Source organism: Gymnodraco acuticeps, unplaced genomic scaffold, assembly GCF_902827175.1.
Source record: "Gymnodraco acuticeps unplaced genomic scaffold, fGymAcu1.1, whole genome shotgun sequence".
NCBI lineage: Eukaryota > Metazoa > Chordata > Actinopteri > Perciformes > Bathydraconidae > Gymnodraco > Gymnodraco acuticeps.
Window position 1 is genome coordinate 141,412 of NW_022991835.1, and position 60,948 is coordinate 202,359.

Below are 60,948 nucleotides of genomic sequence, written 5' to 3' on the forward strand. Positions count from 1 at the left end.
GCCAAGACCTCCTTCTCAATGGAAATGATGGCCAAATGACTAAGCCTCACCTGGCCCATTGTACTTCTCAGCCAAGTGTGTAGCCTTCGCAGGGCACTGAAGGACCTTTCACAACTGCAGCTGGTGACTGGGATTGTCAAAGCAGCTTGGAAGATGGCCTTAAGAGAGGGGAACATATCCTCATCCAAAAGGGAAAATACACTTTGGATACTTGGCATGTCTTTCTCTATCCTGGCAAGGTATTGTCTTGCAACAACAACCTCTTCAGTTTGTAAGTGGATGCTGTAATGTTGTGCAAGATTTTTGAGTGCCTCTTCATTCAGGAAATTCTCAGAAGCAGGGTGACATGCCTGTATGCCGATTAATATTTTTTCCCCAACTCCAGAAAACCTGTTTTGAAGCTCCTCCAGCATTCTGTCGAGAACTGGAAAGAAGATTCTCCCTCTCAAGTCATCTCCTGTTGTCAGGTCTGACCTTGCTCCACATGATGCCTCAACTACAAAGTCTTCCATGTTTCTTCGCTTCTTCCTCTGTGTCACAGTTTCGGGAATATCCAGATCATTGCACAGGGCCTTGGTCTTGTCATAGACCTCATGTGCTTTCTCGTCACTTCGGTAACTTTTCAGTGTATTCTCAACTGCTGTTTTGTAATTTACTGCCTGCACCAAGTCAAGTGTTTCTTTCTGCAGGTATTTGTGCAGGCCCTGAGTGGTTGAGAGCAGTGTCTGGAACAGGACAAGCATGTAGATGGTACTGAATTTGCAAAGCTTGCTTTCCAGTCCCTTTGCCAGAGGGGCTGGAAGGCTCCCTAAAGTCTGGATCAAAGCAGGGAGGTTTTTTAGGATTGCATTCACCGACTCAATTTGACATGCCCAGCGAGTGTGTGACAGCTGAACAAGTTGTTTGTTCCCTACCTCTAGCTGTTTCTGAAATGTTTCCAATCTCTGATGGTGGACAAGAGATGTGGAGAAGAAAGAGTAGAGACACTCCAGGAGATCAAAGAAGTCACATGCCTCTGGGATGGCTTTGCAAGTGGCGCAAAGGACAAGATTGAGTTCATGGGCATAGCAGTGAACATAAAGTGCTTCTGGATGCTTCTCTCTAAACCGAGCTTGTACACCTCTCACTTTTCCACTCATAACAGCAGCACCATCATAACTCTGGGCAACACATTTAAGATGTCCTATTCCATGTTTGTCAAGTAGCTGCTCTATTGTGTCAGTGATGGTTTTAGCATCAAATGCTGCAAGCTGAGAAAGTCCAAGGAACCTTTCTTTCACTGAGCCTTGTGGACTTACATATCGCACACACAATGCAAGCTGCTCTGTGTGATTATCTCTTGCTTCATCCACCATTACCGAGTACATTTTTGCCTCTTTGATCTCAGATATTATCCTTGCCATTATAACGTTGGCGGTGCTTTCAATCATCTCATTCTGTGATGAGGGTGAGAGGTAGGTCACACATGAAGGTGGCTTATAGGTTTGCAGAAAAGGATCAAAGTTTTCAAGAAGCTTCATGCATTCCATAAAATTACCCATATTATCACTCTCTGCTGCTTCGTTGTGCCCTCTGAAAGCAATCCCTTGCTTCCCAAGAAAGGCTGTCACTGCTGCTATGCGTTTCAGATACTCCCTACATTCCTGAATCTCACTGACATTTGCAGCATGTAGCTGCTGTGTGATGTCCCCGTGGACCTGGGTGGCTTTAAAGCTCTTCCAGAGAATAATTAAGGCCTTGTGTACGTTTGACTTTTCATGTTCTCGAAAATAATCCAATGAACGCTTCCAGTTTGTGTATCCTGAGGTGGTGAGGGTGTCCCTTTGATCCCTTGACTGCTTTGGTTTGCCATATATTCTACAACTAAAGCAGAATGCTGCATTGGCAGTTGTAGAATATTCAAGCCATTTAAAAGTATCAAACCAACTTGGTTGAAATGATCATTTTTTGCTGGCCAAACATGCCGGATGGAAAGCAGTGATGTCTCACTTGCCTTGGCCCTGTATCTGCAGTCCCTAAATCAGTCATGTTACCCATTGACTCTTGTCTGTTCTGGTGTTCCTGTTCATTGTTGTTCTTATCTGTTGTATCTCCTTCTTGTGTGTCCCTTTCTCCTTTCTTCATCCTCTACTCTGTTTGGCTCATCTGTGATGACTGTGTAGGTAAACACAAACAAGTATTTTAAGTCAATCAGTTTCCAGCTCTGTCAAATAAATGAATTTGAAGATACACAAATGTGTCTTCATTAAAATGAGTGTCACCACACTGTCACAAAATGTAATACTAACCAATTGAAAATAGTTAAATTTACATTGGAAACCTCTTGTAGATATCACTAAGAGTAGTTATCTGCCAATAGGACAGAATCATTCCTATACAAATGTAGTTTGAGTAATTCACATCCATATATTTCAGTGCTACATTGATGCTTAGCTAAGCTAACTATGAAACACTTTAACTGACAGGACTCAGGAATCAGGATCAACTGTACTACTGTAAAGTAGCTTATAGCTTCATGTCGAACACTGACAGTAAGTCAACATTTCCCAGAGAGCTTTCTTTGAAATCACCAGGTAACGCTAAAAAACACAACATTTAGATTGTATGACAAAGTGTTTATTTAATCTGGCTAGCTATAGCTACTTGCTAACGGTTTAGCTTACCCGCGCGATTCAAAGTAACGTCAACGTAGCTGTATTTTATGCTTTGCTTACATGTTCGCATAACTTGTAAGTTTACTGACAGGTACATACCTTGTTCACCTGGCTCAGGTGGTGGCTCTGGGGTTGTTGTGTGAGCCACCACTTGAGAATTGCCGTCTTTTTTATTAAAAAAACTTCTAATGTCCATCTTCAGAATCTCCGCGTCCGGGGCTGACAGTTTAAAGTGTAAACATTGTCACAGAGGAGAGGTACGTACCTGTCAGCCAATAAAACACGTTTATTTCCATGCAACTCTCTGATTGGTCTGGTGGCGTCGTCTTGCCTCTGTGTTGCATTCACTGAACATGGGAAATTATAATTCTGCCGTCCGTCCTATAGGTAAAGTAGGTTAATGTATTATATTATTGAGGGAGAATTTGTCCGGGGCTAAAGAAAAAACATCCGGGGCTAAAGCCCCGGATGCCTACCCCAGGCGACGCCCATGTTGCTACCTGTGAATGGACTTTTGTATTCGACGGAACTATAGGAGGAATGTCGCAACCATATGGCTGAGGTTGTCTACCTGCACATCAATGTTTATACCACAAGGGGGCAGATCACCTTATGGTTCATGATTGTTTTATTCTGGACATGAACAGAAGAAGTGTTTCTGCGTGTTGTGCTTTGAGATCGTTTGAGATGCTGACATCTTGCACATGTGCCTTGTGGAAGTTAATAAATGAACGTTTTCTACACCTATAATGCCCTTGCGGTCTGAGTTGTGTTACATAAACATTTCAAAATTTAAATATAAAATGAGAAAAAGGTTAATTTGGAAATTATTTGTCACAAAAACCTTTCTAAATTATAGTAAATTATTCAAAAATGTTTAGTCAATAAAGGTTTCCAGCCTAAAATAGTTGAAAAATAGTTGCCAAAAAAAGGCATATAACCTGGCCGGCTTAGCCAGTGTGTAATTTTCAAGCACTACAAGATTCAGAGTTTATCAAGTACAATTCTTGGCCATTGATTGTGTTATTTCTCCAAACACATACAGTTAAAATGCCTGTTCTTGAAGCCTTAAAATGGTGCAGGAAAAGGACTTTACAGTCAAGAGAAGAGAACAAAGGAATGAAAACTGTTATAATGGGTGATGTAACATTAATGACAGACATAATATGAGGTCCTTGGCACTCAGACTCTAGAGTCGTCATTTTGTGATCATGGGGCATCAGGACAATATCATATGGAGTCAGACACTGGAAGTGTGCTGGAGGCGTTGACTGACTGGGACTGATGGAAGGATGAGGCTGATGAATCTGCGAGGAAAGAATTAGCGGCAGAGAAATAGTCATTTATTAAAAGACAGCAGCTTCATAAGAGGCCAACCAGAGTGACAGGGTGTGTCACTTTGCTGAAGGATATTTGGGATAGGATAGTCTCTAAATACTTTCCAAGGGGTAAAAATGCTGCTGCCGGAGTACTGACTGGAAGTATTGCTGATATCATGTATAGGAGGCTATACCATATCCTCTTAAAATACTCTGTCCAATAATATCAGTCTCAGGAAGAAAGTTTTTTTAACGCTTATTAAAAATAGCAGAAAAACATGCATTCTTACTCATGAGGGGACCTTGACAGAGGATTATTGGGAAAGTACACAGTAAGTACTTGTGGGGGTAGTTTCACTAGTACTGAGTCCAACAGGATCAATCTCATGAAGAACTAATGGCAACAAAAAATAATTCCCTCATCAAACTTAGCAGGAGTGGCTTGATTTTGTTCTCAGCAGGGGACTTTGACAAAGTATTTCTCAATAAATACACAGTAAAAGTACTTCAATGTATTGTTAGGCTAACTAATACAAAGTCAACCATTATCAATTTCATTAAGAAGTAATGGTAAACAAATGTATCATTCATCAAAGATAGCAGAAAAACATGCATTAAGTACTAAGGAGGGGACTTTGACAGAGGATTACTCACAAAGTACACAGTAAAAGTACTTTATTTTGGTAGAAGTCAAACTAGTACCGAGTCCAGTGTCAGTTGTATTACAATTGAAGATTGCTCTTCCTGGTTTGATTCATAAAGTCCTATGCAGAGCTTTATTATATGTGATTACTTGCAAAGAGGCCCACAATAGAACTTTGTTTGTGTATTTAGCTAATCTAGTATTACATTAACCCTTTAATCTGTCTGTAGGGCTGTTTGAAATAAAACCTAGCCCCTGTGTAATTCCTGGAGATCTAATTGTATGCCTGTTAATCATGTGTGTAATGTAATTTGCTAAATTGATTTGACATTCATGATTCTAAAGATTTGAAACGTTGCCATTTCTAGAAAGAATCTTAACACTGAAACAATATAAATTTTTTCTGGCTTTAAGTTTATTTCAACAAACACTCCAGTTACAAAAGACACACAGACAACAAACACTCAGACAACAAACAGCATTCACAGTCTCTTGCAATCATTCCCTCTGTTCACTATCAGCTGTTCTGTTGTGTCGCTCTGATGCCACAGTTTAGGTGCAGAGTGGGGGGGGGGGGGGGGGGGGGGGGGAATGAGCCCTGAACGAGGGTCAGGATTGCTCTCTAGTATGCAGCAGGAGCAGGAAAGGAAACCGTCTCAGGTGTAGCTTCGTGATGTTGCGGATCACAGTGAGGGGGGGGAGTCAGCAGGGGGTCCTCAGACTGCGGGACACTCAGCTGTAACAACACAGGATGAGGACAATGAGTATAAGTGAGGAAACGTTAAATGAGTTTTTATGAAAGTGCTGTTTTTCTGCATTACCGTTCTGTGGCAGGATGACGGCGTTGTCGGGCAGGACTCCAGCTTCCAGAGCGAGCTGGGTGAACTTCTGCTGCACCACCTCACTGAACTCAGTAGTGCGGCCTGCAAACACACAGAGTTAATTTCACCTTCACCAAATCACACAGCTATTCCATCACACAGTGTGTCTCTCTTCACTCACTGTAGACTGCGATGAAGGCCTCAGACACTTCCTCCTTCGTCTTGATGGTCTGCACCAGGGCGTAGTCGTCGTACACAACTTCAACAATGGTCATGACGTTGTCGTTGTTCCAAACTGATGAGAGCAGAAATAGAGAGGTCAGGCTGTTGAATCGCTACGTCAAATGTGTGTGTGTGTGTGTGTGTGTGTGTGTGTGTGTGTGTGTGTGTGTGTGTGTGTGTGTGTGTGTGTGTGTGTGTGTGTGTGTGTGTGTGTGTGTGTGTGTGATGCTCTACTCACCCTGGCTGTGGAAGGTGAAGCGACCGGGAGTCTCTGTTTTCTGAGCGGTGTGAGTTGCTCTGTAGCAGGAACCGTCGTCTCTAAAAGATTGAAGAAGAGGTTTGTTTTAGAGTTGTTGATTTGATGATCAATCATATTATATAATACGGACATTTCAGAGAATATTCCCCATAAATACCTGCTTTTCTGATTATACAGTATATTGGGGTTTTTGGACCAACTTAACAATAATATGCAATAAGTGTCAGTCCATGTCAGTTTATTTTTCCCCAGGAGAATCCTTATATTGATTTAAAGTATGATTGCATAGAGATCACTCACTTCAAGCTGGCATAAGTGAGGTCCATGTCCCCTCCTTCAGTCGGCACAATTACAGCTGTCCCAGTCTTCATTCCTGCCTTGTTGTTCACAAACCACTGAGCGTTGCTGGCTAATGCGACAGTGTACCACTTGCCTGACATCTAAAAGAAAAACAGAAGGGGTCAATAAAGACTTATAAACTCAAATCTATCAATGCAAAGTAGGTGAGAGCTTATCTGAACAGCAGCACATTGAATCATTTCATTTAAACTCTTAAAACCTCATGCAATAAACATGTTACACAACCACAGTTACTGCAGGAATAACCAGCTTTATTTGTTTGTGTAATATCAGCAGAATCTAATCCGTCTCTTACCTTCTGCAGGTCGAAGTCTGCGGCCGGTGTGATGTCAGCGCAGACGGTCAGTGCACACATCAGGGCGACCAGCATCATCAGTGTGTTCCTCATGGCTGCTCCTTTGTGTTCTGGGCTTCAGCAGTAAGAAGAATTCAGGAATGTAAGGTAAAAGAGTAGGGGTGCAGGCTCCTTATATCCTGCAGAGTCCTGTTCCCTCCTCCTCCTGTCTCCTCCCCCTGCTAGCCTCTTACAAAAACGTTTTGGCATGCAAATCACTGCCGTTACACAACTGGTGGATGGAAGAGGGGGAGGTGAGGAGGGGAGATTGAGGGAGGTCAAGAAAGAAAAGAGAGGGTGGTTACATAATAGGGTCCTTAACACCCCTCCCTTTTCCCTCCTCCATCACAAACGCTCGTTCATGCCTATCAACAGCTGTTTGGTGAGAGTGTGAATTTATTCACCATATGGCGCATTCATCTACACTTTAGCACAAACATGGAAGGAGAAGTCACATCAACTGTAAGAGCCTGTTAAGTCCACTTCAAGTAAAGTATGAAATAAGAACTTTCTGGGTATTATAAACCAACTTTAGAGGGTTCTCTTGCAGGAAATGGTATTGCCAGCTGCACTAAGGGAGTCATTTTTCTGTCAGAGGTTTTATTATTTCCCATAAAAATATCTGCCAGTGTTTCTGAAAAGGATTTGATTGTTTGTTTGCAGTTCACCTTGAGAGTTTTATAAGTGTTGTAACCACACATTAATAAGAACAGTTGGATGATACTAAATGTTGCGTATGTCTTTGATTTATGTGTAAAAGAACACCCTCTAAATCTCAACTGTTTAGTTAGAAATTGTGTAATCCAAATTGTGCAACATGTATTGTGTTGATTGGCTTTGATTTTTTTGCACAAAAGTACCGTGGCCCTGAAGTGCAAGACACCACAGCATTTCACAAAACTCCACAGCATTTCACATTGGACGGAAAGGGTATTCCTTAGGGAGAACACTTCTTGTTTGTGATTGGACAGAGCCAACCATAGAAGCACTGCTGTGATTGGTTGTTTTTGCTGCCAGTCAAGAAATTACGCTTCATGATTGGCCCAACACATCAGCCGTTAGCTGTTAGCACACACTCAGAGCTCACAGCTCCTCATATCTGTTCAGAAACTGGACAAAAGTAAAATATATACAAAACACAGACTGTCTATGTCATGGCGAATACAGTCGCTGCTTTATTTATGTCTGTGTGAGGTTGTTGTGAGTGTGGACGGAGCAGCTACAGGCAGGGATGCAAACTCATCAGGTATGAAAAAGGTGACAAGGATCCGATCCCCCGACCCCACAGAATATCGGCTTTAAAATGAGAAATAACAGGATGTTAGCCTTCAGAACAACTAAAGCAGCAGTTTATGATGAATTGGAAATGGGGGACCCTGATGTAAACAAGACGAAAGTCTTTCTCTGGTCTGCATCCCCTTAACAATTGTATGTTTTTAGCTGTACCCAATATACAAGCTGTTAATAAACTTTTCAATCAATCAATCAATCAATCAATAATAACAGAAACATTAAAGAGTCACATCTAATAGAAATATATAAAAACATTTATTTTAATTGTGTAGCAGTCAGTTTATCATTTTGGCAGCACTGTTGAGCATTTTGAAAATGTATTTCCATGCCTCTGTTCAAGGCTTAGTCTGGCGCATCTGTATAGCCAGTGGTGTAAAGTAACTAAATTCATCAACTCAACAAGTAGCTACTATACTTGGGTACAATTTTGAGATACTTCAATGTTTTGCTACTTTGTTATTCTTCTCCTCTACAGTTCAGAGGTACATGGTGTACTTTGACTCCACTACATGTATTTAATACCTTTAGTTACTTCACAGATCTGGATGAATGATGTGAAATATAATCAAGTGTTAAATCAGACTTTAGTTCCACCTGGAGTAAATCCACCAGCTACCCTGCAGTATACAAAGTCATTCAAACTCGCTGCACCTTTACCAGCTTTGAGAACACTTTGATGATCAATCATTATAAAACATATCATATATATTATTCTGAAATGGACCAATCTGCACAACGACTACTTTTACTGTCGCTACTTTCACTATATTTTGATGAGAATACTTTTCTACTTTTACTTGAGGAACATTTTGAATGCAGGACTTTTACTGTAACAGAGTATTCCTACACTCTGGTACTTCTACTTTTACTCAAGTACAAGATCTTAGTACTTCTACTTTTACTCTAGTACAAGATCTGTGTGCTTCTACTTTTACTCAAATACTTCTACTTTTACTCAAGTACAAGACCTGAGTACTTCTACTTTTACTCAAGTACAAGACCTGAGTACTTCTACTTTTACTCAAGTACAAGATCTGAGTGCGTCTATTACTCAATATCTATACTTATACCACCTCTGTTTATAGCCTATGAAAAAAACTATTAGAAAACGAAGGCTAACGCTAACGTTAGCAGATAGTGACAATGTATGCTAGTTAGCTAGTTAGCTCAACGATTCCTTAAATAATATTGCGACAGAAAAACTGTTCAGTGCACATCACGCTCTGCCGCTCCAACAGGGAGCTCTGCTCTGAACACCTGAACGGCCCGTTCTAACAGCTGTTCACCAGCGGTCCAGTCTGTGCCACAGTGACTCCGGACCACACAGTTAATATTAACGAACGCACCCGTAGGTAATGTAGCTGCTGAAGCTAGACCCTCATCGCGGAGCAGCAGAGCCTTATAATACATCCATGAGCAGAGCCGACAGCCAGGAAGACTCGAGCACATAGCTCGCGCTTCATTATAATATATAAAAAAAGAACACCATGCGTGTATGATGGCACATAACAGCTCGCGGCCGCAGATTACTCCGGGTCCCCCCCCCATACCCCAAAAATATTTTTATTGCAGATCTACATGAATCACACAAACAACCTATTTTGGATTGAAAACGGCGAATTTCGCCGAAAGGTGACAAGTTTGCATCCCTGACAGGTTAGTTTAGCCCAGTGGTTCTCAAATTTTTCTGTCAGGCCCCCCCTTTGGAGGAAAAAAAAAGTCGGGCCCCCCCAACACAAGTCAGGCTCAGTGGCGGTGCCAGAGATTTCTTTTGGGGGTGCTGTGGGGTAGCTTGACATTTCATAGAGGGTGCTCAAACATTTAGGGTTTCCCATTAATGTACCGGGCGCTACAGTGGAATTTTCTACTGCAACACTCCCCACGCATATACACAGTGTTCCCGCAACTGTTACAATGAAGGCTCGATAATCAGCTCACGGCATATAGGTGTAAGCAGGGGTCAAGTGCTATTTTTATAGGTGGTGTGTGGACCTCACATAGGGGGGTCCGGGGGCATGCTCCCCCGGGAAGATTTATTTTTAAATATTGAAGTTAAAAGCATCAATCTGGTGCACTTTGAGAGCTAAATGAAGAGATCTATGGATACCTCTCTCAACACCCATATGAAACAGAACTCTAAACAGATTTACTTTCTTTATGGATATTTTACAAATCACCCTTTTAAACTTTATTCTTGTTTTACTGTCATATAGTATTTCATACCCGTTTTTCATTTATTCTCTTGTTTTTTTATAACTATAATGATCATATAAATGTGTGCCTCGGAAATAATTGTTTACATTAATGGTGACCAAAACGTTTGAGACCCACTGAGATAACGCTGCGAGTCCTTTAGCTCACTGAGTCTCTCAGTCTGACAGGAGAGGACTCTCCTCCACTTTGTTGTTGAAAGTTGAAACTTTGCTCTCTAGCACCAGAAGCTAACAACAACGATCTCCGGTACCGGTGCGCTCTCTCTCTCGCGCACACAAAATAGCTCGTTCCACACACACACACACACACACACACACACACACACACACACACACACACACACACACACACACACACACACACACACACACACACACACACACACACACACACACACACACAGAGCCGAGCTTTAATGAAACACAGAGACCCAGACGTAATATTACTGTACTGCATCATATTATTTTCGAATCAATAATTTTTTTAATTATGATTTTTTTTTTAAATCTTTTTTTTTTTTATAACCATTTTTCTCTCGCGCCCCCCTGGCACGCCCCCCACTTTGAGAACCACTGGTTTAGCCTGATCGATCCGATTCCGATTCTTTCACACACACATACGGGTATTGGGCCGAGGGCGACACCGTACTTCCGGTATCCACCGTTTTACGCAAGGTGCAAGCTTCCTGTACTGAATATCATAGTCTATTGCCTTAATCAATATCTAGTCAACTCTAAAATACCACATATATGCAATGGCATGATAATATTATTGTGACAAGTGGGGTATTCACCTGGTGTTTCCAGAAGATAGACGTAGATGCAGCCAAAATCGACGAAGGCCACTTTCGAGGGTCGTTTTTCATACATCTGCAGGCAGTCTGTAAGGGCAATCTGACAACCCACACAGCTCTAGTTTACGCTGGTAATGACCTAAAGCACACCCCTCAAGTCCAGAGATGTAATCCGAAGACATGCAGCGATTTCTTCGGTCGTTAATTCAGAAAAAAAACCTAGTGCGCTCTACCTGGATACGTTACCTAGCTGTTTATATTTGCACTTCCAGGATATTTGCACCTCCAGGAAAATGGCGTATTTATATATATATATATATGGTGCGTGTTGCATTGTGGGTAGCTCGTGACGTCACTGTGTGTGAAAGATATTCTTATTCTTAGATACGGCCCGCCCCCTCTCCAGCATCTTGTTTGAATGACAGGAGTAAACACAGAATTAATGCTTTATTAATTCATGGTTTTTAAGGGGCTTATCTCCATGTAAATACTATGGTAGACTACCCAATATTCGCATCGCTCTAATCGCTCGAGTTTCACCGCGGCTGTCAGCTCCTGTCATTCAAACAAGAGGCGCTGGAGAGGGGGCGGGGCGTATCTCCATGTAAATCCTATGGGAGATACCAACTACAACACAATGAACATATTTGACCGTAATTTAATTGTAATACACGTTTCAAAGTGATGCCGAAGTAACTACATACTGATAACGGTTAGTAAAAACCATGAATTAACGCTTTGACAAGTCTGCAGACAAGACGGCAGGCGAAAAGCTTTTAAGATGCGTGTTTTCTGAATGAAATCGGACCCATCAGGCTAAACTAACCTGTAGCTGCTCCGTCCACACTCACAACAACGTCATACAGACATAAATAAAGCAGCGACTGTATTCACCATGACACAGACAGTCTGTGGTTTGTACATGTTTAAGTTGTGTCCAGTTTCTGAACAGATATGAGGAGCTGTGAGCTCTGAGTGTGTGCTAACGGCTGATGTGTTGGGACATATTTCGCTGTCGGGTGTTGACCAATCACGAAGCGTCATTTCTTCACTGGCAGCAAAAACAACCAATCACAGCAGTGCTTCTCTGGCTCTGTACAATCACAAACAAGAAGTGTTCTCCCTAAAGGAATACCCTTTCCGTCCAATGTGAAATGCTGTAGTGTTTTCTGAAATGCTGTGGTGTTTTCTGAAATGCTGTGGTGTTTTCTGAAATGCTGTAGTGTTTTCTGAAATGCTGTAGTGTTTTCTGAAATGCTGTAATGTTTTCTGAAATGCTGTGGTGTTTTCTGAAATGCTGTAGTGTTTTCTGAAATGCTGTAGTGTTTTCTGAAATGCTGTGGCGTTTTCTGAAATGCTGTAATGTTTTCTGAAATGCTGTGGTGTTTTCTGAAATACTGTAGTGTTTTCTGAAATGCTGTGGCGTTTTCTGAAATGCTGTGGTGTTTTCTGAAATGCTGTGGTGTTTTCTGAAATGCTGTGGTGTTTTCTGAAATGCTGTGGTGTTTTCTGAATGCTGTGGTGTTTCTGAAATGCTGTGGTGTTTTCTGAAATGCTGTAGTGTTTTCTGAAATGCTGTGGTGTTTTCTGAAATGCTGTGGTGTTTTCTGAAATGCTGTGGTGTTTTCTGAAATGCTGTGGTGTTTTCTGAAATGCTGTAGTGTTTTCTGAAATGCTGTGGTGTTTTCTGAAATGCTGTAGTGTTTTCTGAAATGCTGTGGTGTTTTCTGAAATGCTGTGGTGTTTTCTGAAATACTGTAGTGTTTTCTGAAATGCTGTAGTGTTTTCTGAAATGCTGTGGTGTTTCTGAAATGCTGTGGTGTTTTTCTGAAATGCTGTAGTGTTTTCTGAAATGCTGTGGTGTTTTCTGAAATGCTGTAGTGTTTTCTGAAATGCTGTGGTGTTTTCTGAAATGCTGTAGTGTTTTCTGAAATGCTGTGGTGTTTTCTGAAATGCTGTGGTGTTTTCTGAAATGCTGTAGTGTTTTCTGAAATGCTGTGGTGTTTTCTGAAATGCTGTAGTGTTTTCTGAAATGCTGTAATGTTTTCTGAAATGCTGTAATGTTTTCTGAAATGCTGTGGTGTTTTCTGAAATACTGTAGTGTTTTCTGAAATGCTGTGGCGTTTTCTGAAATGCTGTAATGTTTTCTGAAATGCTGTGGTGTTTTCTGAAATGCTGTGGTGTTTTCTGAAATGCTGTAGTGTTTTCTGAAATGCTGTAATGTTTTCTGAAATGCTGTAATGTTTTCTGAAATGCTGTAATGTTTTCTGAAATGCTGTGGTGTTTTCTGAAATGCTGTAGTGTTTTCTGAAATGCTGTGGTGTTTTGCACTTCAGGGCCACCGTACAAAAGCATTGATGCACTCATCCCAGCTCTATTTGCTAAGAGATAAAAGACACAGAGTTGCATTCATTTGTTGTGTAACTCACAAGAAAGCACTTTCATAACCCAGTTATATAACCGAACTCCCTTTGGGGTTCAACATCTGATCTATATCAACTCCCACCCCCGCCATTCACTGTTTCGCATACACACAAAGAGCATGCAAACAGACACACGCTGTGAAATTATAATCTCAGTATAAGGGGATGGGATGTAGTTAACATAATAATAACACCTTTGAGATGCAGAGTGAGTGGGAGGTAGACCCTAAAAAAACATTTACCAACACCTTCATTGTGCTCTGTATGGTTTATTTATCTGACAATTGAGTGCTTTACAATTGATAGTCCTTGATGCTGAAGGCTGAATGTGAGCAGCTCAATTCTGCCTCCTCAGCATTCGGGGTCACAGTCTGTAAAATGAGGAGTGACAGGTTAGATTACAAAGAACAATCGCTGCTGTTATAATCCCTGAGTGGACGTTTGATAACATGCTGTTGATAACGGTTGAATAAGTTAATCTAATACATGCACAGTCCGCAGGAGCAGACATGGAGACTGTGGGAAGGACACAGCAGGTGGTTCGATCCTATTGATTAAACCACAGCAGCACACTATATCCTATCAATTCTATCACTAATCATAATGAAATCACTCAGCTCAGATAACTGCTGTATAGAAATCTCCTATTGGCATTGCTGCATGTCTATAGCTTAGATGCATATCATTACAATATAATAATTGAGCTGGAGAATACATTATTTGTCGTTCAGCAGCTTAAAGCTAACTGCAGCTGTAGAAATGAAGATCGACATGTAATGCTCTGAACCAGTGACCCGTAGCTTACACTGAGGAGGATGAAAGGCATGATCGTTGATGTTCTGCAGCGTGCAATGACCTGTGAAAATACTCCATAACTTTACATGACGCCTGCGAGCTACTGGCAGTTGAAGGACTGTAAATCGTTTCTGACTCCTCGATTTCCAAGAAACCCTTCTGGTTGGAAGAAGGTATTTTACATGTGTCGGCATGTCTTTGGTTTGAGAAGAAAGTGCTGTATTTGCAAAATGTGTCAGCTGCTCCTTTTCCTTGTCTTGTTAATATTTCATAATAGGATAATAATTTAAACACATTTAACTTACTGATGACATGGTCCTGGTCCACATCTCCACAATGACCTGGAAAGGAACGTAAATATATAAAACCAGTTGAGGTGGCAGTGTAACTACTTTCCCAAATGTGCTGATTACTGGAGATTATGTAGCTCTTGTGCTTTTATTATAACACTTTACATTTGACATTGCATTTGCTAACATATGTTATATCATTTTTAAGTGGACTTACTGTAGGTGGGGAAGGGGAAGAGGTATGCCAGTCCAAATGTCTGATTTTCTGCAAGCTGCTCGAACTTGCTCAACAGGGGCTCGGACAGGTTGTCTACCGATCTGCCTGCAAGAATATCATAACAATGCATTTTTAGATATATAGTGCAATCTTAATTTTTACCAAAAAAGAAAATGAGAACATGTCTGAGGAACCCACTGTAGAGTTTCATGCTGATCTGGCCCCGTTTCTGGAAGTACATGATGGCGTAGGAGCTGTAGTCCGTCTCCCCGATCACTATCTTCGTGTCCAGCACAGAACGAGGTCCTGGTGGAAACAACATGAGCATGAAGGGACGCTGCATTGCATTTTATTAAAAGGGCTTGATAATGTCAGCACTGACCTTTAAGTGTCAGCTTGCCTGGGGCTGCTGAAAGATGGTAGACCTGTTGTATCTCCCAGCACTGGTGATTACTGAGGAGTTTGTGAGATATACAGTATGATGTAACATTCAGTAAAAACATTTGGAAACCTCATAGACTGCTGTTTCTTCCTCTGAGACAACTTAGAGGGATGCATTACCCCCCCTTTAAAGTAGATTTGGCTCATATAAGACCTCTTTTTGTACATTTTCTCTATACTATTCTAAATCAGGACAGCAGATAGCTTGCACATCTTCCGGCGCAGACTGAAAACTCATCTCTTTCGACGCCACTTCGAGCGATAGAATTACTAACAAAGCACTTATATACTAATAAAGGACTGGCTTATCTAAAGACAGTTGAGTAGCACTTGAAATGTTTTGCTCTATGAAACCTGATGTACTTATATGATTCTGTTTTCTTCAAGTTTGTATTCTGTTGGTCGAACGCACTTATTGTAAGTTGCTTTGGATAAAAGCGTCAGCTAAATGCAATGTAATGTAATATAGCTGTGTCACAGTCTCAGCCTCAGATTTACCTACTTTTCTAATGTTGCATAAGGAAATGACAAAAGAAAAAAGTTTTCCACACACACACACACACACACACACACACACACAGAGCCGAGCTTTAATGAAACACAGAGACCCAGACGTAATATTACTGTACTGCATCATATTATTTTCAAATCAATAATTTTTTTAATTATGATTTTTTTTTTAATCTTTTTTTTTTTTTTTTTTTATAACCATTTTTCTCTCGCGCCCCCCTGGCATGCCTCCTGATGTACTTATATGATTCTGTTTTCTTCAAGTTTGTATCTTGTTGGTCGAATGCACTTATTGTAAGTTGCTTTGGATAAAAGCGTCAGCTAAATGTAATGTAATATAGCTGTGTCACAGTCTCGGCCTCAGACTTACCTACTTTTCTAATGTTGCATAAGGAAATGACAAAAGAAAAAAGTTTTCCACACACACACACACACACACACACACACACACACACACACACACACACACACACACACACACAAAGGATTATTAATCTGCCAGGTCATGATGACCCAAAAGAATGCGTAATACAAACAGGTTTAACTGTCCTCCCTCCTCCTTCCGGTTGAGGCATGAAGTCAGTAATAAAAACAAGAAAGGAGAGAGATCTGTGGCATTTTAACTCCCTCTGCAGATAAATCAAAAGTACTTACTCTCGGGTTTTAGTGCTAACAGACAGGGTTTGGTCAGAGTCGGGGGAGCGAGTGAGGGTCAGCACCGTTGGCTGCACCTTGGTCCCATGGTTTATCAAGTGAGAGCATTTAGAGGCCATGTTGAGCAGGTACCATGTTCCTGTCATCTGCAGCACAAACAAGCAGGCGACCGAGGAAACAAAGGCAAGACTTTATATATTCTCTCCTAAAACTGAATTGCTTTTCTCTTTCAAAAAAGGTATGCTTTTTAGCAATTTGTACCTAGGATTTGCCCTCCTTTATCAGGTCAAAATGAATATATCTAGGGTAAATAAATAGTATTTAACGAACCTTTCTATGTTGTGCTAATAACAACAATTGGCTCATATGTCCATGTTCAAATTATTTTCAGCTGAAAATCTCCCATATTGCCTAAGACACAATATTGACATATTACACAAGCATGTGCACTACGCTCTGCATCAGCCAAACGACTCGTTGCGCCCTCGCTGCGAGGAGGACCCAAGTTCCCATCGGCGAAAACACGTGGGTTTGCTGTCCTGGCTCCAAGATGGTGGAATGAGCTCCCCATTGACATCAGGACGGCAGATAGCTTGCACATCTTCCAGCGCAAACTGAAAACTCATCTCTTTCGACTCCACTTCGAGCGATAGAACTATTAACGAAGCACTTTTATACTAATAAAGGACTGGCTTACCTAAAGCCAGTTGAGTAGCACTTGAAATGTTTGGCTCTATGAAACCTGATGTACTTATATGATTCTGTTTTCTTCAAGGTTGTGTCTTCCTGGTCGAATGTACTTATTGTAAGTCGCTTTGGATAAAAGCGTCAGCTAAATGCAATGTAATGTAATGTAATGCATGTCCATGTTGACAACTCCCCCACTAATCCATAACAAATCACGTGAACAATTTGTCAAATTCTCTTTGCATGGGTACTTGCATATAATGGTTACATTGTTCTACCTCCTTTAGTATTAGCTTTAAATGTTAAACAATATACAAATTGTTCAAAAACCTGCAATATATGGCAAGTGCGTCACAAAATTCCCTTTTTCTAGGTTCTTCTTGAAGCAAAATGTCAGTTTTTTGGGGCTATTCTCTCCAGGTCATTCACATTGTTTCCACTGATTATTTTTGCAATGCTATTTTTTTAAATTATTCGGACAGGTAAAAAGTGAGGACTAGAATCACTGTAAGTCTGCTCAAGTCGCCACAACTCTGCCTGGAAACTTAAATAAAACACCAACACAATGTAAACATATTTATTAACAAAAAGTCCTTCTATTAAATGCACAGTGTCATAAGCAAAATGTACCTGAAGTATCAAATGTAAAAGTACGTGTTCAGTGGTTTACCTGTTGTATGTCTACGTTCTGGGCAGTTGGGGCCAGGTCAATGGGGTCGACCTTTGGCTTCTTATGACGTGTTCTTTGGGGTCGTGGCCGACTTACAGCCCCCCCTACAGCCTCAGTGGAATCCCATAAACACACACACATCAACACAGCCGCTGCCAGCATGCAGCGCCATACTCCAGCCATCACTCAGGAATAAACACAGTCCTCTTCTCCTGGGTTCCTGGATTCTGACTTCTCGTTTCCTTTTGTCCTCTTGTGTTGTATTTTCTGTCCCCTCTGTCTCTGTCTGCTGAAATCCCAATCTGATTTACCCAACCTCAAGTACACAGACACGTGAAATGTGTAAACAGACCGAGAGCAGAGGACAAACAATGTGCAACGCAGGATGGTCTGTTAAATATTAGCTTGGTTTACTGGCAGATATGAGGCCACGCTGCGGTGCTGCACTGTGAGCATCAGAAGGGGGCAGCAATTCATTCTTATTCAACTTTAAGTCTTAAGAAACTCAGACAGATTAGCTTCACCATACATTCAGCGAACAAACAAAAGGTGCATTTATTGACAAGTTATTTTGCTTTTGATTCCTAAAAGATGAAACAATTTGATGTTGTCTGAAAACACAGAATCAGTAATGTCATAACTCCTGTGTTTTGCAATCTCTACATAAAAGAGGTTGTCTTAATTCAGGCAGATTGTATTTTGACCTTTTTCCAACATTCATACATTCATTGTTTACATTCAGGGAGACCAACTCAACAAAGAATTAGTGAATAATACAACAGTTACTACAATTACTTTTTAGGAAATGTGTTTTTAAAGGAGCTGTATGTAGATTTCTGTCCAGGTTATATCCATAAACACCAGGTCCTCTTCATTCAAAATTCAATTACCAAGACATTTTGTGACACACAAAGCTTGCAAACATGTTTAGGTAGACTATTGACATTTGGGTGGTCCTTCAATGTGTAAAATGAAACACAAATGTGTCTATAAGTCCAGTGGGTTTAGTTCTGCTCCTCCTTGTTTTCAGGCTTGTTGTTTTCTCTGGGTTTAAAGGTGAGCGCCAGGCTGTTGATGCAGAACCGCTGACCTGTGGGGTCCGGGCCGTCATTGAACACATGACCCAGGTGGGAATCACACTGCAGCAAACACACACACACATATTTGAATGCAAAGATATAATTAAATGCATCGAATAATCTAACTTTACTGCTTTATAAAAACTGCACCCAGAGATATATATTGAGCAAACTGAACCTTGGCTCCAGCGCTCAGGAAACCACTCACGTTTTTACAAAGGACCTCAGTCCCAGCATTACCCAGGCTGTTGTCAGGGCGACGAATGATGGAGGCGTGGCTTTCGTCCCGCTCCCATGTCCCATGAGCCTCTTTGAATGCCGGCCAGCCCATCCCAGAGTCATACTTAGCCTCTGAACTATCAAGAGAGGAAGGAGCATTTCCTAAATCAGAATCTGCTAATGCATTTCTATACAAATATCTCATTTATGTTGGGAAGTATTCACTCATTAAACTGACTTACTTAAAAAGCGGAGTATCACAGCAGACACAGTGGTACATCCCCACTTCATTATGGTTAAGGTAGATCCCACTAAAGGGCTGAGAACACACACAAATACACACACACACACACACACACACACACACACACACACACACACACACACACACACACACACACACACACACACACACACACTTCGTATTAGAAGCAGAAACACACAACTAATAGCTGAGGATTTTTTCACTATAGTTTTGTGCCCTAATGCTCATTATTTTGTAACTCCAGTACAGTCATTTTCCCTTATTATTTGTATATATAGTATTTAGTTACAGTTTGAGGTACTTGTACTTTCCTTGAGTATTTTCATTTCCTGCTACTTTATACTTTTACTCCATATCTGTGATGGCAATATAGTACTTTTTACGATTCTAAATTTTTTCAACTCATGCAGGAATATGTTTTATTATAGATAAAACTAGTAAAGTAATAAAACTGTGGATGCATGACTTCACTTGTTGCAAGGCATTTTTACTTTTTGCATCAAAATTACCTACCCCACCTTTAAAGGTGGGGTAGGTAATTTTGAGAAACCGGCTCGAGATACACTTGTTGTTATATTCCATGGAATGCTCTTAACATCCCGATAGCAATGAATATCTGAAGTGCTTTGACAACAAATCCATAAAGAAATCTCATCAGTGGAAGCCGTGGCGCTGTAAAAAGCTCGACCAATCATCTGAGCCGGCTAAAGTAACTGGATGGCCTACCTGCCTGTCAGCCTTCCATCTGTGCACAAACTTATCTCATGCACTCATTGGTCATGTGCGAGTTTGTGTGTGTTGGAGGAGGGGCTCTGTGAGGAAGTGACAGATTATTTCCGGTTGTGTATTTTCTAATTCTAGCGCACTCGAGCTGGTTGCTCCAAAAGTACCTACCCCACCTTTAAGTAAAAGATCTTTGTACTTTTAACATAAAGCAGGTTTGTAGCTGGTTGAACCTGAAACAGAAAAACATACAGAAGTGAGCAAAGTCCACCTGTATGTTTTTCTGGTAGATAATGTTTGCAGTACTCACCATCTCAGTCCCTTTCTCTCTGGTGACTACAAACTGCTCTGGGGTCAGTTTCTTCTGCCAGTCTGTGGTCTCATTGTAACGGGTGAGAGACTGCAGGCCTGCAGAGAGACAGAAGGACATTAAATCCACTGTTCCTGGCCAATCCACAGTCTGTGTCCGCAATCAACCGAAAAACAATTAAATGCATTGCATTTTTTAATTTTCTTAACCTTTCAAAAATATAACTCTCAATATAAGACCACAGATCCTGGGCACATGGACGATTGAGAAAATGGTTATCACATGACTTGGAACATAATACACCTCACTCCTCAAGGCTGAACAAAACAATCATAAAATGTAACTTTATGCAAATTCATAAAGTAAAATGCAGCTCATCTGAATCCTACAATCCCACTTTAATTGTAGTCCCTTTTTGCACCAGCAGCAGGTTTGTTATTGCATCGTGCACCTGCAGGAGTGTGCAGCCTGAGATAACTGTTGGTAAAGAAATCAAACTTTATCGCAGTACCTTGCGATGTGGACACGGGACGGATGAACACCGGGATCCTCCTCGGTAACACCGGGATCCTCCTCGGTAACACCGCGGATCTGACCGTCGCCTGCTGGGAAAATACTACGGAGAGACGGGCGACGAAACGCGACATGTTTGCTGCTGCTGCTGAAGTGTGTCTAAAGTCAAGTCCTGATATCAGTGTGTGTGTGTGTGTGTGTGTGTGTGTGTGTGTGTGTGTGTGTGTGTGTGTGTGTGTGTGTGTTTGTGTGGTCTAGCATTACTATACTGGTGGGGACCTACCGCTGTTTACATAGTCACGTGTGGGGACTCGCCTCCCTTATGGGGACAAATTGGAGGTCCCCATGAGGGGGATCATTAATTTTAGGGTGAAGACTTGGTTAGGGTTAGGCATGTGTTGGTTATGGTTAAGGTTAGGATAAGTCTCCAGGAAATGCATGTAAGTCAATGTAATGTCCCCTGAAGTGATGTATACATGGTGTGTGTGTGTGTGTGTGTGTGTGTGTGTGTGTGTGTGTGTGTGTGTGTGTGTGTGTGTGTGTGTGTGTGTGTGTGTGTGTGTGTGTGTGTGTGTGTGTGTGTGTGTGTGTGTGTGTGTGTGTGTGTGTGTGTGTGTGTGTGTGTGTGTGTGTGCGCGCAGTGTGTCCGGACTGATCCGTAGAGGCGAGTTCCCGCTGGTCCTCCCCGGCTCCTCCGCGCTGTGTGACCGGGTCAACGATCACACCTCCGGCTACAGGGTGCAGTGCACAGGGTTCACTGGAGATATTGCTCGACATGGTGCATAAAGCTCTTTGTGGCTTAAAAGCAGCTCGATTGTAAGTGTTATTGCTGGTGTATTTTACCGTTATATTGATATTGTAGACCTACTGGGTTTTTTCCTATCGTATTTCCTTTTTATAGATTGTTTTTGGACCGTTGCAGTAGGCTACTTTGTATTTGTATCCCATCTTAATGTGTTTTTAATATAATGATATACTGTATATAGTTAGTGTTTTACACATTTTCCAATAAAACAACGTTGAGGTATAATGCACAGAATGCAATAACACTTTCACATTATAGGAACTTATATGCACTGAGCAATCCTACGGTACATTATGCTCTGACTCCTGACAAAAATATGTTTTCCTTTCCTTTTCAAAGATCTGACCACCTGATACCAATCTGTCTCTCCTCTGCAGTTACACTGTAAATCCTCTGCTGGGCAGAACCAGGTTAAACCAGTGTGTTTATCAGAAAAGAGCACAGCGTGTTTCCATTAGGCTGGGGCATGCAACACAATAATCAACTGAACATTTGATACTTTATTGTCAGATTTAACTACAAATACACACACAATACAAATCAATATATTGCTATATAGTCTGGTATTGCACAGCTGCAAGTGTATTTGGTGCCAGCAGGCTTCCAGGCTGGTGCATGAGGTCTACTGTGTAGCGGCAGGGCTGTGCAGGGCGCTCCTTCCTGTTGAAGAGCAGCACCTCGTTCCAAGCCCGGTTATACTCCCCTCTGACCAGTGTGCAGCTCAGTCCAATGCAATCAGCCAGACACTGAAGATACAGGTTGGAGGATAATCATAAAGAAACTAAAGCACCTGTATTTCATTTGTTATTGTGCACATCATGCTAATCCAAAGGGGCTTGAAATAAAATGCTTTGGGATTACTTTTAGCAATGAAAGGTGCTTTACAAATAAAATGTATTATTATTATTATTGATGATGCTGTGTGGTATCTAGGTACCTTGAAGAGAAGAGCCCTATGGCCGTAGATTCCCTTGCTGATCAAGCCGATGGGAACGACGTTCGCCTGAAGCTGAAACTTGAGCTCGCTGAGGTGCAGCACCCACGGATATTCATGCAACCTTTCCATCTCCACTGCTCCTCCCATGGCTTCACTCACCAGCCTGACACCCAAATCCATGCACAGAAAACACATTAGAGTGCAGGAACCTTCAACATTTCACAGGTAGGTTCTATTATCAAAGAACAATGGCTGCCAATCATATCATACTCTGTGATTTTCTTTCTTATTTACAGTGACAGTGCGCGTTGGTTATGTGCGGACTGCATTCATCCGTCACCTTGCCAAGGCAGCACACTGCTCCCGTTCATCAGTCAGAGGGATGATGGATTCTTTGGCCTCTTTAATGAGAAGCTGCAACGAGACGTCGTCCATCATCTTCCACGGTTTCTCGGGGAGGGGCTCATCTTTCTGTTTGTCCTCCTCTTTCTTCTTCCTATGCACAAGGACAGTGAATGTATAGGAACTCAGTCAGTGTCAGAATATCAACTGTGATTTGACAGTGGCCTACATTCTTTGTTTGCGTCTGTTCATTAATCACACAGCATATAACAAATAACATAAATCCTCATCTAGAAATACTACTAATTGTTCTAAGATATTATTGGCAGTGTTAATATGATACTATTCTGAGACTCACCTCGGGGTCCTGCGCTCTGCCTTGCTGCTGGTGTCTGTTTCTGATGCGTTGCTCTGCCTCTCTTCTGTCTCCACTGTCTCTCTGCCGCAGAAAGGATTGAAGGTTTAAATAACTGAACACAGATCTATTATTCTATTTTTCACTGTTCTTCTTGTATATGCTCAGTAGTTGTTGTTGTTGTTGTTGTTGTTGTTGTTGTTGTTGTTGTTGTTGTTGTGTGTTTATGTGGCTCTGTCTGTATGCATGCGACACACAAGAGCACCCATTTGCTCTAAAAGGTTAAAAAGGCAAACTTACGTCATTCTAACTCATGAACAGATTACATAACAAACGGTTTAAGAATGCCTCAGATGTTGTGTGTGTGTGTGTGTGTGTGCGTGTGTGTGTGCGTGCGTGTGCGTGTGTGCTGAAGGGGGGGCATGGTCGACCATGAGGGGGTTCTGCTCACTATGGCCATGTTAATTCATCAAAATGTTGGAAGCTTGTGTAAAATGTGTGTATCCTATGTGCGTGAAGACTTTGATACACATTCATGTATTCTTATTCTCAGTGTGCGTGTGTGTTGTGCAGGCATCTTCATAGTTGTTCTCGTAGGTCCATTAGTCTAACACAAAGGCTCTTTAGCTGTGTGTGTGTTGTGCAGGCATCTTCATAGTTGTTCTCGTAGGTCCATTAGTCTAACACAAAGGCTCTTTAGCTGTGTGTGTGTTGCCATCTTTTATAAAAAAGGGATCGTTTACCCTCAAGAGGCCACACGAACAGAAGGCAATGAGGAGAGGGGAGACAAATAAGTTAAAGGGGGGATCACTGGATTGGAGAAAACAGGGGGAGGGTGTTGGTAATCTAACAGCCACAATAAATTGTACTGGCAAACTTCATGGTGTGGCTGGAAGTGTAAAACACTCAGTTATGTCTCTACCACCATCTGTGTGGGTATTCTTGTTAGTTTCCCACTCTGCTTGTAGTGTAAGATTGATTTGCAGTGTGGGGAGCGGCTGGATATGTTCTCAAAGTTTAGTTCTAGTTTTTTAATACTTAATGAATTGTTTTAAGACATTCAAGAACACATACTCTGCTGCTGTGTTGACTACAATGATGGGCCGGTGCTCGTTGACCGGCTGCTTTGACATTTCCTCTAAAGTCAGAATCCTTCGTCCTGCACGAGCCTGAGAAAAAGAGAGACGGAAAAGGAGTTGATGCAAAAGTGTTAAACACCCTTTGTTACAGTATGGTTTCAGACGGACATTGGTTAAAACAGATCAATTAAAAAAGCTCAAGTTGTGAAATATAGTAAGATTATGAGCATGTCTGGAGATGGGACAACATATATGTGTTGACCTCTGTTTAGTAAAGAATACACACACACACACACACACCTTCCCAGCGTCATAGAAGCCGTCACATATAAGGTCAGTGGAGGCTAAGTGACTGGTCAGGCTGTATTTGGCGGACAGGTTGGAGTTAAGCAGGCTGATCATAGCCAGCTCGCTGAAACGGCTCCTTCGATTCACTGATTGGTTGATTTCCTGTAGCATTTCCAGGGCTCTGAGACACATACACAGAACAGAAATGCAATCATATAGGGATATATTCAGACTAATGATGCATATAAAAATACATGAACAAAATGCTCCATACTTTAGTGAGGAGCTTCATGTAATACTGTCTTATACTGACATCTAGTGGTTATTCAAGATATTACTATGAGCTGGTCTCCACACTTTTAATTACATTTCTGTCAGTTTCTTACCCAAATGTGCACATCTCCACAGCGGCAGGCCCATCACTGGCGCAGACGCTGATAGCCCAGCATGCATTGTGCAACACTTCTTTGTGATAGGAACGCAGCAGATTGACCAGTGGGTGAAGGCCTCCAGCACGTTGCAGCTTTGTAGGACATGGAGTTTTAGTTCCGTTAGTTTCAGTTTTATAGAGATGAAGACAAAAATAAAAAATCAATATCAGCAAACTGAACTGGTATTTCCTTTATGCAAAACTAGGGCTTCCCCTTTATATGTTTGGTTGTTTTGGTTTTTGTTGACTAAGCTTTCTTCAGTTGATTCGTCATTTCTGGTAATGCTTTGTTGTGCTAAATTCCTTTTTACGGATCCATTGATAAATTAAAGAATCTATTAGTTGATCAAATCGTATGAGTGTTAAACGACACCCACCTCTGCCCTGGCTTCTGTATCACAGGTCAGCACTGCGAGGCACCGCGTGGTGTTGACCAGCAGTTGTGTATCTGTGGAGTTCAGAGGCTCCACCAGAGCTTTAACGGCTCCTAGGGACAGAATACTGCAGCGGATGACCTCCTGCGCTGCCATGTTGCCAAGTGTGGCAGCAGAATTAGCCAACGTCCTGAGACAGCTTCCATTTAGCTGCTGGACAAGGACTTCATGGCCTCCTGCCTCGTACACTGCACTGCAGATAGAACAGAAATGGTTGAGTGATTTAATGCAAGGAGCTGACTATAAATGCAGTATCATAACAAAGCATGCAGCATGTACTGTATGTATGTTGGATTTGCACAAATAGGTAGAGTATAAGAAACATTTTGGCTAAGGAAAGTGAGGCGGTGATGCATGGGAGGTGGAGGTAAATGTCCCGAGAACGGAAGGAGACAGTAATACTGAAATATGAAGTCAAACCGAGAGACGATGGGTATAGGGAAGATTTGTCAGGGGAATAAAAAAGGTGGAAGATTATAATGGAGAAAGGTAGAGAAGAGAGGTAAATGGATATTCAGTCAGGGAGAACAGTGCAAAGACGGATGAAGAATTAAATCATTTGTGAAATAGTGGAGAGGAAGGAACACTGCACAACCTTAAAACACATACGTTTAAAGACTGCAAACTACAGTTTTAAGGCTGATTATTTACATGTTATGCAACTTCCACCACTGCTTACTATAGGGATTATCTTTAAAGTGTGTAATAGGTTGTGTGTCACTCACAGCATGTTGAGCTGGTTGCTATGTGTGAGGTAAGAGAGGGCCTGTGCTGCTGCCTCTTTCAGCACCAAACTCTCATTGTTCAGCAGCTGTACAACTGCAGGGATTCCACCTGAGACACACACAGATGCAACTCATTCACACTTCCTTCTGTTGAATGTGTGTGTTAATGTTAGTGTTGTTGTGTGAATGTGTGTGTACCCAGGTCTCTGAAGCTGTCTTTGCTGGCGAGGTGGAAGCTCATGACGCTCACCGCCTGGCAGGTCGCTGTTTGCACACTGATGTCCGCCACAGACAGAAGCTCTACCAGAACCTTCTCCACATTCTGTTCATGGAGCAGTTTGCGATTCTCAGCTTCACACCATGAATCAAACAGAGAGAAAGTACGTGTCAAATATGCCCTTATGAATTCTAAACCCAGTACAAAAACCTCTTGTTTCCTTCTGTGCTTACAGCTATGAGCAACCCTGGTGATGCATTTCACAGCATTGGACTGGATGTCAGGTGTGTTGGGGGTGAGAATGAACTCCATCAGCCTCTTCAGTCCTCCATCCTTGTGGATCAGCTGTAAACTCTCACTGTCACTCAAACAGTTAGCAACTACCTGTAGGGTCCCAGCATGAAGGTCACTGAAGTCCTGTTGGAAATAAAAAAGATGTATAGGATTTAAAGGGCATCAGGATCTTAGAAAAAGTGATATTTCAAAGGGGACCATTTCTAGCTAATAGTGCAAACAAAACCTGGGTATTTTTAACTCTCTCCATATGTTATTTTCTAAAACTAAAGGGTGAGATATAGATATACATGTTGTCTCTCTCATATACCGTGTTACTGAGGATTTCCATGAGTTTCTCAAACCCTTGCTCTTCCCTGAAGGTGTTGCATGTGTCTGCATCAGTGGTGACATTCTGCAGCGTCTTTAAAGCCAAATGCTGAATGGCAGGGAAGTCGGACTTTAACAGTTCCAGAAGTGGAGGGATCCCGCCTGACTTGTGGACTGCCAGTCGACTTTTCTGATCCTACAGACATACAGTTCAACACAGGAAACGAAAGGACAATGACAATTGTAAAACCTTTTCAATTGTAATCATCCCAATCTTAAAAAAATCCACAGTGAAGCATTTTATAGATGTAACTTCTGTGTCCAACATGAAAAAGCTTATAAGCATATAGCCTTGAGATCTCCACTAGTCACCTGAACTAGGTTAAAGATGATTTCAAGCGAGTTGTTCTTCACATCGGGGTCTGGACTGGAGAGGAGCTGGATCAGAGGTGGCAGGCCCTTGTTGTCAAAGATCTGGACCTTACAGACGAAATCCACCGACAGAGAGGCCAGGCACAGTGTCGCGAACTCATGGACCACTGTATCTTCTTGAATGGGAAAGAAAACAGTGTTAATATTTGTTATTGTGCAACCGAACAGTGGTGTGAAGTACCTCAGTACATTAACTCAAGTATACTTCCAATTCTGAGGAACTTTTTTACTCAACTATATTATTATATTATCTGAAAGCTAAAAAGTTACCCCTTATTCAAACCAGATTAGACCTTGAAATATATTTAATGATCCTAAAAATACAAAAATAGGCCACCTGATGAATTGAGTAAAATGAGTGACATGTCAGTGGTGTTACAATATTTAAATGATGTTTACATAAATGAATAATCCAAAAGTGCATCACATAAATAGATTTTTTCTTTTTGTTACTGTTATTGTTACTTAACTTAAGTAAAATATCTGAGTACTTCTTCCACCCCTGCTATAAGTACACATCTGCTTCTGAGTCTATTCATCTTGACATCAACTGACTCACTTCACTCACCTTCAAGTGACAGTTTGTCAATGATTGATGGAATGACATCTTTTTTCTTCAGAGCACTCTTTACCTCACCTTTCAATTGAAACATGAGACAAGATTATTAACTGAGGAACAGTTATTCAGTCACTCAGTGTGTAAGTCAACAAAACAGTGAATTGTGCTGCCAGTCAACAAGTCTCAAACAGTCATCAAACATCTTAGTCACATTTTTGATTTTGTATGTTGTCTGACAAACCGTTGGTGGCCATGATGCCTAAGGCCATGAAAGCGTTGCGTCTGACCAGCCTGTTGTTGTTGCTGATGAGCTTACAGAGAGGCTCTAATGCCCCGAGTCCCAGCAGAGAGAATTTGTTATCATCTCCTAACAACAGGGGGAGACAGTCAACAGGGAAATTAAGCATGATGGTGCCGAGCATACTAACAGTGCCTGTGGGCATTTATTATGTATTAGTAAGGATAAACACTGTAATGTAATCAAAGACAATGGCAGATAACAAAATACAATTGGGATGGTGTTAATCATAGTAATACACAATATAATAACATGTTGATTGTTGTATGTCACCTCTAAATGTTTGAGCTTAGAAGGGAAACAAATTAGATGATAATGTAGATGTTATAACAAATCTGAAGATATTAGATGAGCAGTGGTCATCCACAAGTACATGTTGTGCTTTCAAGCAGGGATGCACACAAAAAAGCAATTAGGGGTTAGCAGTATAGCTTACTGTACCTTTCTCTGCAAATATGTATATTGCTTCACAGGCTTTGACTAGGATGTCCTCCTCCTGGGAGCTCAGCAGCAGCACCACTGTTTCTGGAGTTGTTCCTTCAACATGTAGTGGCTCAAACTGTGGAGAGAGGGAGATGGGTATCATGCTACAATGGAAACAAAGTATAGAAACCTTTTTAGAAACATTTATCTCTCACCGGTTCCTTGCATGCAGTTTCAGCTTCCTTTTTTGCTTTCTTCCCCATGTTGTGACCTAGAGAGAAAGAATATTTGTCTTAACAGCGTTTATTGATGACAGTAGTTTGACAGCAATACATGCTATACCACATTAGCATTCATAGCTACAAAGCTAACCCGACAGCCACATTAGCAGGTTCATAAATAACGTTTTACAGACAAGTGCAGACCCACCTCTTCCAATTTCACTATGATTTATCAATTTCTCCCCCACACTAAAGGACAAATTCTGTATTTATAATTAGCATGACAACCGGTAAGAAGGCTGTGTGTTTAGTGTTGTGGAAAAGGAGGTTGACACTGAGTTGCTAGGCAACGCTTGCCTAGTTAGGCAATGAGGGTAATTTCCCTTAGTTTTCAAGTTATTGTTCAAATGTATTAGGCTTTAAATGTGTGTAACTTACGCAATTTCACCATGTATATTGTGTAAAAATGGACATGGGTCAGAATTTCGAAGTTTATTCAATGTTTTGTATATTGCTTACCACAGAGATGTTGAATTACAAGATCTATTAAATGATGCAAAGGACAAAATCAAAAATATGTTTCCTAAATCTGTCATTCTGAGTTAATCCTCCATAAAAAGGAATGGGGGGAAGCAATGGAAAATCCAACGCGTAAGTACATTTGTTGATGGGGGATTGCGGTGTGTCCTGTACAGGTCATTGGAGAATATTGAGGTAAATGTAGCTACTGCTGTGAAGAGTGAGTCATAAAACAAATTATCTCTCCAGCGCACTGAGGCCTCCTGCTCTCAGAGAGGCTCTTACACCGCAATGTGCCAGTGGAAACAGCATGCACCAGAAAACCAAATGACCTCTAAAGACATTACCTCTGGTGGTGTGGACATGACCACCCTTCTGCCTGAAATGTGCCTCAGATTTAATCTAAACGAAAGCAAGCCAAGGATGGGGGATGGTCGGGATGATGTACAGGTTTCCCTGCTAATGCATTATCATTATTACAAGAGCTGCACACACGCGCATCCCTGCACGCACTCTCAAATCCATATGGCCACCTGAAAATGAAAAGTCGTCACACAAATGTTCAATTTTCACATCGAAACGGGGTTTTCTGATTAATGCACGTTGCGTTTTTTATTTGAAATGTACATGCATATTTAGGTATTAAAAACACTGATAGGTTTGATTAAACAGCACAACAAAGTAGCATAGGTCCGGTGGAGGAGGGTTGCAGCGAATCAGCGCCGCAGCCACTGCAGATCTCAGCAGGCTGTCACCTCCCTCCTCGAGCTGTCAGTGACAGCAGCTCACAAGAAGCTGCAGACCCACACTCAACCACCCGGTGATTTTTACCTCGAAATAACAGCTCCTCTGCGTTTTAATTCAAACGGAGAAAAGGCATGACAGGATAAACCCCTGCTCCACGGACTGACACGGGCAGGTAGCAGGAGGGCTAGTTGGCTGCTGGTTAGCTTGTAGGCTAATGCTAGTAGACTAGTGTACGGTGTTTGGTTGTGTTTTTTGCCGTCAGTTGGCTACTTGCTAGCGAAGGTCGGAGGAGCTAACGTTAGCGGATAGTCAAGAGCGTTTAGTTAGTCATTCGGCGTCATTAAGGTGTCATTTTAATAATCTACTCTAAAGCTAAATAATTATTTGTGTTTATTTGTCACGGGGCTGTAAAGTATTCCTGTTTAATTCGTTTGTTAATATTGCTGAATGTATCGTTGCTAGCTTCTTGGCTATGCTAACGCCAGCTCACATCACAGGGGACTAGCTTGTGAAGGAAGGAAGAGAGGTGACTTATGATGTGTGCTGAGGGAAGCAGCATACTGTTGGGCGAAGGAGAGCAGCAGTATTAGCCTAAACACATCCTAGTTTATCCTACTGTTTCTTTCGTATAGGGCCGTAGCGTGTGTTAAGCTGTGAGGCACGTTTGATGTAGAAAATAATTCGTTGACTTTGATTTGCGAGAAATGAAAAGTGTTTGTATTTCTGAGTCGTGAGCTAGTGGCCACTTGCGCCAGCTTCAAGGGGAGATACACACTGTCAGGATAATCGCACAGATCTGCAAAAACCAACTCAGATTGCTAAAAGATGGCTTCGGCGAGCAGCATTGCCGCAGCTATTGCGAGCAAAACGAAGACGAAGAAAAAGCACTTCGTCGCCCAGAAAGTGAAGCTCTTCCGTGCCAGCGACCCGCTGCTCAGCGTGCTCATGTGGGGAGTCAACCATTCGGTGAGTCAGACCATCTCATGTCCAGTTGACGATGTCTCCATGACCTTTCCTGTGCCACATTAAGCCTCACTGGCTGTCAACTATGATCCTTTGTGTTATTGTAGTTGATTGACACACATGGGAGATGACAGCTGTCCAGCGGTTTGCTATTGCTGTCTATGTGTGTCTTGCTTCGGGTATTCTGGCTCGGACAGCATCATTAGGCATGATCGGATCTTGTACTTAGGTAATAGTAGAAATACCAAAGTGTAGGAATACCCTGTTACAAGTAAAAGTCATGTGTTCAAAACGTTACACAAGTATTGTCATCTAAGTATTGTCATCTAAAAACACTCATTGTGCAGATTTCACAATCATATATATCATATGTTTTGATTTTAATTATTGATGTGTTCATCAAGCTGGTCACGGTGGAGCTATTTTAATTACTTAATGTACTGCTTGGTAGCATGTGAATGTAATCCAGGTGTAACTAAGTGTTGATTTATATTGTTTATCATTCATCTATATCTGCAAAGTAACTAAAGGTACTACACAAATGTAATGGAGTAAAAGTACAATATTTACATCTGAATTGTAGAGTAATAGAAGTATAGACAAGCACAACATGGAAATACTAAAGTAAAGTACCTCAAACATGTACTTAAGTACATGTATTACTCAACACCACTGTGTGTGTGTGTGTGTGTGTGTGTGTGTGTGTGTGTGTGTGTGTGTGTGTGTGTGTGTGTGTGTGTGTGTGTGTGTGTGTGTGTGTGTGTGTGTGTGTGTGTGTGTGTGTGTGTGTGTGTGTGTGTGTGTGTGTGTGTGTGTGTGTGTGTGTGTGGTGTGTGTGTGTGTGTGTGTGTGTGTGTGTGTGTGTGTGTGTGTGTGTGTGTGTGTGTGTGTGTGTGTGTGTGTGTGTGTGTGTGTGTGTGTGTGTGTGTGTGTGTGTGTGTGTGTGTGTGTGTGTGTGTGTGTGTGTGTGTGTGATGAGAGAGCAGATCTTCCCATGCAACACAGCTTCTCTCTGCTCTCTGCTCTTCCTTTGCTGAATATTTGCACTGGGGCCAACAATACTTATATGTCGGACAGTGAGCCAACTTGGCGAGAGGATGACATACAAATATTCTTGGCACCAATTTCCAAATGTTAAGCCTTTTTTCCAATGTTTAACTCACATTATTGTAACAAACAAGGCGGAGCTTGGAATGATATATATCGAACAAATACTAAAATTAAATATGACTACATATAATATACAGTTCTCTATCAGAGCTTTCCCTCTTGTAATCTTGTTATTAATACGTGTACCCGCCTTCATCCTTTACTCATGTTTATTACGGTAAAGCCAGGCTGTTTACTGAATATTTGATCTGATGTTTAAGAGATTGGCTTTCCCAGCTGTAAACAAAAGAGCTCTGCCGTAATTGAGCAGCATTACTCATTGATGTATTCAGTATCGAGATGTCGGTGACAAATTGTTCCCATGGGGTAAATAATCGTGTAAAAGATGACATACCGGTAGTTTATATAGAAAAGAAAAGAATGTAGGCCCATTGCTGCAGAGTGCTGCTCTGCTTTTTGCTCTGTGTCCACATCCGCCTTCGGGTTGCCCGGCTTGGTTTGGTTGTGCGTGGCAGTGGTTATCAGACCGTATGAAGCAGAGCGTGGCAAATGAATGGAGAATACCTCGTCTCTGTAGGAATATAATATCTGTTTTTACAAGTTCCATCATATATTTTACATTATTATTCATTTTGCATTAAGGTAATGGGGAATACTATTTAAAAAGATGTCATCCAGCGCCTTATTATAAGTGAACACAGGGGATTATATCGCATACACGCTTTGTGGAACGTTTGTAACTAAATGGCCACTGTTGAGATGTCTCCAAAAGTGGGTTGGGGCAAGGTTTCATGCCAATTTGTGCGATTTTCACTTCCTATAATCTAGGCCTAAACATCGTCTGACCTTTCCTTCTTTAAATGCACAATTTGTATCCACTGTTTCTCTTTGTTGATGCAGATAGGCATGATGTTAGAGCGTGCCGTTTTTGGCTAAAGCACCAGCAGTTTTGAGGATGATTCGGCCTCTTTTGCACTCTGTTGTTTGTTTGGCTGACTCATACTGATGTCACTATTAAACATGTGAACATTGTAGGAACTATCTTACCTTCTGAAACTTGGATTGAGTGTCTCTGTAATCGGGTCGAGGAATCATGGCGTGTTTGATGGACATCAGTGTGACGCTCAGTAGTGAGGGCATATTGCTGAGGTCAATACTAAGCATGTTATCTTTGGCAATTTAAACGATACCGTTTGATTTTTGTGTTCAGGGTGGCAGTTCAGCGTGGATTAAGCAGCCTGCAGACAGACGGGTAAATAAGATGCCAAGACAGCTAAAAACCAAGAGCTGTTATTTAGCATCTAAGCTGTAGTCTAGATAGATCCCAGTCACCTGGCTGTGGCGTTCAGCCTGAGGGTGCAACGTAAGACACGAGAGGTTTACCTCCATGCTGCGACTAATAATCATTCGCTTTTTGATGCATGAGAAAGATTGATATTAATGCATTGTCCGATATGACATCATCTAAGAAAGTTGTATTAGTCGCTGCAGAGTCCGTTAAAAACATTCAAATATGATTTAAATGTTGTCCGCACGTCCAAAAGAGTGAATAATCCAAGCTCGTGTCATAAACTCGCTCCGGTCTGATTCCGTCTATGGAGCGATGTGCCACTGACTGAAGTATATAAACATACAGGAGTTTGAAGAGTCGACATGTTCAAACTGGATTGCATAACACAGAGCAGGACTGCCGCCAGCACGTTTCCTTCTTATGCCTTAGGCTACCTCGCCTGCGGTTTCTCACCAGCCACCTGATAAAGCGGTGTGTTTCTCATTCCATTGGCAACATACAAATGACATTCCGTGCCAGGTCAGCAGGGTGAGCCTCAGGGTGTGAAGACTACAGTTCCAAGGTGCTAATGGAAGGTTACTTTACAGCTATTGAGTTTGCCAAAGTTAACCAGTAAATAACAGGACTGCAAAGGATAAAAGGTGAGGCCTGAGAATGCAACCAACATGCAAACACATGCACACGTATATTGCAAAATGTAACCCCCCCCCCTCCGTATCTTTGGCCTGTCAGTCAAAGCACTTTGGGCCCTCCAGAAAAACAGATTTCCTTTCTGAACCAAGTGAGACTGGCCAGGTTCTTACTCCAGACAATACAGAAGAGCCACGGATACTACCGTGCCAAGATACATAGACGAGGCACATTGATGTGGCCCAGAACCTTCCGATACATCCTCAGAAGTATTTTTATATAGTGGCTGAGAAGTGGCAGGTGTTTGTGTTTCTGAAATCTCTTTGTGTGGCAAAAGGTGTGTATCAGGCAGCTTGCTGGAAATAGCCTGCGTTGACAGGTAGCCAATTTTGACTTTAATCCTAATTCTTTGAAATTGTACTTGCATCGCTCAGAGCCTAAATGGGTTACACAGCTCATGGTTTTACAGAAATGGATTTAGGCCAAAGCATAAACGAATTGGAGGGGGAATTTGAGTTGTAACCGCTGAAGCTTAGTGGGTGCAAAAGATTAAAACAGAGTCTATGAAATCAATCAGACTGGTCATTACAAAATCACCTCATGGTTCTATGTCTGCAATACACACGATAAAGAATAGGTCTTCTCTTGGATCTATTAGTGATCACAAATTATGATTTAGCGGCCTTAAAGAGTTTTTCTATGAGTTACTGTCCTTCCTACTTTATTGTATGCTTGTGAAATGATCCCTCTGCCTCAGTTATTTTCAGTCTGACAGGAGTAAGCCTCCAACATACAAATGAATAATTAAGCGTACATTTATCCCACAGGATAAGCCAACAAGTTGACCAATATAAAGCCTCGCTATGTAACACATTGACCCTCCTTTCATTCTTACATGTTGAGGCCTGGAACTTATATTATCCTAAAACAGACAACACTTCTTATAGATGAATGAATGTCCCATTTTGTTGTTAAAAATAAAGATCCTCAGGGGGTGAAGGCAGGGGAACTTCACAGATTGCAGCTATAACTCTTTTAGTGTTATACCAGCCACTTTGGGACACTTCAGACTATAACAGGATGTATTATATTAAAACATTAGGTTTCAGCTGATTCTAAATATGTTTCAAGGCGTCAGAGTTTAGTTTCTGCAGTGCAAAACAGATCAGATCAACTTTTCAGCTTCATTGTCAAGTAGTAAATCTGTAATGCAGATGTTGTCTGTCAGTTCTTGTTTTAAGTCCTTGGTTGTGTCTGAGTGCTCATCAGAAAGCGTTCCAATGATTTGTCCCTGACTGAAGCTGCATTGTCACAGTTTAAGGCTCACACTGTGACATCCAGTCCAGCAGCTCCTGACCTGCTGTTGCATGGCATCTGCTTCTGTCCTTTTAAAGGTCACCTATCGTGCTATTTTTAGGCCATAGCATAGGTCTATACAAATATATAAAAAACATGTCTATGAAGTGTTTTGCTCAAAATACCAAACAGATCCATTCTAGCCATGCCTCATATCCCTCTGTTTCACTTCCTGTTTCAAAAGTGCTGATTTCGGGTATAAAGCTTTAAAAGAGGAGGGGTCTGAGCTCATGCGGGACCCGGCAGCTACCGTCTAAACTAAATGCTGCCGTGATGAAACGCCATATCATGGATTATCAAGGATTCTCTCTGAAACAGTCTGGAGCTCAAAGGCTTTCTCTCTTGCCGGTTATACCACAAGGTGAGTTCCTTTTACTTCCTGCTTCTTCACACACATGCTCTCCAGTACAGGTTAGCTCTGAGTGTTAGCCATGCTAATGTAAACACCGACCATATTACGTCCAAAACAGTCGGGCATTGTTTCTGATAGCAACGTTTCTGATTGGGCCGTGGGTCCACATTTCAGATATTACGTCATATCGGACGCAAATCTGGATCAGCTCCGTTGATCCCTCGTTTTTAGAGATTTTGGTACGGAGGAAAAGAGAGGGTTTTATTTTCTGACGCTGCGTGAGTTGACACACCGGGGACACATCTTTATGTATAAAAGACATCAAAAAGTGCATTTTGCATGATGGGTCCCCTTTAAAGTAAAGAAGATGGTGGTGTAGAGTTGATGTTTCACATGTTTTTCATCACAGGCAAAGAGGGAGTCAAATTGTGTGTAAAAAATGTCTTATATTGTTCGTACAGTTCCATTTTCAATATAAAGCAGGCCTTTGGCTGTAGAAGGAGATTTAGTAGAGAATAAGAGGTCTTTGTTGTAGACAAGTCTTATGCAAGTATACATCTGAAGTCTTCACTGCTTTTGACCTCCTTTTAGATTTGAGTTTGTCTTAGTTCCACCCATTCCTCTGTACCTCCATTGTTACTCTCTTCCCAGCATGCAGGTTCATTCCCCCTTTTCCTGTCATCTTGTCTATCTGGCTCACATTCATTCCCCGTCCCCTCTCTTATCCTTTTCTTTGTGTGTGTGTGTGTGTGTGTGTGTGTGTGTGTGTGTGTGTGTGTGTGTGTGTGTGTGTGTGTGTGTGTGTGTGTGTGTGTGTGTGTGTGTGTGTGTGTGTGTGGTGTGTGTGTGTGTGTGTGTGGTGTGTGTGTGTGTGTGTGTGTGTGTGTGTGCTGTGTGTGTGTGTGTGGGTGTTGTGTGTGTGTGTGTGTGTGTGTAGGTGTGGTTGTGTGTGTGTGTGTGTGTGGTGTGTGTGTGTGTGTGGTGGTGTGTGTGTGTGTGTGTGTGTGTGTGTGTGTGTGTGTGTGTGTGTGTGTTGTGTGTGTGTGTGTGTGTGTGTGTGTGTGTGTGTTTCCTTCACCAGGCCATACTATAGCGTAAGCCTGTTTGTTGCTCAGTCAGTCTAAACCACTATATCCTTTAATAGCACTGACCTCACAACCGACGTGCTGAGCTGTCTGCATGTGTGTTCCTATCATTTCTGTCTCACCTATGTCCACCTTAGTCATGTGTCATGTAGTGTTTCACACAGACAGGAGGCAGTACGATCTTTAGCCCCTAAGGAGATGCTGACATTGAATGATATCTGTCTTAATTACATGTACACTGTAATGGTTTGGTATTCCTGGAATACTCTTCTGCGTAGTGTAATACTTGGAAACACACATCCCTTCTTCAGAGTGTGTGTGATTGAGTAGGGCTGTGTATCGGCATGAATTCAGTATCACATAAAGGGGTTTTGATTTAATGAGCGATACTGAAGGCAACGTGCTGCCAGATGCTTACAATCTGGCTGATTTATGATATTTGCATTCATCACAGTCCCTGTAAATTCACAACACAACAGAAATAACATTGTATGCCGCAAATGTATTACACTATTAGATTAACAATTAATTTGAGCATCAATACTGTATCACAAAACATAATCTCCCATTACTCAAGTGTTTCTATATGGTCTCGCTCCCCTAGAGTCTGAAATAGATAAATGAGTTGATGGTGTGAAGTGAATGCAGACGGCTTACAACTCAAGGTATGACTACTCTAAGCCTTTAATTACTCAGCAGATGTCTTACTCATGCTGGTTGCATTTGTCAAGGCCCTGTTTCTTTCCACGCGTCTGTCTCTCTCACCAGCAACCCCACACACACACACACACACACACACACACACACACACACACACACACACTCTTGCAGTCCTCTTACCTTACCACTGCTCCACTTGTATCATCAGTGTCCTCATTATGGCTGACCTCTCCATGCTTGTGGTCTGAGGGAGGAATGGGAGTAAGGGCTACCCCTGATACTTAAGCTGCTTCACGGAATTAGCTCACATCTTTTAGTTGTGAGTTATATATTGAGAGGGACTGATCATCGTGTGTGCTTGACAGCAGAAGCTGCACTCAAATCACATAGCATGGGTTGGAAAAGTGCATTTAAATTACTCATACACCAAATTATCTGTACACTGGTTTCAGATTTCTTTGAGACTGAAAGCCTGTCTTGTCAAGTGTGTTATATCATTTGACCTGATTGGTAAAGAAAGCCTCATTAATGTACATTTGCAATTCTTTTCCTACCCGCCCATATTTTGCGATAATTACATTTTACGGGCAAGCCAATGAATCAAAGTTGCACACACCCAGATAATATTGTTGTACTGTGTTTAGGGCTCTCCTTAAAAGGGCGTGATTAGGATCTTTATGTAAGATGTATTATTCTTTATGTGGACATTTCCATAAGGGTCCAGGGACTCTAAACAGATGATGTAATATCTTTGTTAAGTGGTCAGTGAAAGGTCAGGAAACAATGCACTACAGCTCTGTGACCTTTGGTGCTCACTGTCTGTCTGCTAAAGGGTCCATTCAGCTGGGCGTACTATCCATACTGCATATGATTATCGTTGTGAATATCCATCTGTCATGTTCTGCTCAGCATGTACAAAGTTGATTGAAGCTCAGCGGTGAGTATCCAAACTGTTCCGTAACAGTGCAAAATGGATAAGTCATTGAATGTGTGTGTGTGTGTTTCTGGTAGGGCTGCTCGATTATGGCAAAAATCATAATCTCGATTATTTGGGTCAATAATTGATATCACGATTATTAAAAACGATTATCCATTTACTTTGAAAACATCCATTTATTGAAAAGAAAAATGTGAACAGAATGTTTTGAACAGTTACCCTGAACTTTAAGGATCACTTTTTTTTAAATAATAGTTTTATTTCGACTATGTTGTTTTCATAATCGTTGCAAGCCAAAATCGTAATTGCGATTAAAATAGGATTAATTGAGCAGCCCTAGTTACTGGAGAAATCATTTTAATGTGTAATATTGTGATTTAAGAATCTGTTGCTTTATACCACAGTCAATATTACTGCGCTGCATTGATTACCAGATCTCACATCCTATTCCCTCTTTGTATATTTACGCCTCTTCATATCCGTTAATTGCATGATCACTCAGTCTTGATTGCACTTTAATAACAGCCACTTAAACTGTAATGGCATATCAATTAGCATAGAGGAAACCCATGTCCCATTTCCTCTGCTTAATTGACAGTTTGACTAGAACATTGAGCATGCTTTAAGAGGACTCCAATGGAAGATATTACGTAAAGAAGCTGCTCCCACTCTCTCTCTGGCTCTCACCTGATACTAGTGTTCCCCAACTCCTCCTTTTATCTTTACTGTTATGATTTTCTTCTTAGGACACGAGAAAAGTTGGCTCCTGTATTGAGGTGATAAATCTCCCACGTTAGCCGTTTTGTGTCTTTCCACAAAACAACTGAGGGTATTTTTAAAATTGGCAATGCTCTACGTTTGTTTACTTCCCCGCCTCTTGCTTTGACACTCGCTTAATTGAAAATAAACCCACAAGCTCACAAAGGGAAACATCTCAAGAGACCAGTACTAGTTTTTTATTGTAGTAAGAGTCAGTCTTCTTGTGCTTGTTGCTGCATTGGGTCTTTGTAGTACTTTTAGAACAGCTTGTACAGTGAGAAATTAACGTACATGTAAGGAACAGTTGGTACGTAGTTGTATTTTATTTTGGTTCTCAGGCGACACCACCCACTAGTTTTACATTCAGAGATGTCAGCAGATCAATTTGGTTGAAATCGTGTTTTTTAACATATATGTTAGACGGCCCATGTCATGCTTTTCAGGTTATGACCCGTCCCCTTGTTATGAAGGTTTTTCTGCATGTGAACGGTCTGCAGTCACAAACCCTCAAAGTGCACCCTGTAGCGAGTAGAACTCTAACACAGAGAAGACCTCTCTGTGCTGCCCCAGAACGCCTCGTTGGACATTTCTCTTTCTCCATTGTTTGCTTCCTGGGCTCTGTGACGTGTGAACACCCAGATCAACAACAAATGACCGGATTGGCCCAAATGGACCAATCCGCGGAGCCCCTCCCACACCAGGACCCCTTGGCTAACTAACAGGGAGTCCCATTGACTTGCATAGAGCTCCCTGGTTGGTAATAGACGAGTTGGGATGGCGGAGAAATGCTCTCCGCAGACCCATTCTCACAGCGTTATAAACCTTTTTCTTACTCAATATCAAGCCACACTTATTACTGGGCTCACAGGGGGGGGGGGGCAGGAGCTCCAACAAGCCGTTTAGGACAGAGTGAATACCTGGTGAATACACAGACTATACAGAGATGCTTTATGAGAAGAAACCAATGTGATTTTGGAAAATTGCACAATTTAAATGTATTCTAGTCGACGTCAACAATGGAAATATGATCAGTAGAAATGGCCATGCCATGGGACCTTTAAGCAACATTTAATATGAACAAAGATTGGGTCAAACAGTCTGAGAATATCAAAGGTTTCTGATTGAAATATCACCAAAAAAGAATCTGAAGACAAAGGAGGAACTTCAACATTTCTAAAAATGAATGTTACACTGCTGACACATTCTCAGTGCAGCTTGCAAGTCAGTAACTGAGATATCAGATCACAGATGAGAGATTTCCTGTGAAGTGTCGAACGTCTCACTTCATCCTGGTTTCATATCTGATTAGTCTTGCTTCTTTCTTTTTTTGATTACACTTTCATTTTCCGTCTTTGTCATGCATCCTGTTCCAAAGAAATTACCCAATGTTACATTTAGATATATTTCCAAGTAAAAGGTGTTCTAATCTCACCGCTGCAGCACTCTCACTGCCATCTGCTAAGAGCCACTGTCATTGTTCAGGGAGATAAGGCTGTGCTGCTGACTGTGCACACTCTCTTCACCAACTTCCTGTCCAATGGAGCAACAACACACGCTTCACTCGGGCCGGAAAACAAGTCTTCATCACCATGGAGACAAACAGGAAGTGGTGGTGTGAAATTTGTCTGCAAGTTTGATATCTGCAGGAAGATAGGCAGATTTGCTCAAGATATAAATGATGACAAGTTCCTAGCAGTTAATGTGAGGACTACATGTACGTTAGGGTGGATTAGTTGTATCAATGCAATTATGAGAAAAAAACATTGCTATCCAAACCAAAAAGGATACATAACAGTGATCAATGTCAAAAGCATTATTTGTAAAAACAGCTATCGAGTCATTCTGATCTTAACTATAACTCTGTTTACAGTTTTTTAGGGAACCGTGAATAATTTCAGGAAGAGACACATTAGCTGCTGAAACAGTACTGTACAAAATAGGGATTTAACGATACCAAAAGTGCAGTTGTTGTTACCAGTACCAGTGGAATTCCTAGATTCTTGATACCTAATTTCGGTACCACACTCAAATATAACTGCAACAAATGAATCCCATTTACGTCAACATAAACTGCTTTGTTACCGTTTGCATATGTTCTTAGTTAGGAAGTCAAACCGCTCATAATTCCCTTTTTAATATCTATTTTATAACACTGTGAAAACATTTCCTTCAAACTCTACCGTCTCATTTTTAGACTTGAATCGACCTGGTACTGCACCATCTGTTCTTGTGACATCCTTTCTACAAAAACAGGCGTGGCAGGGACATTTGGGGATATTTGAAAAGATACACACTGCGCTCACTTCAGATTCAAGTATTTTTTTCTGTGTGCAATGGGCCTGCTTGTTTATGCTTGTCTATTTGTGTAAGTGTGCTTGCTAAGATCAGGCATTGTCTCCTCCTTGTGTGAAACACAGCTTTGTTGATTAGGCGACATCTCCCCACCCATGATGCATCTGTGCTATAGCATCACTGTGACGTTTGTGCCTGTCGCACCAGGGAACTGAAATATACTCGGATATGACATCTGTGGAATCCTCCGCTTGAGCCGTCTCTTTAATACCCTCATTTTATTATCTCTTTCTTTCCTCTCTTTTCAGATACGCTTCCCAGATATGACTTCTCCTATTTTACACGCTTCCTTTCTTAAAAGCATCTCCTGCTGTTAATGTATCTTCTATTAACAATGCACACTTTCCTAACACTAATCACCACTAATCCAGAGGGTATTTAACATGTAGGAAAGTAGACGGTTTGAATTGTAACCTTCACATGAAAGTAAGACAAATCCAAAGTGCCGTACGCACAGTAACCAGCCTTGTTCTTGAAATGCTGTTTGTGTGTGTTTGCTGAGCTGGTTGAAGGACAAGTGGGAATAGTGTGCAAAGGCTGACCTTTGCACATAACTGGACAAGCTTTTGCAGACTTCAGCATTTCAGATTTGTTTTACAATTGACCCAGCGAGCCAGTAGGTCAGAGGGCTTCTTTTTTTTTTAACACACATTGTATACTCTTACTTTTACTAACACACTGGCTATAAATTGCAGACAAAATCTACAGTAGCTGATTTTTATTATTATTAACAAGGTAGATATCCCCAGTGTTTTCCATACGTTGATTTATTTCCGCCACAACTAAATATCGTCCGCCACAAATGGATCTCGTAAAAAAAAAAAAAATTTTTTTTTTGTTGGTCTAATGGATAGTGAGGTGGGCTGATGATCGGAAGGTTGCGAGTTCAAATCCCCCCTGGAACACCACTACTAGTGTGCCCTTGAGTAAGGCACTTAGCCGTCAGTTACTCCAGGGAGAATGTCCCTGTAACTGGTCATTGGAAGTCACTTTGGAATAAGGCGTCTGCTAAAAGCCTAAATCATATTTTTGGGAGAATAAACCCCACCGATCCTCAACTCCAGGGTGTCTCACTCACTACCAACGCAACACAGAGCAACAAGAACCTTGTCTACAGTAGCCATGAACTCGCATGTATTTTCTTATTTGAGGAGGGGGTGGATGCGTGAGCCACCCGAATAGCTTAAGGGGCCTTTGGCTTTTTTTGCCGGGGGGGTGCGGTGCCCCCACAAATAGAATCAAATTCTGTGGGAAACTCTGATCCCCTCCACAATTGGGAAGTTATGTTGCTTATTTCACAATTAATGATGTACTTATTGTATAAATACCTCTACTGCAGTCGACCGCATCTACCTGGTCTGACAGACTATCTGGCAGTCCTTCATGTCAAAAGTCTAGATCTAAATATGGGCGACTACTGGGCCACACAAATGTACTAATTTGGGAGGCCAAGGGATCAAGTAGGTACTCGTCCACCACGGTCAACCTGTTCATCATAATAAGTCAGTAGGGATTAGCTATAATCGTATCATTAAAAGCCTTGACAGTGCAGTGCATTGATGTCAATGAGGTCAAACACAAAATCCTGAGATTAATATCAGAGAAATGTTTAAGGAATACTGTTTTAAAAAGCCCTCTTCTTAGTTAGATATGCAAAGTCTCTGCACCATAATACTCCTGCAGCATTAGTCAATATGCAAGTGGGAAACAAATATGTGATGCCTCCTAATGCAGCTTCTGGAATTGTGATACCACCTCTTGTCTTTCTGCACAATCCTAGCTGTGAGCAACAATGTAGACATCTTGAAGTACATTTGGGGCATCACTGTGAAGGAACACACACATATTTCATGATTTATGTTCAAGTCAATCAAAGCTCAAATGTTTGAGTTGATTTAGTGCACCTACATTAGCAGTGTGCTTGGTGGACTGACGGGTTATTAATAGATTCAAGAAACCTGCCAGCACTCCTGCCTGCAGCCAACAAAGAATATGCAAGCACACACACACACACACACAGACTCACACACACTCTCACACACACAAACACGCTTTATATTTGTATCACGCTGTGTCTGAGTCATAACAAATGTCAGGTCTACATATTACAGCAAGGTGATGCATGACCAGCTCCAAATGGAAACCCCTGCAATGCCGTATGTGTCAAACGCCCCGCTGTTTTTTTATTTAGTTATTCATCGTGCAAGGTTTATGGAAGTGCTTTGTAATTGTGCGTTTTGTAAGATCGATATCACCACCGTAAATGTGCATTCAATTATAAATGTCTAAGTCATATAGTCAAGCTCAGTTCATCTCACCACATCAAGACATTTTGTGACCCGATGTATCTGAAGAGAGGGTAAGACAGACTTACGCACTGATATTAAAAAAAGCATTTCAGCAAGAAGAGAAATGCACAAAGACAAACGTCATCACGCATTGAGAAAAAGTATATCTGCCTTTGAACTGTGAACACACTGAAACTAGATGATAGGAAAATAGCAGTGCGTCACAGACTGCAGGATGTTAAGATGACCTTTTATGCAGGAGCGACATCACTTTAAGATTTGCTAATAATCAAATCTGAATATTTGTAATTAACTTCAGCTCTAATGCCTTGGCAGAGAGTCTTTTCTTCTTCTTTAATGAAGCAGAGAAAACTGTAAAGGCCCTGTCACACTGTCCCGAAATTGACACCCGATGGACACACGAATATGGAATTGTGAATTTCGCACGAAGATGGCCCCGAACCACACACGAAGGCAACATTTACATTACATTTAAGACAAACAACTGCAACGAAAGTACCAAAAACAATTATGTTACAGTACTATGATACTGTACTGATATCTTCAGACTTTGTTCTTTACTTTATCCGTCTTTATATGTAGAAAATATTACGTTTTCTCCGTAATGTTGTTTCCATAGCAACAACAACTTCCTGTCAACTCTCCTTCAAAATAATATATTATTTCACAGAACACAAATTGGGTTATTTACATAATATGTTTACATGATTTTGTTGTGCAATAAAACAACCCGATGGACACACGATAAAGGAAATGTTCAAATTCGGCTGTGATCGTAGCAACATCGGGCCATTCGTGAGGGCATCTTAAGCCATCGTATGACCGCCGGTGGAGTTTCTCTGGCTCCGGCAGCAACTTCGTGAGCGGTGGCAAAATCTTTGGCATGCCAACAAATTGCCGAAGGACCTTGCGAAGGTTCATTTTGGTGTTGAATTCGTGTGTCAATTTTGCCCCTCGTAAGGCCATCGTGAGGGCATCTTGTTATCATCGGTGCCATCGGGCATTCGCCCCGATCAGAGTGAGGGCGAATGCACCGATGATAACACGAAGATGACACGATTCGACAAGATGTCCTCACGAGTGCCTTACGAAGTTGCCGCTCACGAAGTTGCTGCCGGAGCCTGAGAAACTCCACCGGCGGTCATACGATGACTTAGATGCCCTCACGAATGGCCCGATGTTGCTACGATCACAGCCGAATTTGAACATTTCCTTCATCGTGTGTTCATCGGGTGTCAATTTCGGGACAGTGTGACGGGGGCTGTATGGATGCAAAGCTCCAGTATCATGCATCAGATGTTTGTTGTCCACATCAAGTCAATGTATTTTCTACTTAAGGCTTTGCCACTCCATTTACAGAGATGCCTGTCAGTCAACAACATCATGTTTATCAGTGGGAATGATTGGTGATGTTTGTCTTGGTTCTGCCTATATTTCCACAGTGAGACACTCTTTTTCTGCGCACTATCCCAAGGCTTCACGTCTAGCATTTCTAATGTCATTTTACCGACATGTTTCATACTGCTTTGGGTTGCTATATCTGATCCTCTTTCTTCCTCTTTCCTGTGTTTTTCCTGACAGATAAATGAGTTGAGCCACGTTCAGATTCCCATCATGCTCATGCCAGACGACTTCAAGGCGTACTCTAAAATCAAAGTGGACAACCACCTCTTTAACAAGTAAGTTCATTTTTAGTATGATATTTATGAACGTATTTCCAGACAAAATGAAATACTGTATATAATTGAATGTTATTTCAGACCTGCCTTGACCATCTCATATACTCAGTTCTGTCACTCTGATGTTTTGCTTTTATCTTCACTCAGGGAGAACATGCCTAGCCATTTCAAGTTCAAGGAGTACTGCCCTCTGGTGTTTCGAAACCTCAGAGAGAGGTTTGGCATCGATGATCAGGACTTCTTGGTAAACATCCGAGCAATGTTTCTACCTTTATGGGTCAAATATATAGATTAGTATGTCATTCCTGTAGTACTAGGTTAATGTTCCAGCTACTAAAGACAGTCTGATGATTTTGCAGGTAAAATGTATCCGAACCTTGTTTATTCAGTAATGAAACCCCCAGGTGCTCGAAGCTCACTGGAAAACATGCAACTGTTTCAAAACAAATGTGATCACAGTATTACCGAGAACAGTGTTGCACTTTTTCCTTCCCCTCTTTTGTTTCAGCCTTGATTTCCTATGTTTCCCACTCCTCCCCAGTAAATCCCCATCCCCAGTGCAGGGTATGAGTTGGCAGTATTTGGAGGTCGTTGTGTCCCGGCTCAGTGCAGCTGTCCGTCTCACATGTTTACATTATAGAGTGGGCAGTGGGGGTGTTAAGACACTGGCCAGTAAAGAGGAATGCTGTGACATTCCCAACATTAAACTTATTTTCCTACATGAGCCACATTGTGTTTAAAAAGGTTTATTGGTTAGTATGTTTTGCCCTGGCTCTAAAAGCCCGTTGGTACCATTTCTAATTGGTGATATTACTCATTGGTCACCACCAGCTGCAGGCTCTTTTGATGACATGCACAGTAACCGTCAGTTTTAATGAGCAATGCTAGCAGTATTACATTTAAGTTTTGGACGGGTAACTGAAGTGCAAACAGATTAACCTTTTTAAGCATTCTGATGAATGCCTGGTGGAGAAAATGACTAACTAAAACAAAACATTAGGATCATGGAGCTTTTTCATCTATGCCAGCCTAAGGCAAAGGGCCTCTTAAACATTTTCATCCTGTGACACAAACCACTTTAATGTTACTCCGCCGTTAGAAAGCTCTCTCAAGGGACCCCTAGAATCAAGACTGCAACCAATTTAAGGTCTAAATACAAGAGAGAAATGCTGCCAGACCGTTGATCCTCACTGTTCAAGTCACAGCATCTTTTGCTTGAGTTGCAGAGGGGAAAGGGAACTGAGGGCAGAGGACATGAGACATTCTTGGACAATGAGGCATTGAGCCAGGGGTGTTGTATCATGTTACGTGTGTGTGTGTGTGTGTGTGTGTGTGTGTGTGTGTGTGTGTGTGTGTGTGTGTGTGTGTGTGTGTGTGTGTGTGTGTGTGTGTGTGTGTGTGTGTGTGTGTGTGTGTGTGTGTGTGGTGTGTGTGTGTGTGTGTGTGTGTGTGTGATGTGTGTGTGTGTGTGTGTGTGTGTGTGTGTGGTGTGTGATGTGTGTGTGTGTGTGTGTGTGTGTGTGTGTGTGTGGTGTGTGTGTGTGTGTGTGTGTGTGTGTGTGTGTGTGTGTGATGTGTGTGTGTGTGTGTGTGTGTGTGTGTGTGTGTGTGTGATGTGTGTGTGTGTGTGGTGTGTGTGGTGTGTGTGTGTGTGTGTGTGTGTGTGTGTGTAGGGGTCAGAACCCCACATGTTTAGAGTGGGAGGTGGTCGGGTATCCAGAGGCTAGAGGGAAAACAAGTTAAGATAACAAAGTAATAAACACTTGTTTCTTTAAAGGCAGGGCCGATAATGCAAAAGGTGACAGCTGATCATATCGTAGTGTGTGCATCCTGATGAACGTTATTTATAATGTTTCTGTGTTTTCCCTGTTTGTTTTCAGAACTCCCTGACACGCAGCGCTCCCTTGAACAGTGACGCCCAGGGTCGCAGTGGGGCGCGTTTCCATACCTCTTATGACAAACGCTACGTGGTCAAGACCATCAGCAGTGAGGATGTGGCAGAGATGCATAACATCCTGAAGAAATATCATCAGGTAATGACAGCTTATCTTATTACATCTTATACAAATGCAAGCCTTGATTCTTCAATGAGAAAGTCATCATAACACCGTTTGTCGTTGATAGATTCGAAACAGCTCAGAAACTAAAATGTTCTCTCCTCAAACTCTTCTGAAACAAGCGTCTAATCCTGTCTTATCTCCGCTGCCTTAATCTTGATATAAAACACCATGAGGTCAAGGAAAGATGTGTAGGGGACATTTATAAGGACTTAGGAATCGACAGCTAGGAGAATCCCACTGCAATAACATTAGGCAACATAATTATGCAACGATGGATTATTGATGTGGCTCTGTCATCACTGTTGCTGCTGCAAGGAATTATGGGACGGCATTATCTCCTTTCCTTTCATAAAGGATGATTCATTGTAGCCTATGCTAAAGGGGATAAGAAAGGAAGCATTGAAGCACCTTTCCTTAGTTTTTAGAGAATTGGACCCTCTCTTGTCATGGCTGTCACTTAAATACTTCTGGGTCATTTCCCTCAGTTTGGAATCCTTACGTGAATAAAAAGACCATTCAACCACAGACCCTATCTTTTGCACTCGTTCTTCGAAGGAACTGCAACGAAATAGGACATTATAAGCACGTGTGCATAATTGTAATGTGCATCTGTACTATTTCTGCCCGCTGACACACGGGCCTACGGGCATAAGTCAGGAACCTTTTACCCAGCGTTTCAACATCAATAAGTGTCAGGGAACAGATTTATGTGATTGTTGTCGTGGTATGTCAGAGCTTTGACAGATATTCCTTCTGTCTTTTCGTAGTTCATCGTGGAGTGCCATGGCAACACGCTGCTGCCTCAGTTTCTGGGGATTTACCGGCTCACCGTGGATGGAGACGAGACCTACATGATTGTTACACGCAATGTCTTCTCTCACAGACTCTCCGTCTACAAGAAATATGATCTCAAGGTAGGAGGGGAAAACCCATACAGGAACGTAAGGGAATGAAAAGTGATCAGATAGGGCATTAATATCACAAGACATTATGTAAATGTTATCTATAATTGCACTACACCAGTCTCTTTGCGACTCATTTTTCAAATACTTGTTGTGACTGATCATCTGAGCTTCGGTGCAAGAATTAAGATGTTTATTTGATAGTTTTTGTGTCCCAAAAGAAATGCCTGTTTTTACTCAAACGCAAAAGATAAATTGTAACTGTCGTACAAGGTTGTATGTTTTAAACTACAGGCATTATCCAGTGGGTAATACGTGTTGTAAAACAGGGCTGAGAGCATCAGATAACCACTGAAGCTGTTTTAATCCACTTAAAGCCATTGCCTAATAAGGTCAGCTTCTGTGTTCAGACATGCCCACGGGTAATGAGCATCTGCCGGAATGAGTATAAGTACAGTGGTAAGGGAAAGACTTAAACAATTATAATAATAGTCATTTCCTTTCTTTTGTTTATAGGGTTCCACTGTGGCACGAGAGGCCAGCGATAAGGAGAAGGTACAGTCACCTGTCGAGAGCCGGGGTCCGCTGTTACACACCCACAGCTTTAACCTTCAGTAGAGGAAGGGCATCCTAACCTTTCATTCATGCTTTAAAAAGACAACAACAATAATAATTATATAAACTCAGAGTGCTACCATTAAAAAGAAAGTTAGTAAGTCCAACTAGCATAACAAAGGGTTAGAAACATCTGAGAAAAACACATCAAATGAAAAAAGACAATCCACACCGCTAGCGTGTCACAAAACTGATTTTCTACAAGCGTATCGGCACCACATGTGTGCTGGACACAAGACAGGTGAACTAAATAACTGCCCTGCTTGGGTTATAGATCGTGTAGCTTACTCAAAGGCTGTTTATGTCCATCAAACAGGCTGCTGTCCTTGCAGCCTCTGAAGGTGCATTGCTGAAAGAACAGCAGGCTCTGATAACATTAGAGGTCAGAGTCGGTGTGGATTGAACAGATGGACACTTTTTATAGCACTAAGCTGATGATAAATTAGGAACAAGGTCCGTTAAAAAGTGTTCAGAAACACTGGTATGTTTTATTTTCTCACAAATATACTTTTTCCTGATTTGATTCCCCGTCCATTGAAAGCCATGCTGACACTTAGAGAAGCAGAGAGAGAGCAAACTGTTTCCAGTGGTTTGAATTACCCACACAGCTTCAAACTATTCCAGGCTTACTGTCATCACCCAAATGGCGCAACTAACGAGTGTTTAGTCCCGTTGTTTCCCTTTGCGCGGGGATGACAGTAGCACATATCCATCTCCTTCAGTTAGCACCTACTTCATCACCCCATTCCCCTTCTAGCCCCTGCACGCTTTCTGTGTCTCTTTAATTTGCTTCATCCCCTCTAACCTCGCTTCTGCTCTTCCACCAGTTCCCCTGCCTGCTGTCTGTGTGAGAGAGATTGAGGCGTGTGTGTCTGTGTTGGGTTTTATCCTATCAGATGTCTCGTGATGTTGGGTAGTCCTGTGTATTGTGTGTTTTCTATGTAGCTGTGTATCTGATTGTGTGTGAGTGGGCAGTATATATAAGCTTTTCTGTGACTGACAGTGATGGAAATGTTGCTGTTTGTGTGAGACTGGCTATTTTCGGTTCTTGCTCTTGGCTGAAATCGTGCTGCACCTGATGGTTGAGTGTGCTTCCTGTTAAACTTGTGGTAGCAGATATAGGCATTTATAGATCTAAAAGTCTTTAACTGATGGAAGTGGCCGACGGCGTCCTGGAACACTTTGACTTTGGACCACTGTTGGTTTGACCTGTCAGTATTGAAAAGGGATGCTTGTCCGAATTGTTCTCCACTCGTTGCTCTTCCAAGTTATGTCTGACCGTGGAAAAAGGTTTTTACATGAGAACAGTTTCAATAATGACCCACAGGGGTTTGAACTTTCCACTGCCGGGCTTTACAGGGGCTTAATCGTGGGGCACCATGCAGTGAGGCATAAAGAACTTCAGGGAATCCCCGAACTAAATATAACCTCCTGTAAATGGAAGACGAAAAAAATGGGGTCTAAACCGAAGAATGGAAAAAAGCAGCTGAGGGTTTAAAGCGCACGTAGAGCTCCTGTGACCTAATTTGTCTGCGGCTTCGCTGTGTCAACAGAACTCATTTTTGTTAAGCTTAAATCATGAATGAAAAGTACCACTGACTCTTAACTCACAAATGAATGTATTGCTGTGGGAATTCTGTAGTTGTTCCTAGTGAAGTGCACCTAATGCAGTTAGCATTGTATTGTTTTACATGTCAAAAAACACGCAGAATGCAAAATACAAAACACAGTACGTGATCACACACACACCTTTGAATGTGCACACGTTCTCACCCAGCTAACAACAGGCCTCAGACACACAAGGCTCAACCATCAAAGAGGAGGATCTGATGAGACGTGCAGGTTTCACCACATGAAACACCTTTGTATATATTACACACACTTACAGACATGCTTAAATTAATCTGCAGTTAACTACTACAAGTGCTCAGTGGCAATAGAAATGATGTCTTCCCTTTCCTGAAAACATTTTTTTGTACTTAAATTCCAGTATGTGAACGCTAACACTACTTTATATTAGTAAAACACTCACACACTCACTTCAGACAGCTTGTATAATCAAGAAGAGGGTACATCATGCCAAATGAGAGATAACATGAGTTTTTCAGAAGGTACAGTGTGTGTGTGAGAGGAAAAAATAATTGCTTTACACCCACACAACCAACAAGCATGGCAGGGTTCTCTCTTGACTGCATGCCCGTCTCCCTTTCATGCATGGTTTAAAATGTTTTTTTGCATCTTTTTAAGTTTACTTTATTTCTTACACATTTCGATGTGTATGAACACCAACTCCATTCTGTTGCACATTGTGAACATGTTCAGTTTTACCAACATGTGACATGTATTTTTACAAATACATTTGCGGTTCTTCTTAGAAGCTGCTGTCTTTCTGGGTTTGGCTTTCTGACACATTTTAATGTACAACATTTAACCAGGCAGATGATCAGTGGGTGTACACGTTCGTTTTTTATAGCCCAATCTGTCAATTAGCTTTCACTTAGGCAAATCATATCGTAAAAGTGAGTTTATTTTACTTTCATTGCAAAAGTCATTTAGGCCACTAACCCACAACGTAGCAAACACAGCTGTAGGTGAGTCATGCGGTATTTGTCATGTGACCTGGAAATAAAGGTTATGTTTGTAAGCTGGTGGTCTTTGGTTTGTGGAAAACCACTCGTCTCTGCCTGTGGGGGCACATGGCTTTAATGTGTCCGTATGACTGAGTGTGAACTGTGTTGCTATTTTATTAGTAGCTCCTTATCCACTTCGTTGAAAGCCCGTAGAAATAGTACCACACCTGAATAGATGTTTGTCAGAAGACATAGTTGTAAATTACTCAGTTTTCTTGCTCTTGGTAGTTCCAGCTCCTAACTCCTTTAGAGTAGCGCTGCAGTCTGCTTCCTTCTCTACCAGGAAACAGTTTGAATACCAGTGTAGGCAGACTAAAGTCGTGCTACATTAAATATAAATAAAGTCCTATTGAGTATAATTCTTTTAAAATGCACTTATTTGCATTGTCATGGGACAACACTCTTAGACACAGTTGCAAAAACATTGGAGAAAATGTAAACGGACCCTTCGCGTTCAAGCCCTTTCCAACCCTCTACCAATTTGAGAAAACAATTGTGTGCTGTAACATTTTAAACACTTTGCCTTTACTTCCAACTTCCTTCCTCCCTTCCTCTCTCCTTTCTTCTCTCCTCTCCTCCACCCCTACCGACCCTCCCTCGCTCCCCCTTCTCTAGCAGCCGCCCCAACCAGAGGATGTGCCCCCGCGGCCCAAATCTGGTAACGTTCAGCAAAGGCTGCAAACCCTTCGGATTGCCACGCGCTTTTACTGCGCCATGAAACACGTAAGAGATGTAAGGAACCAGGGCTCATATATATACCAGGCATGATCTATTAAAACAATCTTTTTTTATTATTATTTACTGTACGGCCGAGCATTTTCGTTTCCTCGTCCTCTCCAAGCTGTTATTTAAAGTCCATATTTTGCACACTCTCCATCCATCGACAGTCACCTTTTGCTCAGCAAGTTCGGTTTAAGTTTGTTTTTGTTTCCACCATTCACTCAACGGCACCGACATGTTTGTGAAACACTGGAGGGCGAGAAGTGAAGCAGTGAGGTGACGGCGTGAATGGGAAGGACACTGCTGAAATAATTCAGGAACCAGAGTTGGAAAGAGAAAGTACATACTTACATTCCTGGAAAGTCACATTATTTCAGAGGGGGAACTTCCTTGCTTTGTTGCTATTTCTAATTCCAAGTTTAAAACTGAAACTAGGTAAGTTACACAGAAGTCTTCTATGTTCTGTAGTGGATAAGCAGACAGCATTGATCACAGCAGTGTATGGAAGTCATCAAATCACTGAAATGGTAAACAATATGTTCTCAAGCCGTTGATAAAGACGGTGCATCCCATTGCAGCTGAAACACTTTTTATAATGAAAGTGTATTGAGCAGTAAATGAGCTGGTGTTTCCCCAGGTTTGTTTCATGTCTGTATTATATTAGCTGGTCATTTGACCACAGCTAATATGACTGGCCAGTTTTCTTATTTTAAATATATAAAAGCCTCCCGAGATAATGAGCATATTTAGAATCGGTATGGCAGTAATCCTTGAAATGCCAATTACCTCTGTCTCTAGTTTTCGGGGAACATTTTCTATTCTATCAAAAAAGTGTAGTTTCTAAATGGGTTTTATGTATGTTGCTTTTAATAAAGGGACACAAATAGTTTGGTTATCAAAGCGAATATTTGACACAATCTCGATGCAAACTATTTGCAGCGTCCATTAAGTTTCGGTGTTGCAGAAATCCTGCATCACTTTGTTCTTCTGAGACGGCGTGAGATCAACATGGCCAGCTGGCAGGAAGCAGAAAATACCTTTTACTATTGTTTTTAAGCTCTGAGAGAATTCACCTGTCACACAGCTTTACAACCCGCATCAACTACCCACCCTCTCTTCCTGACTCTAATATATCTTTCTGTTTTTCTACTTACTACCTCAGCGTAGTGCACAACTCAAGAGTCAGACACATTTCATTACTCTCATAGAAACCTCTGCATGACTGGGATAAAGACTTAATGAACCGGTCTGACTCTGTAAATAAAGTTGAGATTTAAAGTGCAGAGATGGATGAATGTAAGAGATGATTTGGTGACAGACCTGCAAAGAACTTTAACCGTGATGTTCACTCTCTTCTCAGCCTTATGTTGCGTCTTCATTTACTTTGTATGTTGCATCTATATTCAGTCGAGCAAGTTGTCCATCCCATATTTCTTGCCAATTGGAGGTCCATGTCTGTTAAAATATGTGCTCAAATGTCCTATTTGTGAGATGTATTACCATCTGTGTGAAGGTGTAAGTGTATGTGTGTGTCTGTGTGTGTTGTCTAAGCTCATTGTAGTGCTGCTGCTCTTCTCCTGCTGCTGTAGAGACACTGTAGCAGCTGATCTGCTGCTGATCTGCTGCTGCTCCTCATGTCCTGCTCTCCTCCTCCTCAGCCAATCAGAACTAGGCCCCGTCCCTCCTCACATAACACCTCCTCCCCGTACTGGTCAGAGACATTAATCCCAGTAGAGCGACTCCTAAATAGGAAACTCCTTGGTTCTGCTGAATAGAGGGAATGTACAGAGTTATAGAAGTAGTTTATACTAGATGCAATCCACAGTTTAGTTTCCGAGAAGCATCTTAAATGACGGGGTGCTTTTGGGAGAGCAGCCCAGTGCCAACAAGGACGTTTCATGGCTTTGAGTTGGACGTCCTTTTTTTGCATGACACAAAGAGTGTGGATCCACCACATGCATCAATAACGCTTTCGAGACTTCTGTGCAATGTGCAAACAACATGATATGTGCCCTTTTGTTTACCTTTCAATGAAAACAATGAGAATTTACGCAAATAAGTGCATGAGGTGGATCTGTACCCTGCTGTGAGCATGCTGCATGTACAGTTGATCACAGACGGCCTGTACTTTGTCAGACAACTCATTTTACAAGTTATATGTGTTGTCTTTGGCAAGAGAGGCTTATCTGAAAAAACACAGGCTCAAAGTCTTATTTCTACCAACGGGTTATTTCAACATGCAGGATGTCAGGCAGATCTATTGTGAACACTAAGATTAGACTTCATCTTTGTCATTAGGCATTTAGAAATACCCCTTTATTCATATAGATGAACTATGTTTAGTCCTGTGTAACATATCAGGTATATTATTAATGATATCTGGGTGAAATGTATGAAGAACACTGATGCCGGTGTTATTCCTTTAAGTCAATATTTCTAGTCAAATGTTGACCTTTTATTAATATCTAAGGACTTAAATGTGTCTGATTAAATTAGCTTAATATTTAGGACCACTTTCTCTTTTTATCAAAGATTTGAGCGTCAGATTTCTGTTGCATTTTTCACCCAGGTCTCTCAGGTTCAAGCCGTCTGTTGTCGTGTTTTTGACTGTTGTTTATTTGGCTGCTAATCTCCAATACTAATGGGCAGGCCAAGGAGCTGCCCACCTACAAGGACAACGACTTCATCAATAACGGACAGAAGATCCACATTGATGGGGAGAACAAGAAGATGTTCCTGGAGAAACTCAGGAAAGACGTGGAGGTATGTGTTCATCCACATTACAACACACACATTATATTAGTACATTTTCTATTTCCACAACCCTGTCCTTTTTAAACTATAGCTCTCTTTTCCCTGCTTTAATTCCCTCTGCCATCTTCCCTCGTCCTCAGTTCCTGGCCCAGCTGAAGCTCATGGACTACAGTCTGCTGGTTGGGATCCACGATGTGGAGCGAGCTGAGCAAGAAGACGTGGAGAGCGAAGACAACGAGGCCGACGAGGAGGGCGAGAGTGACGGAGGGGGTGTTGGAACGCCCCCCGACAGCCCCAGCAACACCCTGGACAGCAACAAGCCTCTGTCCCCCGGAGAGTTTGATCCCACCATCGACGTCTACGCCATCAAAAGCAATGACAGTGAGTAGCTGCATGTGTTTCATGGATTTATACAATGTTAAATCCAACCTGTGCAATGTAAAGGACTTATTCAACAGCTTAATAATATATAGAGTACTGAGAGCTCCCCCTGCTGGGTGTTGTTGTTCACACTTGTGTTTTAACCTTCTGCTGTCAGAAGGATTTGATCCTTTTTAACAGCACCTGATGACATTCTGCAAAAATAAAATAGGTTCTCATCCAGGGTGCCTTTTGTTTTAAACCACAGCTGCTCCCAGGAAGGAGGTTTACTTCATGGCTATCATAGATATCCTTCAGCATTACGATGCTAAGAAGAAAGCAGCTCACGCCGCAAAGACTGTCAAACACGGGGTATGTGGCTGCTTACAAGAGGAGATATTTGTATATTATTGTATAGTATAACACTGACCAGAGTTACTAGATGATTATACTGCATGAGGAGACTAACGGTTGTCTCTGTGTCCCTCTACAGGCCGGAGCGGAGATCTCCACAGTGAACCCAGAGCAGTACTCCAAGAGGTTTCACGATTTCATCACCAATATCCTGTCATAGCCTCCAGGAGTGACGGGGGGCACGGAGGCACATGGGAAAGGGAGGGCAAGGGGGGAGTAGGGCGGGGAAGAGAGGTGATGGAGAGAAAAAGCATCAAGAGGCTGAATTAATAAGGTGCTGTGATGGCTTTGTATCGCTCTCCCTCTCCTCGTCCCTCCCTGTTTCTCTCTCTCCTTCAGTGGCGTGCCACGCTCTGCAGCTATAAAAAGAAAACCATCATTCGTTTACATTTAACCTCTCCTCTGTTGACTTTTGTGTTACTCTGATAAGGGTGTTTAAAGCAAGCGTCCAAGTCATTACGTTTTTTTTATATTATTTGTTTTTGTCTGTACGGTTGTTTATGTGGGAATTTGGCTTATTTTTGTATTGCCTCTATTACAACATCCAGCTCCCTGCTTTTGTTTTTATGTTGATGTTTGTTTTTGTCTTCTCAGTATGATAAGTAGGAGGGTATGATGTGTACAGTGCAGAGGTCAGATTACGGCACAAGGCTTGAGCGGGATGTAACGAGGACGGACATGTTGAGCCTCGCCTGATGCAATTGCTTCATTTCAGGAAGTGGGAAGCAGTCTTCCAAAAGGCCAACAGCCACACACCCCCACCCAAACGCTATACTCAGCCAAACAAATCTTCCCATTTGCGTTGATCCTGCATCCCTCACCCTTTAGACGCCACCCCTCCGTGTAAAGTGAAGGAGTTGATCTTCTGGGTTATCTTCTTGCCACACACTCACAACAAACACATCTCATTAGCTGATTAGTTCACTTGTTGCACCTCAGTGGTTGTCCCTTACGCTTTGTTGTGATGAAGAATCATTTAAGGGAAGGATGCGCACCGTGAAATGAGGAGATTGGAGCATACAAAGTGTTGTTTACTTGCATTCCCCCTGAATATGTCGGGCATTGTTTTCTGTGGCAGGGGATGACCCAAAAGTCTTGTGTGGCTGAAGAGATTTAAGTCACTCCTTGTTATATCTACATACGGGGTGTCAGATTGAAACATCAACAGCCCTTTACTTTCTGTTGCCATCAGCACCTTATGAGTAAATAAAAAAAATGTTGCACTTTTATTTGTTATTAGAGGTTAGGAGCTCTTGTTCTGTTACATGCGCTGCAACAAAGAGGACAAACGTGTTAGAAATCCTGATCCCAGATCCCTCCTCCTCCGCCGTTACTCCCCTGCTGGTGTTTCTGACTGTAGGGATTGGATGGGAAGACTTTACTGCAATATTAGACGGGAAAGTGGAGGAGTTCTGTTCACGGGGCTTTTGTAAAATGACGTTTACGATCCTTTTTAAAAGCTCTCTGTGGGGTTGAGGGATCTGGGATCGGCTACAGTGTGTCTGTGTTCAGGGCAGGCAGGAGACGGTTTACCTCCAGCATCGTACCAGCACACACTCAGTGTGTGTGTGTCAGTGTTCAAAAGTTGTAAAGGGAGAGACAGTGAAATTAGGGGGGAGGTGGGGAAGAGAAGAATGAACAGCGGCAGCATCGTTCTCTCCTCTCACCTCGGCTGGTATTCATCGTTGTTCGTGTTGTTGTTGTTGTTGACATTTTAAAGGTGGTTTAACTGTGTTTGAATTTGGCAGTTTTATGAATTGATGTGGTAATAATTTTTTTGTTTCTGTTTGAGGTTTTTTTTGTATATTTTGCACAAGAGGAAAGGAACCAAATGTTACGAATACGATCCCAATTAGTTGATACGGTCTTAACAAGGGAAATGCAATATACTTGTGTGTAAGTGAGAAAAGTTGTTGTGCGTGTGACGTTGTGTATCACTTTCTGGATAACCAACTAAAAGTCGTCCTTCTTGACTATTGTAACCCATGCAAAAAGCTTCCATCACAATATGTTTGTTTATCATAGAATATATTCACATTTATATTTTTACATTGGATTTTAGTCATGAAATATAGTTGTATTTAAAAAAATAAATAAATAAGGAGCCACCCTTGGGAATGAATGATGGTGCTGTGGTAAATGAAGAATGATACTGCTTGAATTTATACTCACTATAGATGTAAGAAAAAACCTAAAAAAATTGCATGTCACAGGACTAAGTTTCCTTCCCCTCTATCTGTGTTGTTCTCTTCGTGTCCCTTCACTTTAACCAGATTTGTGAGCGTACAATAGTCCCTACCATGCTTTAAATACCCGTGTTTCATTGTATACACTGTGCAAGATGTGTGCCTTTATACTCCAAAATTATTTAATTTTATATTTTGTAATCTTTTTTTTTAAACAAAGGTAAAAGGTTATTTTAATAATAGGGTGTTTACTTTGACCTGCATTATTTCCAACTTTAATTTCAACCCCCTCGTTCTTCCACTCCAGCACCTCCTGTATTGTTCATATTATTCAGTTTAACAAAACCATCTTATGATTGTGTTTTTTAACCGTCATAAATTGAATATCTGTCTTGAATTTTAATATGGTGGATTGGTTTGGATTCTGTAAATTCAAATCTGTCATTGTGATAATTCAGTGTGTGCAGGCGTCTCTACTCTGAGGCGTCTGCTGATATTAACCCCTCGTTCGTTCACGCTGGTCCTGCCTTTATAAAGAGTGTGTGTGTGGAAGTGCATTGTGATGGTGTTTTTGTCGTTCTCTAACTGGCGGCTGCTCAGGAGTCTGTCAGCATGTTCATCGCGTTTACCTTCGTAACCACAGATATCAGGAATGTGATTTTTGTTTTACAAGTTTGTCCACATTTTCACTTCCCTTCGTCGATGGAAAACACATTTTTGAACCCGGTTTATGTTCACCTGAGTTTTTGTGTCCCACCTGCTTGTTATCAGGGAGGTCATCTGCTGATAGGTCACCCTGAGTCAGTGGTTAATGGATATTTCAGTGTTCTTTCTCTATTAATGGGCTGTTTTGTTTCTATTGTCACGTAGCTCATACTGTACATAGGTTGTGTCATAAAGAAAACGGGAAATGAGGGAAGACTCATCTTCTCCTCGTCTGCTTTGCTCTGTTTGAGGCATAGCTGAGTAGAAAACAGCGCAGTGCATGCTGGGAGAGTGAGTTTTTTTCTGTTTCTGTTTTGGGAATATTAACTCTGGTGATGCCAGACTTTAACAGATGCAAATTTAAAGACGATAATAACACACTCGCTCTTTTGCTGTACTTTGACATTTAAGGCTTTTGTGACTCACGAATGAGCTCCTTCACCAAACCTGCTGCCACGGTAACTTGCCAAAAGCATCTTTCAGCAGTCAGAACTACCCACCATGAGCTTGAAGAACATTGTGTACTGTGTAATGTGTCTGTTTGTCTAAACTGATTTGTTTTTACATGCACTGGGAGATGGTGCATTCGCTGATATGTGAACATGTCCAAAGTTTTGAGAAACAACCCTGTGTTCATGTGGTGTTCAAGTGTTAAGGGAATTACAAATGCAAATGAGCGGAGGCCAGGCCAGATCTGCAGAGATGGAACATTTCCTGTGGCTTTCTAGGATTAAAACAAAAAAAAATCTTGCTGGACAACAGTTTGGATTGAATTCATTGAATTTGCATGGCCAGGAGACATCCTGCAGTCGAGCTTCGGTCTCACAAAAGTCCCAAGTTCTTTTAGACTACATCTAAAAGACTTACGCATTAGTGTATGCACGTGTGTATGTGTGAGTGTGTGTTATTGCTATCTGACAATGGTTGGTGAGAGCTCCCTTTCAGTGGCAGAGGCCAAAATGATGATGTACATTTATTGTTCTTCACATTTGACGATGATGATGATAATACACTCCATCCCATAAGCTTCACTCAAACCAATTAAAGCACTTGTTCTGCTTAACTCAAAGTTTACCTCTGATGTTTTTATTATCTGATGTTGATAAGTACCATAGTTGTTGCTTATTTTAAAATGTGTTTATTTTACACTAATGCTCATGGTTTATTTGTGTCGCTTTCATTTGGTCTTTTTTGAAGCCCTATTTTTATAAGTATTACCCTTGTGCAGTAGTTTCCTCCACAGATATATAATGTCCTCTGATATTAAAACATCCAGCCAACATTTCTAATATAAATACATTTGAAGAACTGGATGCACAAAATACCTGGAAGATGAGAGCAAGTTAGTTGGATCTTCATAATGATCAATCAAAAAACGAAAAAAATATACGTGCCACAAAGGAAATATTTACTAGTTCCTTATTATATAACGTCGCAATCGCTTTAATAGAAATAGTAAAAAACACTTAACAAAACAAACAGTATGCGTTAAACTGCTTCGTGCATAATGTCCGCTATAGAAGTGAATATAAAAGCAGTTTTTAAAACAAAGACACAGCTGACTTAAAACATGAGGTAATCCGTTTATGGAAAACTTGAACTTCCGCCTATTTATATATGTATTTATTTATTAGGCCTGCCAAACAATGAAGCCTTTGACACGCCAAATGTCAGAAAAAAAACGCGTAGGATAAAAAAAAAGCATGATTAAATAAACACTATAGGCTTCTTCATAACACATTCGTTCATGTTGTTGGCACAAACTGAGCACAAGACTTATTATTCAGATAAATCAGAGGCAGTTTCATCACGAGGAGCGTTTCTGTAAAACCAGTCCAGTTTTAAATATTATTTTTTATATTTTGCGTTCGTTCTTTATCGCCATATGTCTACCAACACAGTGCAAGGAGTCCCTTTTTTATATAATATAAATAAGGCTAACATTTCATAAATGTATTATTTTAAAGACACTTTTTGATTCAGCTTCAGCAAATTAG

The 60,948-nt window shown here is 41.5% G+C and overlaps 5 protein-coding genes across 7 annotated transcripts; 1 reads left to right on the plus strand and 4 right to left on the minus strand.

Annotated features, from left to right (window-relative positions):
- Nucleotides 1–5,009: 5,009 nt before the first annotated feature.
- Nucleotides 5,010–6,821, minus strand: LOC117535351 (lipocalin-like). Its single transcript, XM_034199799.1, has 6 exons — nt 6,574–6,821; nt 6,219–6,358; nt 5,898–5,977; nt 5,619–5,732; nt 5,438–5,539; nt 5,010–5,352 (listed from the first exon to the last, which is right to left on the minus strand). The coding sequence occupies exons 1-6, from the start codon at nt 6,664–6,666 to the stop codon at nt 5,333–5,335; spliced, it is 549 nt and encodes a 182-aa protein (XP_034055690.1). The 5' UTR covers nt 6,667–6,821; the 3' UTR covers nt 5,010–5,332.
- Nucleotides 6,822–13,588: 6,767 nt separating this feature from the next.
- c8g (complement component 8, gamma polypeptide) lies at nt 13,589–18,018 on the minus strand. Its single transcript, XM_034199797.1, has 7 exons — nt 17,600–18,018; nt 16,243–16,388; nt 15,020–15,090; nt 14,836–14,943; nt 14,638–14,742; nt 14,436–14,471; nt 13,589–13,706 (listed from the first exon to the last, which is right to left on the minus strand). Exons 1-7 carry the CDS (start codon nt 17,780–17,782, stop codon nt 13,687–13,689), a joined length of 669 nt encoding a protein of 222 aa, XP_034055688.1. The 5' UTR covers nt 17,783–18,018; the 3' UTR covers nt 13,589–13,686.
- Nucleotides 18,019–18,125: 107 nt separating this feature from the next.
- Nucleotides 18,126–20,906, minus strand: msrb2 (methionine sulfoxide reductase B2). The gene is made up of 5 exons (XM_034199798.1): nt 20,707–20,906; nt 20,196–20,293; nt 19,140–19,216; nt 18,887–19,034; nt 18,126–18,738 (listed from the first exon to the last, which is right to left on the minus strand). The coding sequence occupies exons 1-5, from the start codon at nt 20,840–20,842 to the stop codon at nt 18,604–18,606; spliced, it is 594 nt and encodes a 197-aa protein (XP_034055689.1). The 5' UTR covers nt 20,843–20,906; the 3' UTR covers nt 18,126–18,603.
- A 1,092-nt stretch (nt 20,907–21,998) lies between these two features.
- armc3 (armadillo repeat containing 3) lies at nt 21,999–29,169 on the minus strand. The gene is made up of 18 exons (XM_034199802.1): nt 29,065–29,169; nt 28,851–28,906; nt 28,654–28,771; nt 28,156–28,281; nt 27,924–27,992; nt 27,296–27,471; nt 26,925–27,119; nt 26,554–26,737; nt 26,302–26,454; nt 26,104–26,212; nt 25,322–25,571; nt 24,901–25,037; nt 24,527–24,695; nt 24,222–24,316; nt 23,151–23,231; nt 22,791–22,946; nt 22,451–22,613; nt 21,999–22,259 (listed from the first exon to the last, which is right to left on the minus strand). Exons 2-18 carry the CDS (start codon nt 28,896–28,898, stop codon nt 22,065–22,067), a joined length of 2,424 nt encoding a protein of 807 aa, XP_034055693.1. The 5' UTR covers nt 28,899–28,906; nt 29,065–29,169; the 3' UTR covers nt 21,999–22,064.
- Nucleotides 29,170–30,089: 920 nt separating this feature from the next.
- pip4k2aa (phosphatidylinositol-5-phosphate 4-kinase, type II, alpha a) lies at nt 30,090–60,020 on the plus strand. 3 transcript variants are annotated; one of them, XM_034199804.1, is made up of 11 exons: nt 30,090–31,088; nt 45,508–45,605; nt 45,753–45,849; nt 47,486–47,638; nt 48,433–48,579; nt 49,084–49,122; nt 52,428–52,535; nt 55,182–55,295; nt 55,427–55,667; nt 55,915–56,018; nt 56,140–60,020. In XM_034199804.1, the coding sequence occupies exons 1-11, from the start codon at nt 30,948–30,950 to the stop codon at nt 56,218–56,220; spliced, it is 1,323 nt and encodes a 440-aa protein (XP_034055695.1). In that variant the 5' UTR covers nt 30,090–30,947; the 3' UTR covers nt 56,221–60,020. The 3 variants fall into 3 exon arrangements, with proteins under 3 accessions (XP_034055695.1, XP_034055694.1, XP_034055696.1); XM_034199803.1 differs by having other exon boundaries at nt 30,091–31,088; nt 52,428–52,544; XM_034199805.1 differs by lacking the exon at nt 52,428–52,535 and having other exon boundaries at nt 30,092–31,088.
- Nucleotides 60,021–60,948: the final 928 nt, after the last annotated feature.

What these genes read in the sequence shown, in the direction of transcription:
- LOC117535351 (XM_034199799.1), bottom strand. Translation starts at nt 6,666, where the DNA reads ATGAGGAACACACTGATGATGCTGGTCGCCCTGATGTGTGCACTGACC. An exon ending in GGCCTTCATCGCAGTCTACA is followed by an intron (nt 5,540 to 5,618) that starts GTGAGTGAAGAG and finishes GTGTGTTTGCAG; the next exon opens with GCCGCACTACTGAGTTCAGT. An exon ending in CGTCATCCTGCCACAGAACG is followed by an intron (nt 5,353 to 5,437) that starts GTAATGCAGAAA and finishes GTGTTGTTACAG; the next exon opens with CTGAGTGTCCCGCAGTCTGA.
- c8g (XM_034199797.1), bottom strand. Translation starts at nt 17,782, where the DNA reads ATGGCTGGAGTATGGCGCTGCATGCTGGCAGCGGCTGTGTTGATGTGT. An exon ending in GTTAGCACTAAAACCCGAGA is followed by an intron (nt 15,091 to 16,242) that starts GTAAGTACTTTT and finishes CAAACTCCTCAG; the next exon opens with TAATCACCAGTGCTGGGAGA. An exon ending in CTTCCCCTTCCCCACCTACA is followed by an intron (nt 14,472 to 14,637) that starts GTAAGTCCACTT and finishes GTTCCTTTCCAG; the next exon opens with GTCATTGTGGAGATGTGGAC.
- msrb2 (XM_034199798.1), bottom strand. Translation starts at nt 20,842, where the DNA reads ATGTCGCGTTTCGTCGCCCGTCTCTCCGTAGTATTTTCCCAGCAGGCG. An exon ending in GAGAGAAAGGGACTGAGATG is followed by an intron (nt 19,217 to 20,195) that starts GTGAGTACTGCA and finishes GTGTGTTCTCAG; the next exon opens with CCCTTTAGTGGGATCTACCT. An exon ending in TGTGATACTCCGCTTTTTAA is followed by an intron (nt 19,035 to 19,139) that starts GTAAGTCAGTTT and finishes CTCTCTTGATAG; the next exon opens with TTCAGAGGCTAAGTATGACT.
- armc3 (XM_034199802.1), bottom strand. Translation starts at nt 28,898, where the DNA reads ATGGGGAAGAAAGCAAAAAAGGAAGCTGAAACTGCATGCAAGGAACCG. An exon ending in AGACAGCTTCAGAGACCTGG is followed by an intron (nt 26,213 to 26,301) that starts GTACACACACAT and finishes TGTGTGTCTCAG; the next exon opens with GTGGAATCCCTGCAGTTGTA. An exon ending in CAGTGTGCTGCCTTGGCAAG is followed by an intron (nt 22,614 to 22,790) that starts GTGACGGATGAA and finishes TTTGGGTGTCAG; the next exon opens with GCTGGTGAGTGAAGCCATGG.
- pip4k2aa (XM_034199803.1), top strand. Translation starts at nt 30,948, where the DNA reads ATGGCTTCGGCGAGCAGCATTGCCGCAGCTATTGCGAGCAAAACGAAG. An exon ending in TGTGGGGAGTCAACCATTCG is followed by an intron (nt 31,089 to 45,507) that starts GTGAGTCAGACC and finishes TTTTCCTGACAG; the next exon opens with ATAAATGAGTTGAGCCACGT. An exon ending in AGGCCAGCGATAAGGAGAAG is followed by an intron (nt 49,123 to 52,427) that starts GTACAGTCACCT and finishes CCCCTTCTCTAG; the next exon opens with CAGCCGCCCCAACCAGAGGA.